The 67,160-nt window shown below is 38.5% G+C and overlaps 3 protein-coding genes across 6 annotated transcripts; 2 read left to right on the forward strand and 1 right to left on the reverse strand.

Annotated features, from left to right (window-relative positions):
• The first annotated feature begins 30,218 nt into the window (after positions 1–30,218).
• On the forward strand, positions 30,219–34,149 carry LOC140991518 (1-acyl-sn-glycerol-3-phosphate acyltransferase BAT2, chloroplastic). 4 transcript variants are annotated; one of them, XM_073461505.1, is made up of 7 exons: positions 30,219–30,419; positions 30,502–30,539; positions 31,129–31,207; positions 32,091–32,288; positions 32,384–32,790; positions 33,054–33,155; positions 33,640–34,149. In XM_073461505.1, the coding sequence occupies exons 1-7, from the start codon at positions 30,353–30,355 to the stop codon at positions 33,844–33,846; spliced, it is 1,098 nt and encodes a 365-aa protein (XP_073317606.1). In that variant the 5' UTR covers positions 30,219–30,352; the 3' UTR covers positions 33,847–34,149. The 4 variants fall into 4 exon arrangements, with proteins under 4 accessions (XP_073317606.1, XP_073317608.1, XP_073317607.1 ...); XM_073461507.1 differs by having other exon boundaries at positions 31,129–31,201; XM_073461506.1 differs by having other exon boundaries at positions 31,132–31,207.
• A 5,145-nt stretch (positions 34,150–39,294) lies between these two features.
• LOC140956348 (probable protein S-acyltransferase 7) lies at positions 39,295–42,302 on the forward strand. The gene is made up of 5 exons (XM_073413064.1): positions 39,295–39,578; positions 40,071–40,253; positions 40,685–40,975; positions 41,274–41,507; positions 41,651–42,302. Exons 1-5 carry the CDS (start codon positions 39,486–39,488, stop codon positions 41,951–41,953), a joined length of 1,104 nt encoding a protein of 367 aa, XP_073269165.1. The 5' UTR covers positions 39,295–39,485; the 3' UTR covers positions 41,954–42,302.
• Positions 42,303–43,328: 1,026 nt separating this feature from the next.
• Positions 43,329–53,710, reverse strand: LOC140991520 (mitochondrial import inner membrane translocase subunit TIM8). The gene is made up of 3 exons (XM_073461509.1): positions 53,707–53,710; positions 45,243–45,312; positions 43,329–43,779 (listed from the first exon to the last, which is right to left on the reverse strand). Exons 2-3 carry the CDS (start codon positions 45,288–45,290, stop codon positions 43,597–43,599), a joined length of 231 nt encoding a protein of 76 aa, XP_073317610.1. The 5' UTR covers positions 45,291–45,312; positions 53,707–53,710; the 3' UTR covers positions 43,329–43,596.
• Positions 53,711–67,160: the final 13,450 nt, after the last annotated feature.

A 67,160-nucleotide genomic window follows, 5' to 3' on the forward strand; every position in this document is an offset into this window, starting at 1 on the left:
CATTTATTCCCAAAGAATGATTAAGAAGTTGATTAGCGTCCGGGTCCCCACAGAAGCGAAGGAAGTAGCCCCTACTTCTTCTTTTTAAACAGAGAAACTAGTGAAGTCCCCCTTTCAGTTCAAACCAGGCACTATAAAATATAGCTGCTTTGGAGGATTCCTGTAATATGCCTCTATAATCACCTTACAGTATAGATTGTAAATATACTTTTTTATTCCCTAATGTTTCTCTTGATAGATTCATTCGTATCAGTAGTGCCGGGTTAAGAGTAGTTATTATCCCCAGTATCCGTAGTTGGAGAAGTCCCTGGCTTTATCGAACCGGGTTTTTCTGCTTTATGCCTTCGATCCCGTGGAAGTTCCCAGCTATGCAATTGAATAAAAAAGTGGAGCATATCAAAAGTCCTAACCCGATGTAGTTGCATTGGTGAACAAAACCCCAAATATTGCTTTCCATGTCGTATCAGGCAAGGCAAAAGGGGCCAAACGAGGACTCCCTAGCAGGATGGAGGGCTAACGATAGTAGGAAAGCAACCAGAGTAAAGGGTTATTATGAAAAGGTTATCTTACTCTTATTCTTATAGTTCCATTCGAGTTGCCCTTGTTTGTTGTGTTTTCTATCTAAACAAGGCGGTCCCTTGCAGCCCTTGGGGCTAGTATTCTACTAGCAGTTCCAGCATAATCCTAATCAGACTCTTGCTCGTACCTAATCACTACTGAAACCCTCGGTGAAACTGGCTTAAGCCCGACTACAGAGCCTATCTATATAGGGATATACCACCCTGTAACCAAAGCGCATTCTAACTCCCTTTGGCACAAAAGATAGTCTGCTCTCAAATAAAAAAATCGTCGGATGACAGGTTGTGAATTTGAAACTCTCCGTTCCTTTTTTTCTTGACTCGCCTTCAGTCTTGATGGCTGCAAGCAAAATGCAACTGGCTATGTGACTAGAAAGTCAGAGAGGCTTGGGTGACGGAGAGCTCAATGGAGGTTGTCAGAAATGCAACCTGAAAGGGAAAACTTTAAGGCAAGTTGAAGTTATAGAAATTCTGCCGAAGTTCGGATTTGGATAGAATCATACCGAAATGTGAATCAGTGCCTCTTTAAGGTAGCCTCCAGACTAGATACCTGCGCCTTCAATTTCATAGTGGCATCCTATAATAAAAATGGTATTAAATCATGACTATTCATGCGGATAAAGGGAAGAGGATGGAATAGTGATTACCAAGTCATCCTACATCCTAGGTAGTGAAGCATGTCTCTCTGAGATTGACGATGCCTTTCAAACTCGTCATTTTCTTTCTGATTTTCACAAAGAAAATGGTTCTCTTTTAACAGGACCTCGATAAACTCATCTTACTTGTTCAAGTATCCTATGAATTGTATCCTCATGCAAATTGTATATATTTTTTCTTTGGTTGTAGTAAAAAAATGAAATTTCCTTCGATATCTGATCAGCTCCCCGAAGAGAGACTTTTTTCTTTTTTCTTTTAGAAGTACTCAAACACCGAGCATCGTATATAACTGGGCTGCTATTTCACCACAATCGTGTGGAACAAGGCCTACCGCAAGAAAGAATGCAATCATTACTCCTAAACATATAGCTTTTAGCACTGGACTGCTGGCTGGTACTGATATATTGACGAAAGTTGGTTTATTCTTAAATATTGTTTGAACCGATGCTGAAACAATGTCGCTCTTTTCATGAATAGAGACTTTATGAAAACCTGGCCGATAATATTCCATATTCATAAATGGTTCATACGACTCAAAAGGAGTAAATAAACCAGTATCGGGAACATGAAGGTGTGTACCTGGCACATACCCGTACCAGACAGTACAACCAAGGCCTATGCCGACCAGAATCAGGAAACGTCCATACCTACAGCTATAATAGGTCATTACTTCGATTAAGACATGTTGATAGGGACTCCCTTCGGTGACCAAACAACGCAAACCTACCCCGGAATGGCAATAAGAAAATAAGATTTCACCGTTCAGAGGAGCGCTATGATAAGACAACCCAAGGGAATCCTTTATAAAGAATAACCTTTCAAAGGTTTCGAGAAACTTTAATTCTTGAAGCATGAATTGACTCTGCCCATGAAGAAACCGAAACCCCAGCCTCATTTTGATGATATACGCTTCCGCTGGATACGATATACTATTCAATAAACTGCGCGGGATATCAATAAAGGTTGCATGGGTTTTTTCCATGATTGCTCTGTTTATAACAGTGAGTCTACAATTTTCTACAATACGATTTAAGACGTCACGATATGTATATGAAGAACACTTTACAATCCCCGTTGAAGAAGTTGTATTAGAAGTAGAAGTAGAAGAAGAACCACTTATTTGATCATCCAAAGAAAGTTTGTCGAAGTCATTACATAGAGAAAACATTTGCAAGTTCTCGATTTCACATAAGAATCGGTACCATTCAGGGTTATTCACCATTTTGAAAATCGTTGATTTTTTCATCATCATATCCTATCTATATATATATTACCTTTATTTGAAATACCAATTTCTCCAATAAGACATTTAGTCTTCTTTCTCGGTCTAATATAATAGAGATCACCACAAAGGCCCAATTTATCAAGCAATGAATATATATCATTCTCCGTTAGATCTCCATAATTGGATACATAGACTTCGCTAACGTGACAACAGTAGTAGATAGATGGATATAATGATATAAACTCATTATCTAGCTCAGTCACCATTATATTGAGTAAGCTATCAGATAAATATCCAACAGGGGGTATGGAAATACCGCTAAGATATGCTTCATTATCATCACAATCAATATATCGATTGTTTAATATGGATTCAATATAATCATAGATTATGTTCTTTCCAATCATTGATAGCAGTTAATTTAATAATGTAGATCGATCTACCGTTGATAGGTTTTTTACTGAATTTAAACGATAGAGACACTTCACATTACTTGTAGAAAGAAGTTCTGAATTAAATTCCTCTTCGTTTTTGTTAGTGTTTTTCAACACCATTTTGTCTAGTAATAATGCTATTGCTGTATATAAAAGCGAATCTGTATTAGCTAGTATTATTACCATCTTATATCCTGGCTTGGATACTAAACTTATATCGTAGGCTATATTGTTAGAGTAGGTGCCCGTCGAGCCAAGTGTTGGCCGAGGGTTCACAATGAAACTCTATGTATAAACGATCTTTATTTTACTAATATTTGAAATTATTGTTTTGGCACATCCTTATCTGTATACCCATGCTAGTTGCATAGATAAAGTCCTTGAATATCAAATAATAGAAAGAATATGAGATGCTCATACGATGAGTAGCATGAAACTCATATTTGGAATACTATATATTCTAAACAATTCATAGTCGATTCAGCCGCCGCTAAGAATGATATAGGCTACTCGAGTTTGAGACTAGTATCTGTGATGTCAGTACCACGTTTCATTGGTAGAGGACATTGTGAAGTCTGAACATGCAGATAGGTGCTCCTTGTAGAGTGCACTGAACAACCCTCCATAAAGGACTTTCCAAGCGGTTCTCACTTATCGAGTGGAAACGTCCTAGTTTATGGTTGTACACCATTAGGCCTTATGACCCGGGATAACATTGAGACTCTATATGCTAGCATTGCACTTTGCCTTGTTTACCGACTTATATGGGGTCATCAGGTGGCAAGGTTGGGTGTTTTGTCGAAACATATAGGAGTCGATGCATTGCAGTCGGGGATTCACCACTTACCTTCGGATATGGATATCCTATGTGTATGTAATTTGAAATTTCTGATCAGAGTATGGTGGTAATTAAGAAAGGAGTTTCTTAGATTACACCATCGATGCAACTACGACATGACACATAGTATCGATTCTTTGACAACTCTCGATATACCAATAGTTGTCGAATCGGTCGTGATATATGAGTTGAAGGGACCGTACTGTATGCTAACCATAATTAATTGGTTCTTGCAGGCACTATCATTTGATACCTAGATAATCATGTAAGCTATGATGCTAGGCGTTTAACATGATTGGTTGGGTACTATCAGGCTTGAGTTCTGACGTTCTTATTATCAATGATTTGATAATTAAGAATGGAGCAATTGGGGTATGCTCATATGAGGACATGTTTAGTCCCGAATCACATGGAGATGTGAACCCACGGCTAGTTGTATCAATGAACCATTGAGGACCACACAAGTGCAACTTTATAGATCCTGTTGAGATGTAAAATAGTTCAATGTGTTGAACGGTTTATAAAAGAGTTTATAACCACAAAGAAAAATAGAAGTATGACTTCTATAAGGAGAATGTAACTTTTATTTTATGGAAGTGTTCCTAAATTAAAAGTTGGCCAAATAAATAATGTATTTGAAAATTGTGATTTTCATAAACATTATTATGGACTAAATTAAATTAATTCAAGTGTAGAATTAATTAAACACTAGTGGACCTAGTAGAGTCCAAACAATTAAATTAATTCAATGGTTGAATTAATTAAATAATATTGGGTCTTTTAGAGCCCAATAGAAAATAATTATTCAACTAGTATGCTTGAGTAAAATCAAGTAAAGTTTAAATGGTATCAAATATGTTTGAGACATTTAAATAAAAGTCTATGGGCTTTGTTATTGTTACAAGCCCAAGTAAAAAAGCATGCAAGGGAGGTGAAGGGTTGGAGGCAAATTTTTCATTAAACAATGCATGGCATGCTCATGCTGTAATATCCCAACCTTTTATCATGTTATTGTTTATAATGTTATTATGTGGATTGGGTGTTTAAGGATTATAGTTTATTATGATAATGGAAATTTTATATAGTTTGATGGTTGTGATATTGTGGAATGGTATTGGTGATTGAGTTCGTTGGAAATGGTTATTGATTATGATTATGTTTATTTGAATGGTAACAAGTATGGTTATTGTGTACGGTGTTATGTGTCATAGTTGTTGATGGTTATGGAAATGGATGGTTCTTGTTGTGATGTTTTGGATGGTTGGAGAATGTATTGGGATGCTTATTGTATTGGTATTGCATGGCATTGTTAAATGATGGATTTTTGGTGAGTTGGTGGTATTTTTGGTGTAGGGGTCAGCGCCGCAGCGCCGGAGGGCAGCGTTGCTGGTCCAACAAGGTGGCGCCGCGGCGCTAAGGGGGCAAAATTGCTACTCTAAAATGCGATTTTTGGGTGTGAGAAGGTAGTATATATGTCATTCTAGAGGCTTCTACTCTACTCTCAATTATTCCTCCTCCCTTGGAACGGTTCTTGCTCTTTCTCCCTCAAATTTCCTCTCCTTCATTTCTTCAATCCAAGGTCAAGGATTTAGTGAATTTCTTAGCTTCCTCCACTAAGTGTTCAAGCTTCAAGGTAAGGCTTCTTCTTTTAGGAGTTTTTTTAAGGGGTTTGAGGTATTGAAGGGTTAAGTTGGAAATATTGATTCCTATGATTATTGGTGATTATTGATGGTTAAATTCATGTATATTGTTGTAGGGATTTGTTCAAGATATCATAGCAACCTAGTGATTGTGGGTTGTAAGTTGAAACTTCCTCTTGTGCTCACATGACAAATATCTGTATATAAGCCATGTTTATTGATTATTAGATCCTTCCATTGGCATATGCTTGGTATATATATTGCTATACATTCATTGTTCAAGGATTATCATTGAATTCATTGATCAAGGAGCAAATAAACTATTGTGCCTAGCAAGTGTTTTTTTTATTGCCTCAATGAAATTTCCTATGATTAAAGCCCAGGAATGATAGTAATTAAATGTATGTCATTGGCCAATTTTATGATTTTGAGTATATCTCACAGTTTTGATATTTATATATCAAAGAGTTACTTACCACAGGTCACAGGTCTATCAATTCCTTCCTTTAATTCATGCCAAGAGATACCATCTACATGCTTTGATATCTATTGATTATTTAACATGGTATCATTCAGTTTTCATTGCCGTTGCTATAGCCATGTTTCACGCCTAGTATATGTATATTTATTTGTTATTTACAGATTTCTACTTACTGAGTTTTTTCTCATTCCAGTTAATGTCATGTGATGCTGGTGATAAGAAAGATTGAAAAAAGATTGTCCAAGGAAAAAGAAGTCATATGGCACAGTAAAGGGGAAAACTTTTAATCATGTAACTTTATTTTGGGTGATGTACATTAATGGCCATGGGTATCATACACTGTGAATCAAATGAATCATATTTTGGGTGGTGACTTTTGAATATATGGTAATGATATTTGTGAATTGTTATGTTAAAAGTTTTGAAGTTTTTATGTAAATGGTATTTAGTTTCTTACCTTTTCAATGAAATGCTTCCGCGTATGCTATTTATTTCTTTAAATTTGAATGCCATGGGAGTGGGGTGTTTCAACTGGTATCAGAGCGAAGGTTCTTCGGACCATATATGACTTCTTCTACCTAGGACAATCCGGTATGTTTTCGATCCTGCATCTATTGATTTTAACATTGAGAGTTGATTCTATTTCATTGCCCTTGATGTATTATTTCTTCCTATCTATGTTCAAGTGAGCATATGTGTAGGAAATGCCTCCCAAGCGAAAGTTTACAGAAGGGGATGATAGGACCTCTACCACTGATAAGACTGTGAAAGTTGTAGATGAATTAGTAAGCTTTTAAAAGAACAAGCGGAAGTCCAAGGCGAACATATTGAACAGTTGTTGAGCATGCACTCCTCGACCCAGGGTCGTGGTCGTGGAAGAGGTCAAGGCATAACAGAAAGTACTGAAGATAGTTCTTATGATCGATTCAGGCGAATGAATCCTCCTGACTTTATTGGTGGCCCTGATCCACTAGTGGCTCTTGAGTGGGTTAAGTCATTAGAGGCTATCTTTGATTATCCGAAGTTTGCTGATAGGGACAAGGTGAGTTGTGCTGTTTTTATGTTGGTTAAAGCTGCTCGTATTTGGTGGGAAGCCACCAAGGTTACAGTTAATGTTTGTGAATTAAAGTAGGACGAGTTCAATGATTTATTCTATGCCAAATATTTTTCAAGATAAGTAAAAGCCAAGAAGGTGAAGGAATTTCTTGATTTGAGGCAAGATGCTATGTCTGCTACTTAGTACACTTTAAAGTTCGAAGAAAGATGTGTCTTTGTTCCTTTTATTGCTGAAAATAATAAAGATAAAGGAGAACACTTCCTTCGTGGTATGAAACCAAAGATTCGAAGAGATGTTCATATGTCAAAGGTGGTAACATACCAAGACATTGTTGAGAGAGCTTTTCTTGCTGAACATGATGTTGCACAAAGGTTGTATGGGTTTTCTGGCTTCAGTGGTGGATGTGTGAAAGGAAACTAATATGCAATTACAGGATATTTGTGAGAACCCGTATTTTTCGAAGCAAAGCACCTCAAAAAGCTCGGAAAGTAGCTCAAAAAGAAGTCGAGGCAATGCAAAACCTTGAGAATTTAGAGTACGTCACTTGGAAAAGAAACCCTCGGCTCATAAGCTAAAACCCTCAGCTCAAGGAAGCTCCAAGATTCTTGGAAAAGAAACCCTCAGCTCATAAGCTAAAACCCTCAGCTCAAGGAAACTCATTGATTGTCGGGGAGGAAATCCCTAGCTCATGAATTCAATATCCTAGCTCAAAGAAGCTCATCTTTTCTTGTCCTAAAAGAACCAAAATGGAGGTATAATAAGAGCTAAAGGACTGGACAAATTTAATGTACAAGAAATGACCTTTGAGTTAACCAAGAAGAGGAGCTAAAGGAGCAAAAAGTTTGGAGCAACTTATTGTGCAAGAGTTGACCATTGAGTTAACCAAGGAAGGAGCTAAAGGAGCTAAAGGTTTGGACAAACTTATTATGCAAGAAATGACCATTGAGAAAACCCATGAAGGAGCTAAGGGGCTATGACATATTTATGGTGCAGAATTGACCTTTGGTGCTTGAGATGGAGTTTGACCACATTGATGGCTTGCTTGGGCTCCAAGATTTTGGCCATGGGGAGGGGAAAAGACCATCCTTCACCTATAAATACCACCTCAAAATGCTAAAGAAATCACACCCATAAATCAGCAAGAAAAATCGGCTCAAGAAGAAAGAAGGAGGAGTTGTTCCGGCTTTTCAATGCTGTGATTTGTTGTCCACATTGTTGTGAAGATCCTCTCCAGGTTCAGTCATCACTTGGCCAAAATTCAACAAGTTTCGTTCTCCCAAGTTCTGAACATTTTTGAACCGTAACTTCGAGAGTACGGTAAGTGGGCTTTTGTTACATATTTTGTTGTATTTAAACTTTGATATAAATAATGTCACATGCATATATGTGTGTCCTTATTTTCGAAAATGGCTATCTGTTTTGTTTAAAATTACGATCGATTATGTGTTTCTTCAATGCTTCGAATTCCTTTGATTCCGCTGTGTCCGAGTGAAAACTCTGAAGCCTGAAAATCTAAAAAGTTATGTCTGTTACTTCTGAATTCTGTGTTGCACTGTTACGATTCAAATTTGAAATGGGACGAGAATTGTAATTCTGTCTGGCCCCCAATGGTAGGTATAAAACCATTTCTGTTTGGCCCCCAATGGTGGGTATATAACCATTTCTGTCTGGCCTACACCGGTGGGTATAAAACTGAGTTCTGGCCTCACCCCTTAGAGGACTAGCATATTGGGGACAATATTACCATGGAAATGAGATGAGTAACAGTGTTTTGTCTGTTCTGAATTGGTCTGATCTGCTTCTGAATTGCTCTGAATCATCTGTTAACTTCTTCTCATATTCGATTCGTTTCTGTAAGTTAAAAGTAATAAGTTTTGAATGTTTGTTAAAGAAATGTTTTAAAGATTAAGTTCTATATGTATCTTTGGAAATCGATCGACCCCCCCACTTGCTGAGTGTTTCCCAAAACACTCACCCCTTACAAATTTCAGATAAAAATGAAGAACAAGTGAACGAGGAGGAGCAAGAAGCGTTTTGGGGATGGTGATCATAATTCGAGAAATCAAGAAATTGTACTCTTCTCTAGTTTCTGCAAACTCTTGTGTAAAAGTTTATTCTTTTGTCATTGTAAGACAATATTCTATTTGTGAAAAAGACTGGTTAGATTTGATACGAGGCTTTATTGTTTTCAATATAATTGTTAAACAATGCCGGATGTCACCGATGCTTCGGACTCGGGGAATGATATTTAAGTGGTATCAGAGCCGCGAGGTTCATAATCCCGCTGGGATTTTGACACACAAAATTTGACAAAGTCAAATTTTGGCAAAAGCCTAGTGCATTCCTATCTGAATTAAACCCACCCATCGGATTCATTCACGTCTTATGTCGACGTCATTTCCTTCGAAATTCAAAGTCTATCTCCTTCAATGATTCAGAAATTTCTAGTACAGAAAGTTCCACGAAAACTTTGTTTCAATTCAAATTTTCTGCCTTTCTACCTTTTACTTTGATACCATTCTGAAAATTTACCTCAATTTATGATCTTGTACTCGTGCTCAAGCCGCACTTCGCATGCGTCAACTTACTAGAGGAAAACAAGATAAACAAGAACTCACGAGGATTAAGAATCTGCTTCAAACTGATATACAGGATTTCAACCATCACCTTGATCGAGCGAAGAGCCAGCTCGCCCTAACACTACATAACCCATCTCATGTGGTACGACTAGTTTCCCATAATCAAAATTTGATGGTAAGGACTGAAACTGAAAAGAATCTTGCTAACCGCTCTCGTCATCAACATGAAGACCTTTCTAGCAAGCAAGAACGTTACATCGCCAATCTTCATGGCGCAATGGATAGAATGCGCACCTTATCGTGGAAAACGTGGAAGAAGAAGAAGAAGCACCTATGGATGTAGTGGAAAAAGAACAATAATGTTGAGAGATGAAAAGGTTTGCTAGACTGGTATTATGGTTATATGATACGATAAGAAAGAAGTGTAATATTTCTTTGGGAATTTACAAAAATAAATTGAATTATATTTTTGGGAATACACCTATATGATATAAGTTAACTTATATTTTTGGTAATTTACCTATCGAAGATAAGCTTCCGACTTAAGATGAAATTATTGACTCGGGGATAATAAATTATTTATGAAAATATGAGATAAGAATTATATAATTTTGATATTGAGACATAGAAGTTGATTTTTGTGTCAATAATTAACTGTAATGCCCATGGGCTGTTCCCGATCCAACTGGCGGGAGTCGGTTATCCCATGGCCCATTACTCAATGAGTCCTCCAGCCCAGGCACTGGAGTTTGTACCTCCCCAGACGCGAACCTAAGATCTCCTGGACATATAGATACTTAGCACAAGTCTGGTACCAATTGAGCTAGTTGTAGAACCTGTAATTAGACTACGTATAAGCCATGCATAATTCTAGTATTTTAAATTAAATTGACTTCAATGCATGAATATTTAAATGCTTTCTTTGAAGTTAATTATTTTATTCAGTAGTGTAAATTTTATTCTTTTCAGTTCTTTAAGTGAGGCCGGACCGGAGTTGGAGTGAAGAGATAAAATTTAATGTTAAGAAAACATTTCCTAAAATTTATTTAAGATAAATAATATGTAAATTCATTGTAAAAGAAGGTTTAAGGAATTATTTAAATAAGTTGAGATAAGTAGTAAATTGAGTCCAATAATTAATTCTTTAATTCTTTAAAATATTTAATGAGTAGATAAAACACTACAGATTTAAAGTTCAATATTTAAGAAATATTCTTCCTCCACTTTTATTGTAATTTTCGACCCCAAGGATTTAATTTAAAAATTTAGTTGGCAACCCATTCAATTAATAGTTTTCCTATCCATTTTTATTGGGAGATAATTATATCACCACAAATCTTCTATGATAATTAATTGAGCAAGATCCCACCCCACCTAGCTAGATAAAAAAATCGGCCATGCTCCTTTTTTAAAGATTTAATTGTGATTTTTATTTCAACTCATTCTTTATTTATCCCTTAACTATTCTAGATAGATTTATCCTCCGCAACTTTTAAATCACTACCAAGATTTAATTAAACCAATTCTCCCTTTGCACCTAGCCTTAAAGTCGCCCATATACACCTCTAGTATCCCCAAGAAAAATCTTTGATATCATTCTTTTCCTTATCACTCAAACTAGTAGATAGAAAGAATATTTTCCCTTCCCTTTATCTTGTATCTTCCCATTTAATTTCCTAGACTCCCTCCCACTCCATAATCTCGAAAAAAAATTCCAGCCTCCTTCAGCACTGAAAACCGTGAGAGCCTAGGGTAAAAAATAAGGAGGAAAAAAAACAAGAAAGAAAACAAGAGAAGCAACTCCGTCTCCTCCGCGCCGAGTCGTCGTATTCTTTCGTTTTTCATTCAAACGAAACAAAGGCGTGTCTTTATTTCTTTCAAACCTCAATCAAGTCCTATTATCATTTATTTAACATTACATGATCACCTTTTATATGCAAAAACCGAAACACACCAAGAAATTTCAAAAAAAAAAATGTACATGCAGATTTCGGCCCTTCATTGTGCAGTTCACGGGTTGCATTGTTTTGTGGATTTCTGGTTATGGTTCGACTCCAGGCTCCCAAGGCGACATCTAGAAACGTAATAGGATGCATTAGCACCATGTTGGTCCATTCAAACCAGCCCCATGCATGATGAAACCCGAAAATGACAGCAGCTTTCCACCGCTGCCATTTTGTGCTTCGAAATTTCAGTTTTGCTGTCAAGGGGAAAGGATTTGATCTTGGCTGCCACAGGGGCCTGTAGCCATGGTTAGATCACTTCCCTAGCATGTTTAAGACGTGACTAAGTCACCCTTTTGGTGGCTTGGTCTATGGTTAACCGGTTTTTAAATTTAAAGAACAAGAACATCCCCCTCCCTTTTGGCCCCTTCGTTTAATGGCACTTGTGTTTCGATTGTTGGTGGGATGGTGTGGAAATGGTTTGGCCTATGGCCCTTAGCCACGGTTCATACCATACCCCAAGATGTCTAGATCATGCCATGGTCAATGAAATGGCCACTGGACGACACGAGACAACGAGCAAAGCAAAACACCCCTCACGCGCGCAAAGGCGCTCTCGGGTGAACTCCTTGAGTTGTTTCTGGTATGATGCGAATTGTGGCTGGCCTAGGGCCCTTAGCCATGGTTCAAATCATTCCTTGGGATGTTGGTAAGAGTCTCTGGTCGGTGGTTCAAGCCCCAATGGCCGGTAGTCTCGAAAACGACGCAACAAAAGAGAGACGCAGCTGCTGTAATTTTCTTGACAGCAAGCATGTCGCGATTCAGAGGCGTTGTTTGAGTTCTTGGTTGGCTTTTAGCCTATGGACTTGGACTGGACAGTGCCTCATCAAGTTATAAAGGCCACGTTTTTGGCCGTCTGTGATTCGGATCATTTTTGAAGTCGTACGTGAATTTACGGTGCGATGTACCAAATTGACTCTCGAAAGAGCTTTTCATGTTTTGGCCTCCATTCACCTAGATTTCGACCCTCACAATTTTAGGAGCATAAATTCATAATTTTAAGCGTATTTTAATCATGACTATACGTTGGTTCAGTGTTGGTTCGGGTTGGTTCGGAGTCATGATTAAATACAAAGTCGTTAGGAGTAATTGTCACATTTTTGAAGGTTAATTGCATAGTTGGACATTATAAAGCTATTGCATATTTTTCATTGCATATTTAGGTTGCAGCGAGCTTTGGAGCGATCCAATCAAATAAAAAAAAAAAAAATTATGACATGATATTTAATTATGTTAATTAATTATATTACGTGCAAAAATACAAATTTTGAGATTTATGCAATATTGCTTGTGGTCACTCTACTATCATGCTTAAGTCCGGTCGCCAGTTACCGGCCCGGTCGCCTGTTACCGGTCAGTTCAGTTGTTTCACCCAGTACACTGTGGCAATAGTCTGATCAGACATACATTATTAAGTCCGATCGCCAGTTACCGGCCCGGTCGCCAGTTACCGGTCAGTTCAGTTCAGTTCAGTTCAGTTCAGGGGCCACTTGCATAGACCATAATCTCACCAGAAAATTATATACAGCAATGTCAGTACAGGGCTCCAAGGAGCAAACATTTTTACTATGATTTTCAGTTCAGTTATGCACGTATTATAATTGCTCAGGGCAAGTTATTTTCAGTATGCCTCATGACATGATATTTTATCCCATGCAAATCTTACTATATTACTTACTCGTTATTTACGATATGTGCATGCTGATCTTTAGACTCACTAGACTTGATTGTTGTACATACTGATGATGTCGAGATCGAGGGCGGGGACCAGTGAGCCAGCTCGAGTCGGCAGTAGTAGGACCCGAGGACCTCAGTTCAGCATTTATTATTATTTGATTGCTCAGACATTTTTATAAATTGCTGGATAAATTTTTAACTGTTGTTTCGAAAAATGTTAATTTCTTCCGCTGCCACTTTGAACATAAAACTTTATTTATCAGTTCAATTATGAATGAGGCAATTTTTAATTATTTAAAAGAAAAATTTTAAATTTTCCACAAAATTTTCAAGTACGGATTTCTAGGCCTTTACAGCTGGTATCAGAGCAATGGTTCTGTATAGGGTTGCACTACTACTGACCTCGAGAAGCTCACGAAGTCACGTCTTCGGTCTGTAAGTTTTTTTCATTTACGCATTTTATTTAAAGCATGAATTAATTTCAGCAGCATGATTTCATGAGATATTTGCGCCCATATTTTTATTGTTCAGTATTTAAATGTAAATAAATTATGGAATTATACATGTTAGTTACGTATGGGTTATGTATGGAACAGTATGGCCCCTAGACGCATTCTCGAGCGTACGAGAGTGGATGAGCCTCGCCAGGAGGACCGAGATGAGCAGAGACAGGAGAGGTACGGACCCCCACCCCCTCCTCCAGATATGAATGCCCAGATGCTTGCTGGGATGACGCAGTTCTTCGCACAGTTTGCGGGGAACAACGCCGGGGCGACCAGGCCGACAGGGCCCGAAGCTGTATACGAGAGATTCATGAAGATGCGTCCAAAGGAGTTTTCAGGGACGTCTGACCCCATGATTGCTGAGGGATGGATCAAGTCCCTCGAGGTTATCTTCGAGTTTATGGAGCTTGGGGATTCAGATCGAGTTCGTTGTGCTTCTTATCTGTTCGGAGGAGATGCCCGCCTATGGTGGGGAGGAGCTTCAGTAGCCCTGAACTTGGCTACACTGTCTTGGACGCGCTTCACAGAAGTGTTTTACTCCAAGTATTTTACGGATGAGGTGCGCACCCGATTGACCACGGAGTTTATGAGCCTTAGACAAGGAGATATGACTGTTACGGAGTTCATCCGTAAGTTTGAAAGGGGTTGTCAATTTGTGCCCCTAATCACGAATGATGCTAGGGCCAAGTTGATGCATTTCTTGGTGGGTCTACGGCCGATCTTGCGCCGTGATGTTAGGGTGTCTGATCCTACTTCTTATTAGGTCGCTGTCTCCAAAGCCCTATCCGCAGAGCAGGATCAGCGAGATATTGAGAGGGATTGCTTGGGAAAGAGACCAGTTCAGGTACCACACCGCCCTCCTCCTCCTCAGCAGCACCAACATCAGCATAAGAGGCCGTATCACGGCCCGCCCAGGAACAGAGGAGGACCTCAGCAGCAGCAGCAGCAGCAGGGACGTGCCGTCCCGAGGACTTTTGAGCACCCAGTCTGTCCCAAGTGCTCACGTCGCCACCCTGGAGTATGCATGTTAGGTTCAGGGAAATGTTATAAGTGTGGCAGCACGGACCACATGATGCCACAGTGCCCCCGGAAGAATCTGCCTACCCAAGGCAGGGTTTTCGCTCTCCATGCTGCGGAGACGAACCCCGATACCATGTTGATGGCAGGTACCTTACAGCTTTAAGTTTATATTTGTGCATTCCAATGTTTTGGGAATCGGGATTAAGATTTTGAACTTAGAATTTGCAATAGGATTGCATGCTCTACTCAGTATTATTTTCGGGATTTAGTTAGGAGAACTGTGACCTTTGCATGTCTATAAGCCTAGCACTTGTGATTATTTGGGATCAGCTTAGAGTTCCGAATTTTCAGGGAGAATTTTCATAGCCGGCTCAGCCACCAAAGCCCAGATAGATTCAGGGGCTACCCACTCATTTATCTCAGAGGTCTTTGCGAACTTTCTCAAAGTTAAGACCATCGTGCTAGATGTAGCCTATTCAGTATCATTGCCTTAGGGAGAGGAGATCACGGCCACCAACGTGATCCGTGACATAGACCTTGAGCTGCATGGAAATCTTGTTTATGCGGATCTTATCTTATTGCCGATGCCAGAGTTTGACATCATATTGGGCATGGACTGGCTATTGCGGAAAAGAGTTTTGATCGACTTTCAGCGGAGATCTATTTTAGTCCGACCGCCTGGGATGACTTAGTTCTTATTTGAGCAGGACAGGTACTTTTCTTTACTGCGCATTATTCATATGTTCAGGCTAGGAAGCTCATGCACAGAGGGTGTCGGGCATTTTTAGCAACTTCTATATCGGTCCCCGAGACACCCAGCCAGTCAGCCGCAGATGTTCCGATTGTTAGAGACTTCTTAGACGTTTTTCCTGAGGACGTCTCTGGTATGCCACCTGAGAGAGAGGTGGAGTTTTCTATCGAGCTTATGCCAGGTACGGTTCCAATCTCCAAAGCACCGTACCGACTTGCACCGACAGAGATGGCAGAGCTTAAGAAGCAGATTCAGGAACTTCTTGATAAGGAGTTCATCCGCCCGAGTTTCTCACCTTGGGGCGCGCCAGTTTTATTTGTGAAGAAGAAGGATGGCTCGATGAGGCTTTGTATTGACTACCGGGAGTTGAACAGGGTTACAGTGAAGAATAAATACCCACTTCCGAGGATTGAGGATCTGTTTGACCAGTTGCAGGGAGCTTCGATTTTCTCCAAGATAGATTTGCGTTCAGTTTATCACCAGTTGAGGGTGAGAGACGCCGATGTTTCGAAGACAGCTTTCAGGACTCGTTATGGTCACTACGAGTTCCTTGTGATGCCGTTCGGTTTGACGAATGCGCCAGCGATTTTCATGGATCTCATGAATCGGGTATTCCAGCCGTACCTCGATCAGTTTGTGATAGTGTTCATAGACGACATCCTCGTCTACTCCAAGAATCAGGAGGATCACAGCAGGCATCTGACCATAGTGTTGCAGACATTGCTGAAGCACAAATTATTCGCAAAGTTCAGTAAATGCGAATTCTGGTTGGAGAAGGTGGCGTTCTTAGGCCACATTGTTTCTAGCAGTGGCATTGAGGTAGACCCAGCGAAAGTTGCAGCAGTCAGAGATTGGGTTGTGCCGCAGAATGCATCAGAGATCCGCAGTTTTCTTGGCTTAGCAGGATACTACCGGAAGTTCATTAAGGGATTTTCCTCGATTGCATTTCCACTCACAGCACTGACAAAGAAGAATGTGAAATTTGTGTGGAGCGAGGAGTGTCAGAAGAGCTCCGATACTTTGAAGCAAGCTCTTATCTCAGAACCAGTTCTGGCCATGTCGTCAGGGCCCGGTGAGTTTGTGCTATATACCGATGCTTCGAAGCTCGGTTTGGGTGCAGTATTGATGCAGTATGGGAAGGTCATAGCGTATGCTTCTCGACAGTTGAAGACTCATGAGAAGAACTACCCTACCCATGATTTAGAGTTGGCCGACGTAGTTTTTGCCTTGAAGATTTGGAGGCGCTATCTGTATGGAGAGAAGTGCCAGATCTTTACCGACCACAAGAGCCTTAAGTATTTCTTTACGCAGAAGGAACTGAACATGCGTCAAAGGCGTTGGTTAGAGCTTGTAAAAGACTACGATTGTGACATTAGCTACCACCCGGGTAAGGCTAATGTAGTTGCAGATGCACTGAGCAGAAAAGTTGCAGTGATGACTCATTTGGCAGTTTTGAGACCTCTTCAGTCTGAGATGCAGATGTTTGATCTTGAGACTTATCCTCGAGGTTAAGCTCCCCGTCTATCTACCTTGACCATTCAGTCTTCCCTTCTTGACCGTATTCACAATGGTCAGGCAGCAGATGAGCAGTTGGCCAAGTGGAAGCAGAGAGATGAGGCCAAGGGCAGTGTTTTGTATTCAGTCAGCGACGACATAGTGAGATACCGATACAGGATATGGGTTCCTAGCAGTGATTCTATCCGAGCAGACATCTTATCAGAGGCCCATATGTCGCCGTACTCTATTCACCCAGGGAGTACGAAGATGTACAAAGATCTGCAGCTATTGTATTGGTGGCCTGGTATGAAGAAGGACATCAGATGGTTTGTTTACGAGTGTCTGACTTGTCAGTTAGTGAAAGCAGAGCACCAGAGACCAGCAGGTATGCTCAAGCCTCTTCCTATTCCTCAGTGGAAGTGGGAGAATGTTACCATGGACTTTGTGACCGGATTACCGAAGTCAGCCAGGGGATCGAATGCCATATGGGTGATTGTAGAGCGTCTTACCAAATCAGCGCACTTCTTGCCTATTAAGAAGACATTCACCATGGTTCAGTATGCAGAGTTGTATATCCGAGAGATAGTCCGGCTCCATTGTATTCCAGTTTCTATCGGATCTGACAGAGATCCCAGGTTTACTTCCTCATTTTGGAAGAGTTTGCATTCGACTAGGGGGACGAAGTTGCTGTTTAGCACAGCTTTTCATCCGTAGACAGATGGGCAATCAGAGCGAGTCATTCAGATTTTGGAGGATCTTCACCGAGCTTGCGTCATTGATTTCTCAGGGAGTTGGGAGTCGAACTTGCCATTGGTAGAGCTCACCTATAACAACAGCTTCCCGTCGTCTATTGGTATGGCACCGTATGAAGCACTGTATGGCCGCAAGTGTAGATCTCATATTCATTGGGATGAAGTAGGAGAGAGAGGAGAGCTGGGTCCAGAGGTTATTCAGCAGACTGTTGATGTAGTAGCCCGGATCCGTGATAGAATGAGGACTGCTCAGAGTCGACAGAAGAGCTATTCAGATCAGAGAAGGAGATAGTTAGAGTTTGCTGTCGGCGACCACGTTTTCGTGAAGGTGGCACCTATGAAGGGTGTCATGAGATTTGGGAAGAAAGGGAAGCTCAGTCCGAGATTTATTGGACCGTTTGAGATCCTCGACAGAGTTGGGACGCTAGCTTATCGTGTTGCTCTTCCGCCGAATCTGGCCGGAGTACACAATGTGTTCCACGTCTCCATGCTGAGAAAGTACATGGCGAATCCTTCGCATGTGCTAAATTTTGAGCCGTTGCAGCTTACTCCGACTCTGTCTTATGAGGAGAGACCAGTGCAGATCTTAGACAGACAGGAGAAAAAACTTCGGAACAAGTTGGTTAAGCGTGTCAAAGTCAAATGGCTCAACCATTCAGAGGAGGAAGCTACCTGGGAGTCTGAACCAGAAATGAGAAGTCGGTACCCCGAGTTATTCGGTGAGTTCTAATTTTGAGGACGAAATTTTTTTAAGAGGGGGAGAGTTGTAGAACCCGTAATTAGACTACGTATAAGCCATTCATAATTCTAGTATTTTAAATTAAATTGACTTCAATGCTTGAATATTTAAATACTTTCTTTGAAGTTAATTATATTATTCAGTAGTGTAAATTTTATTTTTTTCAGTTCTTTAAGTGAGACCGGACCGGAGTTGGAGTGAAGAGATAAAATTTAATGTTAAGAAAACGTTTCCTGAAATTTATTTAAGATAAATAATAAGTAAATTCATTGTAAAAGAAGGTTTAAAGAATTATTTAAATAAGTTGAGATAAGTAGTAAATTGAGTCCAATAATTAATTCATTAATTCTTTAAAATATTTAATGAGTAGATAAAACACTAAAGATTTAAAGTTCAATATTTAAGAAATATTCTTCCTCCACTTTTATTGTAATTTTCGACCCAAAGGATTTAATTTAAAAATTTAGTTGGCAACCCATTCCATTAATAGTTTTCCTATCCATTTTTATTGGGAGATAATTATATCACCACAAATCTTCTATGATAATTAATTGAGCAAGATCCCACCCCACCTAGCTAGATAAAAAAATCGGCCATGCTCCTTTTTTTAAAGATTTAATTGTGATTTTTATTTCAACTCATTCTTTATTTATCCCCTTAACTATTCTAGATAGATTTATCCTCCGCAACTTTTAAATCACTACCAAGATTTAATTAAATCAATTCTCCCTTTGCACCTAGCCTTAAAGTCGCCCATATACACCTCTAGTATCCCCAAGAAAAATCTTTGATATCATTCTTTTCCTTATCACTCAAACTAGTAGATAGAAAGAATATTTTCCCTTCCCTTTATCTTGTATCTTCCCATTTAATTTCCTAGACTCCCTCCCACCCCATAATCTCGAAAAAAAAAATTCCAGCCTCCTTCAGCACTGAAAACCGAGAGAGCCTAGGGTAAAAAATAAGGAGAAAAAAAAACAAGAAAGAAAACAAGAGAAGCAACTCCGTCTCCTCCGCGCCGAGTCGTCGTATTCTTTCGTTTTTCATTCAAACGAAACAAAGGCATGTCTTTATTTCTTTCAAACCTCAATCAAGTCCTATTATCATTTATTTAACATTACATGCTCACCTTTTATATGCAAAAACCGAAACACACCAAGAAATTTCAAAAAAAAAAAAAATTGTACATGCAGATTTCGGCCCTTCATTTTGAAGTTCACGGGTTGCATTGTTTTGTGGATTTCAGGTTATGGTTTGACTCCAGGCTCCCAAGGCGACATCTAGAAACGTAATAGGATGCATTAGCACCATGTTGGTCCATTCAAACCAGCCCCATGCATGATGAAACCCGAAAATGACAGCAGCTTTCCACCGCTGCCATTTTGTGCTTCGAAATTTCAGTCTTGCTGTCAAGGGGAAAGGATCTGATCTTGGCTGCCCCAGGGGCCTGTAGCCATGGTTAGATCACTTCCCTAGCATGTCTAAGACGTGAATAAGTCGCCCTTTTGGTTGCTTTGTCCGTGGTTAATCGGTTTTTAAATAAAAAGAACAAGAACAGCCCCCTCCCTTTTGGCCCCTTCGTTTGACGGCACTTGTGTTTCGATTGTTGGTGGGATGGTGTGGATCTGGTTTGGCCTATGGCCCTTAGCCACGGTTCATACCATACCCCAATATGTCTAGATCGTGCCATGGTCAATGAAATGGCCACTCAAATGACACGAGACAACGAACAAAGCAAAACACCCCTCACGCGCGCAAAGGCGCTCTCGGGTGAACTCCTTGAGTTGTTTCTGGTATGATGCGAATTGTGGCTGGCCTAGGGCCCTTAGCCATGGTTCAAATCATTCCTTGGGATGTTGGTAAGAGTCTTTAGTCGGTGGTTCAAGCCCCAATGGCCGGTAGTCTCGAAAACGACGCAACAAATGAGAGACGCAGCTGCTGTAATTTTCTTGACAGCAAGCATGTCGCGATTCAGACGCGTTGTTTGAGTTCTTGGTTGGCTTTTAGCCTATGGCATTGAACTGGACAGTGCTTCATCAAGTTAGGAAGGCCACGTTTTTGGCTGTTTGTGATTCGGATCATTTTTGAAGTCGTACGAGAATTTACGGTGCGATGTGCCAAATTGACTCTCGAAAGAGCTTTTCATGTTTTGGCCTCCATTAACCTAGATTTCGACCCTCACCATTTTAGGTGCATAAATTCATAATTTTAAGCGTATTTTAATCATGACTATACGTTGGTTCAGTGTTGGTTCGGGTTGGTTCGGAGTCATGATTAAATACAAAGTCGGTAGGCGTAATTGTCACATTTTTTAAGGTTAATTGCATAGTTGGACATTATAAAGCTATTGCATATTTTTCATGGCATATTTAGGTTGCAGCGAGCCTGGGAGCGATCCAATCAAATCAGAAAAAAAAATTTATGAAATGATATTTAATTATATTAATTAATTATATTACGTGCAAAAATACAAATTTTGAGATTTATGCAATATTGCTTGTGGTCACTCTACTATCATGCATAAGTCCGGTCGCCAGTTACCGGCCCGGTCGCCAGTTACCGGTCAGTTCAGTTGTTTCACCCAGTATACTGGGGCAGTAGTCTGATCAGCTATACATTATTAAGCCCGGTCGCCAGTTACCGGCCCGGTCGCCAGTTACCGGTCAGTTCAGTTTAGTTCANGTACTGATGATGTCAGGATCGAGGGCGGGGACCAGTGAGCCAGCTCGAGTCGGCAGTAGTAGGACCCAAGGACCTCAGTTCAGCATTTATTATTATTTGATTGCTCAGACATTTTTATATATTGCTGGATAAATTTTTAACTGTTGTTTCGAAAAATGTTAATTTCTTCCGCTGCCACTTTGAACATTAAACTTTATTTATCAGTTCAATTATGAATGAGGCAATTTTTAATTATTTAAAAGAAAAATTTTAAATTTTCTGCAAATTTTCAGGTACGGATTTCTAGGCCTTTACATTAACGTTATGGACTTAATTTGGGATGATAAGCAATAAATTTAAATATGTTGGATTTTGGAATATTTAATGAAGGCAAGAAACAATAACTTAAGAAATTAAGGTCATTACCTGAGGTAAATAAAGAGAGTTAAGAGATATTTGTGGACATCGAGGAAAATGTAACACGTATAATAAGTGCTGACTCTTCTTATAGTATAAAAAAAATAGGGGGAAGATTTGGGGAGAAAAACATCCAAAGAAACTTGTTTGTGTTAAAGCATGCTATGCTCATAATCTTGATTAAAGAAAAATTTAGTAAAAGAAGAATTGTTTAAGGAATTAGTTTCTTCCGTATAAGGTTGAAAGAAATTTTAACTATGTTATAATTATTGGGACTTAAGTCAATAGGCTGATAAGGAATTATGTTCTAAGATTCTATATTGGTTTTAAGTTTGGAGATAGCAATCGCGATAATTTAGAATAAAATAAGTATGGATACACATATATTCAGTGTCGATTTTATTTAGTGTACTGTGGTAAATTTCAATGTCATTCTGAGAATTGGTTGGTTGGACAAGAATCATGCAGTGGTAGATAGCCGAGTAAGCATTCCAAACTCCAATCCAAGAATAAATCGTATTTTATGGCAAGGATAAGGAACATAAATCCATCCTTCCTGCTTCTCAGACCTAGAAAGCCATGGAGTATGGTTAAGAAGTCTAACTAACAATAATGAGAGAAGCAAAAGAAGGAATTGAGCTCAAGATATAAAATATTCATGTGGTACAGGAGCTCCGGAAACGTTACTTTGAGTTATCTCAGACTGTTAAGTAGAATTTGAAAGTAACTTGATAGCTCGTGCTACACTAAAATCTAAGGAACCCTAGCGAATGGCTTCAGTAGAACTTAAGGAGCTAAAATTTCGATTCCAAGATTTGTTAAACAAAAACAAATCAAACCAAGTGCCTTTCCTTGGGGAGATTCAATCTTATTGGTACAGAAGAATGGTGAAAGTACAAGATAGTGTGTCATTCTACAAAGAACTTAATAAGATCAAAAACAAATGTCATCTTTTAAGAATGGATGACTTTTTCAATCAGTTAAAATGAGCTAAGATCTTTTCAAAGCTTTATCTAAGGTTAGACTACGAAAATTGAAGACCAAGGCAGAGAATATTCTTAAAATAGCCTTAAAAAAAAAGACATGGACACTATGAGTTCATAATAATTTCTTTTGACCAATGCTCCAACAACATTCATAGAACTCATGAACAGAGTGTTCAAAAAAATTCTTTGACAAGTTTGTGGTAGCATTTATTGATGACATTCTTGAATATTCAACAAGTGAGGAAGACCGCAAGGAAGATCTTCGTCCTGCTCTACAGATGCTCAGAGAAAAATAACTATATACTAAATTTAGAAAATGTGAATTTTGACTAAAAAGTGTCACATTCTTGGGTCATATAATCTCTGAAATGGGCATATCAGTGGGTCACAAGAAGGTGGAGGCAATCATAGACTGGCCTTGACCAAAAACTAGAATAGAAGTTCAAAGATTTCTGGGATTAGTTGGATATTAAGAGAATGTGTTGAAAAATTTTCTTCCGCTCACCAAGCTCACTCAGAAGAACTCTAAATTCAATTAGAGTGAAGAATGTGAGAAGAGTTTTAGATCCTGAAAAAGAAACTCACTTTTACGCCATTATTAGTACTTCCCGAATAAACCATGAATGTCACCATTTACAATGATGCATCAAAAGAGGATTGTGATGTGTTCTCATTCAAGAGGGCAAGTAATTGCCTATACATCGATGAAATTAAAATCATTTGAGCAAAATTATCCAACACATGATATTGAATTAGCCACAATTGTAGTTGTGCCAAAGACACATAGAATCAAATTCTTTGGTGTCATATGTGAGATATTTACCGATCACCAAAGCTTCAAATACCATTCACACAAAAGAAATTAAACATGAGGCAAAGATGGTGGATCGAACTATTGAAGATATTTTTAGGGCGTGTGCCATGGACCTCGGAGGAATTAAATAAACACCTACCTTTGGTTGAATTTGCTGATAACAATAATTATCATGGAAGTATTGAAATCAGAGAGAAAGCTTCATGATACTTGAATTTTTGATAAAGTAGCTATTATCAAGGAAAAACGCAAGGCAGCTCATGATCGATAAAAGAGCTGGACTGATTTAAAGTGAAGACCGTTGGAGGTTGAAAATGGTGTGAAGGCTTATGTTAAAGTTTCCCCTATGAAAGGAGTGGTTCGATTCAGCAAATCTAGAAAGATATCTCCAAGATATGTCGGACCCTTCGAAATACTGAGAAAAATGGGAAACCTAGCTTATCAGCGGGCTTTACCACTAGGCATGTCAAGGATTGACAACGTCTTCAACGTCTCATAGCTAAGGAAGTATGTCTCATATCCAAGTAGCATTCTTGAAGTTGAACCGCTACTAATCAAAGGAAAGGTGGACGAGGAAATGAAATAGGAAGAAGTCCCTATTTCAGTAATGGACACCAAATACCAAGTGATGAGATGCCGAACGATTCCATATGTCAAGATACAATGATCAAATCATATGGAATGAGAAGCAACTTCGGAATTTGAAGAACATATGCACACTCGGCATCCTCACCTCTTTAAAGATTTAGCTAACTCAAGTTTCGAGGACGAAACTTCCAATAAGGAGGGTAGGATGTGAGAACCCGGATTTTTCGAAGCAAAGCACCTCAAAAAGCTCGGAAAGTAGCTCAAAAAGAAGCTGAGGCAATGCAAAACCTTGAGAATTTAGAGTACGTCACTTGGAAAAGAAACCCTCAGCTCATAAGTTAAAACCCTCAGCTCAAGGAAGCTCCAAGATTCTTGGAAAAGAAACCCTCAGCTCATAAGCTAAAACCCTCAGCTCAAGGAAGCTCATTGATTGTCGGGGAGGAAATCCCTAGCTCATGAATTCAATATCCTAGCTCAAAGAAGCTCATCTTTTCTTGTCCTAAAAGAACCAAAATGGAGGTATAATAAGAGCTAAAGGACTGGACAAATTTAATGTACAAGAAATGACCTTTGAGTTAACCAAGAAGAGGAGCTAAAGGAGCAAAAAGTTTGGAGCAACTTATTGTGCAAGAGTTTACCATTGAGTTAACCAAGGAAGGAGCTAAAGGAGCTAAAGGTTTGGACAAACTTATTATGCAAGAAATGACCATTGAGAAAACCCATGAAGGAGTTAAGGGGCTATGACATATTTATGGTGCAGAATTGACCTTTGGTGCTTGAGATGGAGTTTGACCACATTGATGGCTTGCTTGGGCTCCAAGATTTCGGCCATGGGGAGGGGAAAAGACCATCCTTCACCTATAAATACCACCTCAAAATGCTAAAGAAATCACACCCATAAATCAGCAAGAAAAATCGGCTCCTCCCCCTCCAAAACCACCTCTCAGCTGTCGCTTGCAAGAAGAAAGAAGGAGGAGTTGTTCCGGCTTTTCAATGCTGTGATTTGTTGTACACATTGTTGTGAAGATCCTCTCTAGGTTCAGTCATCACTTGGCCAAAATTCAACAAGTTTCGTTCTCCCAAGTTCGGCACATTTTGGAACCTTAACTTCGAGAGTACGGTAAGTGGGCTTTTGTTACATATTTTGTTGTATTTTTAAACTTTGATATAAATAATGTGACATGCATAAATGTGTGTCCTTATTTTTAAAAATGGCTATCTGTGTTGTTTAAAATTACGATCGATTATGATACGAATCCTCGTACGAATAAATAGCAAACACGATTAAAATCGAATCGCGCCCTCTATTCAATAACGAGCAAGGATCGATGTGTTGTCCCGATCTTTTGAATCAAATGTGTGTGTGATTTTCACCTCTAAACTATGAAAAGTTTAGCAACAAATAATCACGGAAAATAAACAACCGAAATTTATAACGAACCTTCAAAGAAAAAGCCCTTGACAATCCGCACAAGAACGATCGACAACGTCACAAAGTTAAAACTTTAATAACTTTGATTTTGATTACAAAGCAAAGCTTTGAAAAAGTTTGAGAGAAAAACTCAAAAACTATTGTATAAACTCAATAATATCTCAATTGTGTGTTAATTTTCGTTCAAACATGTTTTAATAAACAAAATATATCTCAAATCTAGTCTCCAAAAAAAATTAAAAATCTAGAAAGGAAACAAATCCGCGCAGAAAACACAGGACACGGACCCCGTGTTGACCTCCGTGTACGGGTCCGTGTTCGCTCGGAAGAATCAACTTCAGCTGGAAACAAGGAGCACGGACCCCGTGCCCACCTCCGTGTACGGGTCCGTTTACGCACTGTATTAGGACACGGACCCCGTGTACTGATCCGTGCTCGGGTCCGTGTCGGCACGCAAATTCTTCATCCTCGGCTGTAAAGGGCACGGATCCCGTGTGCAGGTCCGTGTAGACATCCGTGTAGTCTCGGCCTTATTCAACAATGCTTGAATAATATTCCTTTGGTCTCCAAACGTGCTCCCATGCATCACGACCCCTTCATGCTTGCTCATGACTCCCTGTAGTGCCTCCTTGAACTTCTTTAGTCGTCCCCTCGTTATTGGTCCCCCCGGCAACTGCAAAGGTTCCCATGCTTTCCTTGGAGCTTGACCGCCCGTGTTCGCATCATCCTCCCCTTCTTGAAAAGGATTTGTCCTCAAATCTTGCTCATCACCTACATCAAACAACGACAAATCACTAACATTGAAAGTGGAACTCACATTGTACTCACCTGGTAGGTCGAGTTTGTAGGCGTTGTCATTGATCCTCTCTAGAACTTGGAATGGTCCATCGCCCCTGGGTAATAGCTTCGAACGTCGCTTCTCAGGAAACCTTTCTTTCCTCAAGTGTAGCCACACCCAATCTCCTTTCTCCAATATCACCTTCTTCTTCCCTTTGTTGGCTTGCTTGGCATATTGCTCATTTCTCTTCTCAATGTTGGCCTTGGCCTTTTCATGCAAACCCCTAACAAATTCAGCCTTCTTTTTGCCATCCATGTTTAACCTTTCACTCACAGGCAAAGACATCAAATCCAACGGAGTCAAAGGATTAAAACCATACACAATTTCAAAGGGCGAATAATTTGTAGTAGAATGCACGCTACGATTATAAGCAAACTCAACAAATGGCAAACAATTTTCCCAATTCTTCAAGTTCTTTTTAAGAATAGCACGCAAAAGTGTTCCTAATGTCCTATTGACAACTTCAGTTTGTCCATCCGTTTGAGGATGACAAGTAGTAGAAAACAACAATTTAGTGCCAAGTTTAGCCCACAATGTTTTCCAAAAGTAACTCAAGAATTTAACATCACGATCAGACACAATAGTCCTGGGCATGCCATGCAACCTAACGACTTCTTTAAAGAACAAATCCGCAATGTTTGAAGCATCATCAGTTTTATGACAAGCTATAAAATATGCCATTTTAGAGAATCTATCAACAACAACAAATATTGAATCCCTACCCTTCTTAGTCCTAGGCAACCCCAAAATAAAGTCCATAGAAATGTCAATCCAAGGCTCACTAGGAACAGGAAGTGGTGTATACAATCCATGTGGTTGTGTCTTAGACTTAGCTTGCCTACAATTTATGCACTTTCCACAAACACGCTCAACATCACGTTTCATATGTGGCCAATAGAAATGTTCATGCAATGCACTTAAAGTTTTAGCCACACCAAAATGTCCCATTAGACCACCCCCATGTGCCTCCCTAACAAGTAATTCACGAATTGAAGATTTAGGGATGCACAACTTATCTTCTCTAAATAAGAAACCATGATGCAAATAAAATTTATCATGTGGGCCATGCATATATGTTTCAAACACACCTTTAAAATCCTCATCTAGTACATATAATTCTTTCACATGCTCAAATCCCAAAATTTTTTATTCCAAGGTAGAGATTAGTACGTACCTCCGTGATAGTGCGTCGGCCACTACGTTTTCCTTACCTTGTTTGTACTTGATGATGTAGGGAATGTCTCTATAAATGCCACCCACTTTGCATGTCGCTTGTTCAGCTTTTGTTGCCCCTTGAGGTGCTTTAGAGACTCATGATCCGTATGAATTACAAACTCCTTAGGCCTCAAGTAGTGCTGCCACGTCTCTAGAGTCCTCACAAGTGCGTAGAACTCCTTATCATTCGTGGGATAGTTCAGCGCTGCTCAATTGAGCTTTTCACTAAAGTACGCCACCGGCCGTCCTTCCTTCATCAACCCTCCACCAATACCTACACCTGAAGCAACACATTCAATCTCAAAAGTATTAGCAAAATCAGGTAAAACAAGTAAAGGAGCATTAAGTAACTTTTGCTTAAGGAGATTAAAAGACTTCTCTTGCTCCTTTCCCCAATGGAATGGAAAGTTTTTCTTGATCACCGCCGTACAAGTGCGTAGAACTCCTTATCATACGTGGGATAGTTCAGCGCTGCTCCATTGAGCTTCTCACTAAAGTACGCCACCGGCCGTCCTTCCTTCATCAACCCTCCACCAATACCTACACCTGAAGCATCACATTCAATCTCAAAAGTATTAGCAAAATCAGGTAAAACAAGTCAAGGAGCATTAATTAACTTTTGCTTAAGGAGATTAAAAGACTTCTTTTGCTCCTTTCCCCAATGGAATGGAAAGTTTTTCTTGATCACCGCCGTACAAGTGCGTAGAACTCCTTATCATACGTGGGATAGTTCAGCGCTGCTCCATTGAGCTTTTCACTAAAGTACGCCACCGGCCGTCCTCCATGCATCAACACTCCACCAATACCTACACCTGAAGCATCACATTCAATCTCAAAAGTATTAGCAAAATCAGGTAAAACAAGTAAAGGAGCATTAATTAACTTTTGCTTAAGGAGATTAAAAGACTTCTCTTGCTCCTCTCCCCAATGGAATGGAACGTTTTTCTTGATCACCGCCGTCATTGGTGCTGCCAGTGTGCTAAAATCTTTTACAAACCTCCTATAGAAGCTTGCAAGACCATGAAAACTTCGAACTTGACCAACAGTAGTAGGCGTTGGCCAATCTCGAATGGCACTTACCTTGTCTTCATCAACTTGTATACCATGTGAACTTACCACAAAACCAAGAAAGACAAGTTTGCTTGTACAAAAATCACATTTCTTTAAGTTAGCATACAAATTTTCAGCCCTTAGTGTGATTAGCACAAGCCTCAAGTGATTAACATGCTCATCCAAGTTTTTGCTATACACTAGGATATCATCAAAATAAACAACAACAAACTTTCCTATGTGTGCACGCAAAACATGATTCATTAACCTCATAAAGGTGCTAGGAGTGTTAGTTAAGCCAAATGGCATTACCATCCACTCATATAACCCGTATTTGGTTTTAAAAGAAGTTTTGCACTCATCACCTTCTCTCATCCTAATTTGGTGATAACCACTCTTCAAGTCAATTTTACTAAAGACACATGCACCATGCAATTCATCTAACATATCATCTAGTCTAGGTATGGGATGCCTATACTTAATGGTTATATTATTGATTGCCCTACGATCCACACACATACGCCATGAACCATCTTTCTTAGGAACTAATAAAACAGGGACAGCACAAGGGGACATAGACTCACGCACAAAACCCCTCTCTAACAACTCACTTACCTGTCGTTGAAGCTCCTTAGTCTCCTCCGGATCGCTCCTATAGGCGGGACGATTTGGCAATGCACTCCCAGGCACGAAATCGATTTGGTGCTCGATTCCCCTATGCAACACAATTGTGGGTTCTGTTGAACTTATATTTTCCGAAATATTTCCCCACAAATCTTCTTTCGACATATTGTTGGAAGAAAGGAGAGTAGTCCTGCAACCACCACAATCGTGAGCGGAAGTACCCCGCAATTTCTTGCATTCTTCTTCTTCCCGATTTCCACCAGCTCCAGTGAACAAGATTCTTGTCCAAAGAGTCTTCCCTGAAGTAGTTTCCAACTTTTCATGACAAAACTTGAAGAAACAACCATATAGACACAGAACAACAACGCGGGTTAGTATATCTATATCATATATAAAGGTTGAGATTTTTAATAGTGACTATGTGATGTCAATTAGTTTTTACGAAAATACTTCATCCATTTAGATAAATAATATTTTTCATATAATTTAATCATAACTACAATATATAATCCATTTTAAAAATTCAAAAATTCACATATTATTTCTACACGTTAAATATTTAATATATTTTCATTATCGTTATCCAAATAATAATTAAAATCTATATAACAAAACATTATGAATCAACTCGATCGGTCAATGATCATGATTCATATACTTAATAAGATCATAATTCATATACTTAATAATCATCATTATTTTACACATACATCAGAATATGCGTAGTTGGCTAATATCTATTAAAAAAATTAGGCTTCTTACTAGGGGTGTAAATGAAGGGAATAGATTCGAATATGACGAAAATTTGAATGCTCGAATTCGACTCGAATTAGTTCTATTCGAGTTCGAGCTTGATTCGAAGTTTGGAAATTTTAAAACTTTCGGTTGGAATTAAAGCTCGAGTTCGAAATGAACTATTTGAATTATTATTCGAAAATAATTATTCGAAAGACTTAAAATTTATTTATTTAATATATAATTATATTATATTAATAAAATACTAAAACTTACTCGTGAACTATCGAACAACTTAACATAGATTCGCGTTTGATTCGAAAAAAACATTCGAACTTATTCAAAATTCGAGTCGAATTTGATAGAGTCGAATACAAATCAAACCATAGTACGTATTCAAACCATGTGTTTACAACCCTACTTCCTACAAGACTACCCTCGGAAATCTTTCCATTGGCAGAACAAATAAAAGGGTAGGTTGGCACATTTCTCAATGCAGAAAGTCTTAAAGATGAAAATGTGAGCGACACAGTGTTTCTCAATCCCCTAGAACAACGAGAAATGGAACTATCGTTGCAATTCAGCCGTATCAACTTCCCCACGTTTTCATCATCTCCACTTCACCCGTGTGAGTTCTTTGTTCCCAACAATCTAATCAATATTTGCTGTTCAATGAATTCAATATTGTGGATTTTTTTCTAATTTTGTAGCCAAAAGGGGACATGGGTTCTTCGCTCCTAGTCGATCAGTAAGTTCCCAACTTCTGTCTTGTATTGGTTTATTTATGTGTAATTAGTGTGAGTCTACTTTTGAACTTTTCCTTAGATTAGATATTTTGGTTACAGAAGAAATTTGTTGTTAATTAACTGTTGGAATGATGAATTCCATCCTTGATTTTTTTCTCACCATATCTTTCTATGTTAATCATGTTTCTTATCGGGGAAAAATTCAATTATGCGGCTTTGATGATATTTTCTTGGTCGAAGGCTCAGCTTGTTTAGTGTTTAATCCGTATTGTATCAGGCTTTGTAATTTTGCATGTCCACTAGTAGATTTATGTACACTTGCGCCCCATAGAAAATTGTAATGATCCTGATGATTTTTGTGATTCTTTTTTCCAATTAGAATGAAATAATTAAGTTATTAGTTACAGTAAAGGAGTGGACATGTCACGAATAAATGTTGCAAATAACTCGCATACGGTTTTGAGTGTTCAGGAGTGCGTGTAAGGATTGATCATGTATTGCCGGGCATCCTAGGGGCAAATCTATTAATTAGTTTTATTTTCTTATACCTTCCAACATTGTGATTTTGCTGTTCCTGGATATTGATGGAAGCAGTTGGGCTCTCATCGTGGATCTTGCTTCGGACGCTGTCGTCGTTGTAAACAACCAAATCAGAGATTTTCAAGTAATTGTGAGTTGATGTTCAATTTATATGTTTCTTGTTAGCTTCTTGAAAGCCATTTTTTAGCCTTGAGGCATATCGTCGTTCAGGCTTCTTAAAGAGGGTCCAGTTTATGAACGAAGTATAATCTGATCACTCAACACATTATACCCCTGAAAAGCCATATATTCTGCTGGAGAACTCCAGAAAATAGTCTTTTTTTCATTGTTCTGTTTCTCTTCCAATATTTCACGTTCTGTTATTGTGCTTGTCTTCTTGAATATGGAATTACTTTATTTTAAAAAATGAATAGATTTCAGCGAGAAATTAGATTGACNGTTCTGTTATTGTGCTTGTCTTCTTGAATATGGAATTACTTTATTTCAAAAAATGAATAAGTTTCAGCGAGAAATTAGATTGATGGTTGGCCATATATGTATCGTGTGTCAATTTTTTAACAATCAGTTGATAAACAGAAATTATTTATGTTATGCCAGTTTTAAGAATTTTTATGTTTAATAACTTTGCACAGAACAAAGTTTTCAATTTGTGGCTGCTGCTCTAGAGACTAGTTTATGGTACTTACAGAAAGAACTTTTGGTTGATGTTCATCTGTATCTTTGAACCATGCATTTCTGGCATTATTAGTACAAATTGGTTTGACTAAGACAATTTGAAAATCTACAGCATGCCATGTGCCACACCATTTAGATCTATTTGCATTATCAATACATAAGGTTATGAGGGCAACGCCCAATTCACTTTTATTTGGCTGTACTGTTAAAAATTATGAGTCTGTTCACTGTGGGTTCTGATAAAATGTGAACTGGTTTTGAGTTCGCTGTTGGTTCTGACTTCTGATAAAATGCGGATATGTTTTTAATTTGTTTTATGCCCATGTTCTAACATGTAGGTTGTCTTCCACATGAAGCAAGAGGTGATTTGAGAAGAACCTGTCGTCCACCTCAGAGCTCTTTGTATGATGAACCAGGCTCCAGTATAACGTGTAATGGTTGTGGTTGTCAGATACGGGGCAAATTGTCGAGAGATGTAGTTGTTAGATCTGAACTTGCAGGGACCGGATCCACTCAAGAAATGCTTGCATTTTCAGGTGTTCTACTAGTCCTTTTAAGTTTCCATTTTTATTTGAATTTATCAATTAACCTCTCTTATTCTCACCACTTTTCTTTATGACCTTGGATTTAGAATTTTGGTTGAATTCAAAGGTCAGAGGAATTTGCTTTTACGCTGTTACAGCGTTTGCTGCAATCATTTTGTTCGTGCCTATGCTTCTCGAGCATCCTCTCGTGCTCATGTTCGACCGATACCGTAGAAAAGCGCATTATCTGGTCGCCAAAACATGGGCATTTCTTAGTGTTGCTCCCTTTGTCAAGATTGAGTATGAAGGATTGGAGAATCTGCCTCCAACAGATACCTCTGCTGTATATGTTTCCAATCACCAAAGCTTTTTAGACATATATGCTCTTCTTACTCTTGGGAGATGTTTCAAATTCATCAGCAAAACTTCAGTTTTTCTCTATCCAATTATCGGATGGGCCATGTTTCTGCTCGGTGTCATTCCTTTAAAGCGCATGGATAGCAAGAGTCAGTTTGTACGTCTCTTCTCAAATCTCATTTCATGTTACAACAAGTATGTTAATTGTTGAATGACTCGATAATACTAATGACAAACAAAAATCATCTACAGTTTTATGAAATTGGAGATATCATCGGGCTAATCATGCCATTCCAATAAACAATCTTTAGGTTTATATATATTTTTGGCATCTTTCATTACATCTATTGACTGTCCTTTACGCTTAAGCGACTTGGATACACTTAAGCAACTTGGATTTTGTTCATTTGTTGAGCACAGGACTGCCTTAAGCAATGCATTGCTCTTATCAATAAGGGAGCATCAGTTTTCTTCTTCCCTGAGGGAACTCGAAGTAAAGATGGGAAATTAGGTCCATTCAAGGTAAATTTATTACCCCGTCTGAGTTATTTGTTAAGATTGTTACTCAAACTTAGGCATTTGGGATCTATATCGTTGTGAAAAATGCCAATCGTTATGTTTGTTGACATTGTTTTTCACAGGGCTAAGATACATTTATATGAACGATACATTTTCTCTCCTACAGGTGGAAAAACAGTTGAGTTCAAATAGTACTAGTTTCACACAATCAAATTCTTCCCCAATGAACAGCCTTAAAAACAATTAATGTTTCTGAAGCATGTTCATTTCTTGAACTTAAAATAAAATTTACAATATATTCTTGACCAAGGGGAAGATACACCAAAGCAATATGCATATATGGAATTATAACTTTTGATCAATTTTTGGTGTGTCAACCTGCCATACTATGATTGTTATATCAACAAGCATGGTGTATTCTCTAAAATTGGTTATGTTTGTTTCTCTTACATGTGTGTGGTATTGTATCAATGATTTGTTTATGTAGAAAGGTGCATTCAGTGTTGCGGCAAAGACTGGAGTACCCATTGTTCCAATTAGCCTGATTGGAACAGGTGAAATCATGCCCCCAGGATTTGAGGGCATATTGAATCCAGGGTCATTGAAAATTATCGTTCACCCGAATATAGTAGGAAACAATCCAGATGCACTTTGTAGTGAAGCTAGAAATTTAATTGCCAGTAGGCTTAATTGACATGATTGATCCAAATTTACTTGTTTCTACCTTACCTTCACGAAAACAAGGAATGTGATCGTGCGAACCGCTGATATGACAAATATATACAGATAAAAGTTTAAGAGAGTAAGTTCAGGATCGGTGAAAGCATCATTCAATTTCAGCAGCTTATTGTTGGTTGGGACTAGTGCATATATATTTTGAGGTCAGGCTTGGATTGTAATTGTAGGTGATCTTGATGAACTGAACTTTAAATTGCAAGTCAACAATGAGGCAATCCATCTTTTATTTTGCGAAATATAGAATTTTCTGATTATTTTATATTTACGTGCACCCATTTAAAATTGCCAAAAATACTTTATTGGGCTCCTTTTTTTGGTTCTTTTTTTGTGCTATACAATTACTAAACTTCTTTATAAAACAATGTTGTCAACTTAATAATATGTTTGGCATTATTTTAAGAGGTAGTTTTATGTTTATGTGAAGGGAGGACCACAGTCCACAACTGGAAGCTCAAAGCATATCTGGTCAGTAGCAGATGATGTTGAGCTGGATAAAAAAGAACAAAGATTTTGTTTATGAATCATCCTCCAGATAACAAGAATTCTCCACTGGAAGCACTAACTGAATAAACAAAAAGAGAAAAATAACTTACTGATATAATCATGTCAGGTTTGCTAGCTTGAACATCATTTACATGTCTCATAAATGGTGAGACAGCCACACATAATCCCTACAGATATATAACTAGGGAATATAACAAATAAAGCTAGCAAAATGAATTTTTTCTCAATACAGTGACAGCCAATCCGGCCAAATAATCTGAAACAGGGGGCNTTATGGTACTTACAGAAAGAACTTTTGGTTGATGTTCATCTGTATCGTTGAACCATACATTTCTGGCATTATTAGTACAAATTGGTTTGAGAAGAATTATTCTACCCATGATCTAGAGTTGGCAGCCGTAGTATTTGCATTGAAGATTTGGAGGCATTATTTCTACTGAGAGAAGTGCCAGATCTTTACCGACCACAAAAGTCTCAAATACTTCTTTACACAGAAAGAGTTGAATATGCGGGAGAGGCGTTGGTTGGAGCTAGTGAAGGATTATGACTGTGACATTAGCTATCATCCTGGCAAAGCTAATGTAATTGCAGATGCGTTGAGCAAGAAAGTCGCAGTGATGGCTCATTTGGTGGTTTCGAGACCTCTTCAGTTTGAGATACAGAGGTTTGATCTAGAGACATATCCTCAAGGTAGAGTTCCTCGTCTATCTACTTTGACGATTCAGTCTTCTCTTCTAGACCGTATTCGCAGTGGACAGTTAGCAGACGAGCAGTTAGCAAAATGGAGGCAGAGAGATGAGGCCAAGGACAGTATTTTGTACACAATTAGGGACGGTATTGTGAGATATCGAGACAAAATGTGGGTTCCTAGCAGCGATTCTATTCGAGCAGATATTTTAGCTGAGGCCCATATGTCGCCGTACTCTATTCATCCAGGGAGTACAAAGATGTACAAAGACCTGCAGTTATTATATTGGTGGCCAGGAATGAAGAGGGATATCAGACGTTTTGTGTCCGAGTGTCTAACATGTCAACTAGTGAAAGCGGAGAATCAGAGACCAGCAGTCATGCTCAAGCCTCTTCCTATTCTCGAGTGGAAGTGGGAGAATGTTACCATGAACTTCGTTGTCGGTTTGCCGAAGTCAGCAAGAGGGTCGAATGCTATATGGGTGATTGTAGATCGTCTTACAAAATCAGCCCATTTCTTTCCCATTAAGACGACTTTATCCATGATTCAATATGCAGAGTTGTATATCCGAGAGATCGTCAGACTTCATGGTATTCTCGTTTCTATAGTGTCTGACTGAGATCCTAGATTCACTTCCTCATTTTGGAAGAGTCTACATTCAGCTATGGGTACGAAGTTGTTGTTTAGCACAGCTTTTCACCCACAGACATATGGTCAGTCCGAGAGAGTCATTCAAATTTCGGAGGTTCTTCTTTGTGCATGTGTCCTTGATTTCTGCCGGAGTTGGGAATCAAAGCTACCGTTGGTGGAGTTTACCTATAACAACAGTTTTCAGTCGTCTATAGGTATGGCTCCATATGAAGCACTGTACGGTCGTAAGTGTAGATCTCCTATACATTGGGATGAAGTAGGGGAGAGATCAAATTTGGGTCCGGAGATTGTGCAGCAGGCTGCTGATACAGTAGTCAAGATCCGTGACAGGATGAGGACTGCTCAGAGTAGACAGAAGAGTGATGCAGATCAGAGGAGGAGAGATCTGGAGTTTGCTGTTGGTGACCATGTTTTCGTGAAGATTGCACCGATGAAAGGTGTCATACGGTTCGGGAAGAAAGAAAGCTCAGTCCGAGATATATTGGACCATTTGAGATCCTCGACAGAGTTGGGACATTAACTTATCGTGTTGCTCTTCCGCCGAATCTGGTCGGAGTACACAACGTGTTTCACGTCTCCATGTTGAGGAAGTATATGGTGAATTCATCGCATGTCTTGAACTTTGAACCGTTGCAGCTCACTCCGAACTTGTCATATGAGGAAAGACCAGTGCAAATTTTAGACCGGCAAGAGAAGAAGCTTCGGAACAAAATGGTCAAGCTAGTGAAAGTCAAGTGGCTCAATCATTCGGAGGAGGAAGCAACGTGGGAATCCGAGCCAGAGATGAAGAATCGATATCCCGAGTTATTCGGTAAGTTTTAATTTCGAGGATGAAATTCTTTTAAGGGGGGTAGAGTTGTAGAACCCGAAAATCAGATTACGAATAAGTCATGCATAAATTCTATTATTTAAATTAAATTTGAAATTTAAAGAAAATATGAAGTGTTTTATTTATTTTAAAAGAAGATGTTTAGTTCTATCTTTTCAGGGTAAACACGCGAGGCCGGACCGGAGTTTGGAGATTAGAGATAAGATTAATAATAAGATTAATAATAAGAAAATATTCTTAAATTTAATTTAAATCAAAGAATAATTTAATTTAAAGGAAAAGAATGTCTTTGGGATTTAATAAATTAATTAGAGCTAAGTTATTAAATAAATTCTTTTAGGTTAATATTTAATTAAAGTTTAAAGTAAAATGTGTAAACAAATGGGGATGAATTAATCTAGGTATAATATATTCAAGATATTAAACATAACATTTAAGTACTTAAATTTTAAACATGCAATGCCATGCAAGAGTTCAGTTTAAATTAAAGTGATATTCACTAAAATGTTCAAATGAGTGTTAAAACATTAAGAAGCTAAATTACAGGATTTAAAACAATAATATACCATGCAAATTAGTAATAAATTTTGGTTTAACATTTAAAATATTTCAAAGAGTTAGTAACTCTCCATTCAAATCATCCCTAATGGCACTTCATGGTGTATTCAATTATCATGTAAATTTCACTAATAATTAGTAATTCAAATACTATAATTTATATAATTTCCTTCAACCAATTACCTAGCAAACCAACGGGAAACGTGAACATACAACTNCCTACAGATATATAACTAGGGAATATAACAAATAAAGCTAGCAAAATGAATTTTTTCTCAATACAGTGACAGCCAATCCGGCCAAATAATCTGAAACAGGGGGCGCTGCTCACTTAAGTACATCTCACTTGGATTTGAAACACCTTGCAACCTAGCCTGTGACATTTTAAGAACTCCCAGCTGCAAGAAAATTACCACTCTTCTGTCAAGAATGTATAGATGTGTCTTGATGACTTGGCAGCATTACACATTTACACACCCAAGCACACAAGCTAATTTCTTGATACATTTAAGTTTGCACACAAGATAATTTCTTGATACATTTAACTTGGCAGCAATACACACCCATACTGATGCAAGAATTGACCATCATTCCTGCAGCAAAAATTCAAGAAAATCTGAACGAACAAAGCAATTTTTTTATTTAAAAAAAAAGGTTGATATGAGACAATACTGTCAACATGTGAAGGAGAGTCAAAGAAAACACTCAGTCCCCAAAAAGAGACTTGATAAACAATGAGGTCGTGTTTTTATTTGTAAGAGGAACTTTCCGCTCTTAAATCCACAAAAAATCTAGCTCTCCAATCGTCGACAAAGATTACTACAACAGAAAATCTGTTGATTAGATAAGCAATGAGGTCATGTTTATTTGTTAAGAAATTTGTCAAATTTATGATAAATAATCAATTCAGGTTTAATTCTTATCATAAAAAAGATGAAGCTGATGATAATTAAGTTTGTTTTGACTTAGCAAATAAGGGTTATTTTATTGCAGATTGTAACATGACCAATAATGATGATAAGAAATCATAAGAGAAGAGACGGTCCAAAGATGATAAAAGATCATTCGAGAAAAAGAAGGACCAGAAAGTGCTTGTTGAATATGAGAGCAAGAGCGGCTGATTCAGATTCACAACTTTCTAACTTAGAGACCTCAGCCAACGAGAGTGAGGAAGAATAAGTTCAAACTAATGGCAAACGTTGAGTCGGAAGCCACTGAAGTTGAGCTAGAGTCTGCCGCTGATATTGTATTTGATTTTCAACTCTAATGAATTTACACATGAAGATCTTATCACATCAATGCATGACATGATATATGAGTTTAAGAGATTATTGCAATAATTTGAGTATGTGAAATCATAAAATAAAAGCCTAATAAATATTTTAAGGGACTCTAGTTGCTCGCAGCATAAGAAGCTTGACAGTTTAAGGGTAAAGTTGAATCTACTAGCAACAGAAAATGATAATTTGTGTAGAATGTTTCAAGTTACTTTTAGTGAAAATAAACGACAAACGTAGTTGGCCATTTCTTGAAACAAATATTCTGTTTCTATTGAAAAAATGCATGAGATGCATAATTGACCAGAGGCAAAATTGGCTTAGGATTTGGCAATAATGAAAGCAATTTTTTTCTTAATCAGTAACTCAATCGTGTCTACATAAAGGCAAGTCTAAGATAATAAATTTTGTCTGCTTCAGCATGATATATGAGCATAATCAGTCAGAAGCCCAACATAACCTGAATGTATTTTATGAGAACAAGCTAAGCACGGAGGTCTTGGCTATATTGAATCGGACAGTTATAAGTCTAATCGGACATGACTAAAATGTAGACAAGGTAAATCTGGTCATATCAGCTCGAATTGATCTTGCAAAAAGTCAAGTCTAGCCACACATAACCGTTATCACAATTACAAATCAATTCAAAAGATATATAAATTGGAGTTTTAGTTCGTTATTTTTTTCTGACTCGACGTTGAAACAATTTTTAACCGTGCAATACCATGATGTGACATTTATTGTGTCGGACTTCATAAGCAAAGATGATAAAAATTCAAACGTAAATTTTGACTATCTAAATTGGCCATTGAAATAATCGAATGTAGCCGGAAATCCGTTCCGTGATGCTGACATTAATAGGTCAAAGTCAACTTCGCACTCTTGAGTACAATCACCACGCGCTCGAAACAGCCGTCTTTCCGCGAAATGTTCAACTCTACATATCGATTGCTTCTTTGTCTGTTTCTCGTTGACTTCTCCCATTTGATTCTTTCTTCATGCTTCTATTTCATTCATCTCATGTTTAGACACAGAAAGGGAATTAATTGCTGAAAAAAAAAAGAAGAAGAAAATCGTAAGGATTAGATATGAATGTTGTGGCGCCGGCGGAGCCCCACCCAGGAGCTGCCGAGGGTGAGGCCGAGTTGATCAGGAGTTACCGTGCTTGGGAAGGCAATAATGTGATTTTCTACAGATTGTTCTTTTTTCAGTCTTTTATGGGCAAACAATTAATGGGTTTTCCCGTGATTTAAAGGAAATAGTTAATCTATAAAGAAAAGGAAAAACTTTGTGATCATCGTGAATTTATTTAAATTTTTAAGCTCAAGTTTTTGATCCTTTGTTCTGGAATTGTTGTTACATGGGATTGTTGCATTCACTTTTGAATAGTTTGAGATGTTTATAAAGTTGAGCTGTCTTTTGTACTTTTTATATGCATCTATTTGGTTTTTAGGAGCTTCAGTTTGTATTAGAGGAGGGGGAAATTATATTCCCAATTTTGCAAGATAGTAAGGAAATTTTGCTTCTGGTCTGTATGGCAAATTGTGGAGAAAAAGTGGTGTTGCGTAGCTGGGAATCATCATATCACTTTGTTTCTCGACTCAAGTACCATTGAAACATGTTTAATCGACTCAATCTTACTGAAATTGCCTGTTGATCATTTTCTTGTGCAGAAATTTTGCTTCGGAGGAAGGTTCATATTCGGGCCAGATTGGAAATCAGTTTTTCTATCAATATTGTTAATAGTTGCTCCTGCTGCTGTTTTCTGTGTCTTCGTTGCCAGAAAACTAATGGACGACTTTTCTGGCGATTGGGGAATCTCGGTTATGGTAGTATGTGTAGTTTTCACAGTATATGTAAGTCTGGTCTCCTTCGAAGGTTTATGTTTGTTTCTGTTGGTTTGGAAGGCATTATGCCATGGCTTCATTTTGTTGAGATTTCTTAGTTCTTTACTTAAAGAACAAATTGAAAGTTTTGTGATGTTTAACTTGTAGCTGGATTGTGACTTGAAATTTATCTTCTGATTCTATTTTTTTCGCTTCTTTCGCAAACCAGTATGCCGGGCAGGCATCGTGTGTTTACATATTCTTATGGTTGTTTGAACTATATGTGGAAATTTAGATAATAGATATTTTAACAAATTTCTGCTTTCTCCTTTCCAAAAAGTAGGAATAATTTTCCCTTGCTTGAGATGTTATTTCCGAGGGATAAAATTTAATTGGATTGATGTTGTTTCTTGCATAAGAGATGAGCTCAAGTTTCACATTTGGCTGTTGTATACATGCAGGTATTATTCCTTCTCCTATTGACTTCTGGAAGAGATCCAGGTATTATACCTCGCAATTCTCAGCCCCCAGAACCAGAAAGTTATGAAGCTAGTGCAGAACTCAGGATAGATCAAATGTCACGTTTTCCTCGTTCAAAAGATGTAGTCGTTAATGGAGTAACTGTGAAAGTCAAATACTGTGACACTTGTATGCTATATCGGCCTCCTCGTTGTTCACATTGCTCGATTTGCGATAACTGTGTGGAACGATTTGATCATCACTGTCCCTGGGTTGGACAATGCATCGGACTAGTAAGTATCATTTTGAGTCACAATATACCAGTTTAAGTCTCATATAACTTTTGTTTGATAGTATCAACTGTGCTTTCTATCCCATCTGACTGCTAAGCTGACACAACTATCAAAACATAGAATTTCGACTGCCATACGCATTTAAAAAAATCGAGTTGCATAACTATCATGTTTCATTTTTTTCCAATTCTTCAGTTCAATTCTTTTTTTTTTTTTGAACTCTTGTTGAGAATTTTTCAGCAGCAGCTTCTTGTTGTTCATGTGAATGTTCTTGACTGGTTCTTTGTTGTGGATGCAGAGAAACTATCGGTTCTTTTTCATGTTCATCTTCTCAGCAACACTTCTTTGCTTGTATGTACACGGGTTTTGCTGGGTTTATGTCAAAAATATAATCAATAGCGAGAAGACCTCATTCTTTAAAGCAGCGGCCAAAACTCCAGCCTCCATCGCACTTATCATCTATACATTTCTAGCGCTTTGGTTCGTTGGCGGCCTATCTATATTCCATCTCTACCTCATCAGTTCAAACCAGGTAGCATGCTGGTATTCATTTGTTTCAAATTTCTCTGTATCTAAGGTTCCTCTGAACTTTTAGAAGCATCTTGAAAAAAACTCAATATCTTGACAAATCGAATACAATTTTTAATCTGAAAATGTTTTATGCTTTTACTGCAGTCAACTTATGAGAATTTTAGATATCGGTACAATGGACGCACGAATCCTTACAACAGAGGGATAGTTCTCAACTTCTTGGAGGTATTCTGCAGTAGTATTCCTCTATCAAAGAACAACTTTCGAGCAAAAGTGCAGAGAAAGCCCGTGATGCAACCATCTCATGCAGTCGGCTCGAGTTTTGTTAGCACAAACTCGACAAATTCAAGAAGAGACCGAAGGAAGGCGGCTTGGGACGAGGGTGTAGACCGAGATAATTCCATGGGGCCTGAAATCACTACCATCGACAGCATGGAAAATCGATGATAGAAGATGGCGAAACCGAGTATTACAGTTATTGATGTGGTAAATTGTGTATATGTAATTCTTTTAAGACAAGTGTGGTTATACTTCATGTCTCACCCGTAGATATTAACTTGTCTGTCTGAAGTTGTTCTCAATCTTTTTTCATTACAATTTGAGTTTCAAGTGGAAATCAAAGGCCCTAAAGGGACCTATTTGCTTCGAATAATCGTCGAACAAAAATCTTTCTTCGAAGCATCGTTTCCATTTTCATGTTGATACTATTGAATTTTCTTGGCTGAGTTCATCAATAATCAAATCATCATCAAAACCCGCAACCATTTTTTGTCGGAAGCTTGGACCGTGGATGAATGATCAACAGCAGAAGAATACGAAAAGGATCAGAGATCTTGTACTGTGCCACTGTTCTTCATATTCATCGTCTTTTTCCAAACAAAACCAATCCTTTCAAACGCCATGGTTAAGTCTCCATCCAATCTCACCTCGTCTGCATTAGCCGCTGAAGAACTCCGATCATCATCAGTAGTTAATACCGAACAACAATACGAATACATGAAATCTTGAGCTTCATATGCAGCTTTTCTGATTCCATTTACCACCCAATCGACAGTTCCACGATGCTAATCTGAATAATCTCCAAGGAAAGTGAATAAAATCAAATATTCCATGGAGATAAAGGCTTTTTTTCTTTGTGAAAAAGATCGACATAATGTCCAAGATCCAAAATATCTTGCAATGATCGAGCAAGAGCAAGAAGCGCAGCCATGGGAGCTGGGGCAAAAATGCAGGGGGCGAAGAAATGAGAGAGAGACATTTTCTTGAAAGTACAAGTTGATGACATAGTTGACTGCTTGACTAATCCTTTGACTAATTAATTAATTAATTAGCTTTAGCATAAACCGTTAATTAATCCATTATTAGAAACTAAAATATCATTCTAATCGTACGATGCAACTATACAAATTTTAATTTATAAAATAAAATTTTAAGTTATTCTAATTCTATTTTAAATTTTTAAAGAGGTATATATATATATTATATATATATATATTCCTCAGAAAAATTATTAGTGAAACAATGTATTATCATAATATTATTATTTAAAATCGATTGGTGATATTGATTTAATTGTTATGATACAAAATGTTGTCCCATTTGAATTATAAATAAATAGTTTAACCATTAAAATTGCCCCAAAGACATCATAATTATATTGATTAACAAAATTACAAATTTAACAAGTTGTTTCTTGAAGTTATGACCTTCCCTCGACATCTATTACATTATACCACATTTTTGGAATCAGGTGTTTTCAGTTAACGTAAGGTGCCATAGATTCAAAAATGATCCCATGATTGTTGTTTGACAAAGATAAAAATTCAAGAATTTAGAATTCTCTAGAAATTCAAGAAAAATTACACACTTAGAAAATGTAAATTGCACACATGAAGGTCCCTGGATCAAGAAATCGCCGACAGAACGAAAAATCAAGTTACATTCTGATGATAACAGGCTCTAGATGTAAAAAAAAAAAAAAAAAAACTTTGCCTAGATGCATAAAATTACTTGCTTTAACTTCACTGTTTAGAGGAGCGCGCTTACGAGATCCGAGACTCAAAAAACTTCTTCCAACCTTCTGAATAATTTCACTGCTGGAGACGTTTCATGATGATGAGACTCATATCCATGTAGCGTTGGGCACAATTTGCGAGACAAGTAGATTCACTAGAACTGAACTTGCTTCCAGGAGTTCCGGTGATGCATTTATCCCAGCAAGCGGATGTAAGCTTTCCAATCATTTCACTGACCATGGCTTTTTCTTTTTCTTGCTGAAAAGATTCATCCATGGAACATATCAGCAAGAGAATAACTACATATGATCAACAAATATCATGCACACAACTCAAAGAAGAAAGCAGCGCCTATGGGTTTCGGTGATATTGACAAACAATTTTATAATCTACCTAAAAAAATCGATTAAAGAGTGGAAAGCTCTATATCAGTGAAAAACAAAATGCAGCAAAACAATCACGAACTAAAATTATAGTTTAATCCCGTTTAAGAGTGTTGAATGGACCAAACTTACAGTTCCACAGCCCCTCTGTACAAAGATTGCTAATCTACACCCGCTCATGCCCATAAATCATACTTGAGCAAGCTTCTTCAAATACCATGACAAGTTGACTAATGACATTAAAGAAGTGATCTAATACACTAAGTGATAGTTATCTTGAGCAACAAACTATAGCCTATTAAATCTCCAGGGTTTAAAAGGAAATTAAAAATATATGTACATATATTTGTAATTTCCTTTTAAACCCTGGAGATTTAATAGTCTATAGTTTGTTGCTCAAGATAACTATCACACATATTTTTAATTTCCTTTTAAAACCTGGAGATTTAATAGGCTATAGTTTGTTGCTCAAGATTAACTATGACGAAAACAACAAAATGTAACTCAGAAAGTAAATAAAGATGTAGTTGACACTAACATCAGAATTTGGACCAAACAAATATTTCATATCATACAAAATTGCTATGGGTGAGAAAGACGAAACAAACTGAGGCAAAAACAAAGACACAGCGTGCCTGCGATCCAATGTGCAAATAGTTGGAACAAATCACCAAATCTTTCCTAGAGAGACAAGGTTTTAACTTAAAGGTAATTTCTTAGACCCAAAAATGGATGAAATTTAAGGACCTCAAATCCACCCAGAATCATTAAAAAATATATAATAATAATGCCATCTATTTGCGCATGATATTTTCTTTTAACTCTGCATATTCAAAATAACATCATTAGAAGAAACATCATATTTCCTCAATAAAAAAACATGATCAAAATTTTTCGGACAGTGAGATTCCAAGAAATAAATGGTTAGGAATTGATTGAAACTGCAATCTTAAGCATCTCACAATAGAAATCTAAACGGAAATCGAAACAATAACAAAAAAAATTAGACTTTGAAACCAACTTCATACAATAGTCATGTTTTCACACCTGCAGATTACTACACAGAATTCAACATGCCATTACAACTCATTCCGTGACATCGAATTAAAATGAATAACACCTCATAAGTCTCTCCAAATATAAACATACACGCAGAAGATCCAATCAAAAAAGCTACAAAATATAGAATCCAAACTCAGATTAATTCCTCACAGTTAAAGTAATAGACTGCCTCCTAAAAATGGTATTAAACAAATTCAAATTTAGATTTAATGCACAACACCCAATTGAAACAAACGCACGCACGCACTCAAATGAATAGTAGTTCGAATCACTTACGTTCAGAAACCTCTGCAATTCAGGGGAATTAAGAGCAGAAGAATCCATTGAAGAAGAAATTATTTTTGAGAATTCAAAAAGTGACAAAACCCTAGCAATACAACACTAGAAATCTTGGATGACACGACACGGGTCCATCATATAACTGGACATATATTTGTGGGCTTGGGCCGGGAACATAATTTTGGACTCGAATTTGATTTTTTTTAAAAAAACATAAATATCTATTTTTATTTAAAAACTATTTAGGATATAAAATTGACAGAAATTAAAAATATCTGGNAATACAACAAATCCACTTCAATTTCCCTCAACCTATCAGACTAAAAGGAGCTGAACGTGCAACTGAAAGATAAGAAGCCTAGGCAGCAAGAAAGAAGAAGAAACATTTCAAACCATTCCACTTCTTGACTTGTAACTCCCAAACTAAAGGCTTATAATGGCACCTTTAACACCTATTATAGTATTCACCTTCATCACTTACATTCCCCACAACCTCACCTTCGAAAATTAGCATAAACCAGCAGCTAATAATCGTGAAAGAAGGAGCAAAACAGTAGGAGAACAAGAGGAGAAATCCAACTCGGTTCCGTCGCATCGTATTGTCGTTTTGATTTGTTTTTGTCAAAACAAATTCCAGGCATGTATATATTAGTTCTTTGCTCTTCAATTAGGTCATAATAGACATTTTAAATCAGTATGTGATCAAGATTTATGAGAAAAACGAAATACATCAGCAACATATTCGAAATAAAAAACTGTGCAGGTTCTCGGCTTTGACTAATGTTTTGGTTTGAGATGTTTCTTGTGATTTCAGGAGGTTGCTCGGTTCCAGGCACACATGGCTGCTACTAGGCATGAATTAGAGTGTGTTAAAGTGTTATTGGTTCATTGGTTTACATCCATACACGCACAAACAAAGTAATGACAGCAATTTTTCCTTAAGTGCAGAATTTGAGTCCAAGGTTTTATCATTTGGTGGTTTAAGGTGAGAGTTCGAATCATGGCTATCCTAGGGACTGTAGCTACGGTCAGAACCCCTCCATACTATATCTAGGACATGACCAAGGTGTCCTTTCAAGGATTGGTTCACGGATCCATCAAAAGTTCATCAAAACAAAACAAGTGCAATTCGGTTCCTATATAATTCTGCATGGGTACACTTTCGGTTTTGGTGTGTTGATTGGATTATGGTTGGCTTCCAGACCATAGCCATGGTTCATACAACACTCCATCATGTCTAGATCGATCCATGGTCGATAAAATGGCCCTTGGAACGAGACGGTTGCTAAGCTGTGATTGTCCTAGGTGTTTGCTTTGGTTGTGGTTGGCTTTTAGCCCTTAGCCATGGTCCATGCCAAGCCTTAGGATGTTGATAAGAGTCTTTGGGCGGTGGTTCAAGCCATTGGTCATTAAATTTCAGAGTTTACACCACAAACACACAAGTTGCTGCTGCTGGATTTTTGACAGCAACTTTCATCTTGGGTTTTGGTGCTTGTTTGAGTTCTTGGTTGGCTTTTAGCCCATGGTCTTGGACTGGACAGTACCTCAATGAGTTAGGAAAGTCATGTTTTTGGCCGTTTGTGATTTGGTCGAGTTTAGATGTCGTACGAGAATTTATGGTGAAAGGTGCTAAAATGACTCTCGAATTAGTGTTTTGTGTTTTTGGATTCCCTTCACCTATTTTCGTGTTTTACAGTTATTATGCATATTTTTCAGTATGTTTGGGGTATTTTAATCATGGTTAAATGTCGGTTTAATGTTGGTTCGGGTTCGTTCGATACCATTATTAAAATCAAGTGGTTGGTCCTAATAGTCTCATTTTTGGTTCTATTGTCAAGTTTAAGTCAAGATAATATTATTTGCACGTGTCACATATTAGAGTTAAGTTACAGCAAGCCTGGGAGCGATCCAACGCATTCGGTAAAATAAGGTTATAATTATATTACGTGCATAAAAATATAAAATGTTTATTTTTGAGATATATGCTATATGTCTTGTGGTCACGTTACGTTTATGGGTTTGGAAGTCGGTAGGCGCAACCGAGGACTTCTCCACCCGGTGAATTACGACCGGTTTACGATTATGTATGGGTACGGACATGCAGTCCAAGGGCTGTGATTGATCTCTACCGCCCAGTATACTGTGGTTTAGTCTGATCAGGCGCTCACGTTATGTTATGGGCCACTAGCTTAGAAACATTATCTCTACCAGAAAATTATGATATGATCTGACAGAGCTCTATTGAGCAAAGCTTTTACGTATGATTTTCAGGTATGCACGTAGTTATAATTATTCATGATACGATTTTCACTGTACGCTTTACGATACTTCCATTTTATGTTGCATGCGATTTTATGCTATATTTACTTGTTAGTCACGATATATACATGTTGAGTCTTTAGACTCACTAGACTTGATTGTTGTAGGTATTGATGAGATCGAGGCCGCGGGCGGAGACCAGTGAGCGACCTTGGGACAGCAGTAGTAAACCCGAGGACCCATGATTTAGTTTATGCATCTTTTATCATTCAAACTCGATTTTAACATGTTGGATTATTTTTAAATTGTTGTTTGAATTACAATGTTGACTTCCGCTGTTATTTTAAAGTTAAAATTATTTCATGTTTATTTTATAAATTGGGCAAGTTATTTATTTATTTAGAAAAATTTTAATAATTATGAATACGAAATACGGGCCTTTACAGACGAGGTGCGTTCCAAATTGACCAGGGAATTCATGACCCTGAGGCAGGGAGACATGACTGTTACCGAGTTTATCCGTAGGTCTCAGAGGGGTTGCCATTTTGTACCCCTGATTGCAAATGATACTGAAGCCAAGTTGAGTCATTTTCTGGATGGTCTACGGCCGATCTTGCGTCGTGATGTTAAGGTGGCTGGCCCTACTGCCTATGACGTCGCTATCTCACGAGCTCTAGTTGCAGAGCAGGATCAGAATGATATTGAGAGAGATCGCCAGGGCAAGCGACCAGTCCAAGTGCCGCACCGCCCTACTCATCAGCAGCATAAAAACAAGAAGCCTTTCCACGGCCCGCCCAAGAACAGAGGACAGCAGCAGCAACATTGATTTATACCTTTCGTTTCTTAGTCTGATGGAGTCGAAGTCTTGAATTCGAAGCTGTCAATATCAATCTGAAATGACATATTCGATAACAATTTCATACGGTATCCGTTCTTCGATCCGGTTTTGATTATACGATGTCTAATAACTCAATAACATACCATAGAAATCAAATGATAATTTCTCCAACACATAATTTCTGAACCATGCTTGACATGAAGAAAACTTACGTCCTTGTGAAGCCTTCGTTGAGAGAATCACGGTACTGAGCTCGGATCGAAAATCAGACGGGTGGATCTTATAAAATCAGAATTCTAATATCAAGAACGTGAAATTTCCTCCAGGGACTCTCGTTCTTCCTTGTTGCTTAGCTGCAATGAAATGAGGAATGTTTATATATTTATTGCATGGCCAAGACACATGGCTTATTCTTCTTAAAAATAAAGCGGCGCTCGGGCGGTCAAAAACTACCGCTCGGGCGTGGAACATTCTGTCCGAGTACTCGACCTAGTGTGCACTGGCGCTCAGGCGGTCATTTTCTACCGCTCGAGTGCCAGACATTCTGTCAAAATCGTTGGTCTTGCAATGTACCGGCGCTCGGCTTCTCCGCTCACATCTTATTTTATCTCCTGAAATCTCCATTCAGTCAAGTAATTAATGTCTTATTACAGTGATAAACTCTCAGGCCTTACAGCTACATTTGTAAAACCCTTGACTCTGTTACTTTTAACGCTCGCGCTAAACGCCCTGCAATAGGATTAGCTCAAAGGAAAGCACTTGAAGTAACGGATGAGTGCCCTAGAGCATAAGGACTAGACTTCTCTATAGACGTTATTAACGAGCTACCTTAACTAATAGAATCTCTTCCCTAGGTAGTTTTTAATGGGCATTCCTATCTGACCGAGTTGCTAGTAGGAAGCTAGGCTATTGAACTAACAGAAGATAAGCGCAGCGGATGATATGCATTGGTCGGTTTTCTTCTTTCTTTTTATCTAACATCGTCCGGTAGTTCCCTTTAGTATCTTTCTAAGAAGCTAGGACAGCTAAGAACAAATTAGCTCTTTCAAGCCCCTTTCTAGAATAGAAAGCCAGAAGGTAATAGTTGATTGGCAGTATGAGTGTGAGAAAGCTTCGGATGTTCTATTGCTACCTGCTCGAATCAACACCCCTCTATGAGTTTCCTCATTCCTGTGGTTGTTCTCTTATGTTCTGGGAAAGAGGGGTTCTAATGCCATTTCTCTTCCGTCCAAAGGCCAGTTCAAGCTCTCAGATAGAGTTTTTTTTTCCTGTAAGCCCTTTCGATATGAGTCCCTTATTTCCTCCTTACCTTAGGAGCGAATCTCTTCTTGAAAGCCTTCTTCCCTTATTCATCAACCTGGGATAGATAAATTGACTGTGTAAGCTGTCTAAGGTAGCTATCTATCTTTAACTAGGTTCCTAGTGAGGTCATTCAAATCTTCCTATGGTTTCTAACCGGACGCTTATCCTAGGGTCATTCTATCATCCTGTGTAACTTTATCAAGATTGGTAATACCTTTCATCCTAGTTGTTCTCTTTCCTCTAGGCTAGAGAATATCTTCATCTAGATGTATTTATTACTTACTGTACTGGGAGAGGAAAAAAGATTGTAAGCATCTACTATTTTGTGATAGCTAGTATTCGAATGTATCTTTCCTACCTTGACAGTAAGGGAACGCGGTTGATGGTATTTAGTTTTCTTCCTCTATCAAGCAAGGACCTCCTTCTTTTTCTTTAAGTAGATAAAGTGGTGGCTAGATTCGCGGTTCTTTTCCAGACTAGAAAGGATTTCAAAGAGGTTTCTGGTATGGAACTCAGTATTCAAGTGAGTCTTTAGGTACTTAGCCCCACCAGAAAGCCAGCCTCCCAATACTCCGAATAATAAGGAAGGATGGTATCCCCCTGCTTCTTACCGTCAGTCATAGGACTGGGGAAGCTACTTCCAAGGAGAAAAGAAAGCGATTTCTAAGGAGGCTTGCAACTTGATTAGAGAAAGGCCGCTCGTGGGTTCATTTCCTATAGCGAAGATCAGAAAAAGATTAAATAGCCGACATGTTTTATTTGATGCTCGTATAAAATTCAATCAAGGTAGACACCATTCTAAATCGTTCTTGTTCATTCTCCTGTATTTATTTTATATTTATTTAATAAATGAAGTGTTGCAGTCAGGAGAACCCATCCAAAATAGGTTGAAGTGGATGCTGATATAGATGCATTTGACTGAATTATGATCTTTTGAATAAATAAATGAAACTACTGAACGAAGCCCAACATTTACGCTAAGGTGCGAAAGCCTAGCAAAAAAAGAAGCGATGCCCCTTTCTTTTCTTGCTTAGTAAGGCGCATCCATTTTATTGTTCCTGCGTTAAGGACTATATGCTCAGAAAAAGCTTTTTTCTCGCAACTTTACTTCCCTATGGTTATGGTATACCCCCTTTCCTATAGGAAAAGCTTGATTGAACAAGCCAACACTTAAAGGCGAAGAAGAATCATCGAACTAATGACCGCAACGCAAGTACTAGAACTCTTGAACTAGAAAAAAGACCACTGGACCGATTTCGAGAGCTGCTACAGTTCTACAATTTCCAGTTGACCGAGAACACTTGTAGGAGACTTTTTTCCCAATTTCAGGAAATTAAGATCGATTCTAAAAGCTACGAAAATCCTTATATTAGAATATAATCATACGCCCAAAGCAAGCAACGGAAACCTCTGCCTCAGATCCTACAGAACAAAGCTAGGCCACACAAAAGAAGGAAAGCTAGCCAGCCTGATAAGTACTTTTTTTCAACCGAGAAGAGCTACTTGACTAAAAGACGCGAGTGAAAAGGGGAGAGGAAGATGACTACCTTAAGCCGATAGTCCCGTAGGCCCTTGTATGGCGAGTGGAAGGAAGCACTTTTCAATCCCGAGTTGAACTTTCTGCCATGTCGGTTAGCTGGAATATGTACTCCACTGTACAAATCTAAAGCCTTGGCCTCTGACCCCTTTTATTTTATTTAAAAAAGGCATAGGACTTTAAAATAAAGATTTTCATAACCTTCCTTCCAAACGGCACAGGAACAACCATCACTGGATGAAGCTTATCCACTATCTCCAGCGGTTGCATTAAAAAAGTGCGATGGCACCTGGTGTAATGATAAAAATCATCTAAAGGATATGGCAGTAGACTACTGAAAACTTTTGTACACTGACACCAACGTTGCCGAGCTTGACGCCTCTTTATTTCGTGAATTATAAGCTGCAACTAGTGGGTTCTCTTCAAAGTATTAAAGGCCCACTCATAAGCCTTACCAGTTGACGAGTAGTACAAGAATCTTATATAGAGAGAACCTAGCCAATTATCTTATAGAAGGTGCTTCCTTTCCTCTACTCGACCGTAGGCAGCCTCTGCCGCCGCTACAATGGAATGCATCCTCCCTAATGGAAATGAGAGGCTGATCGATGGAAACTTGTAGTCAGTCTTCTACGAAGTTGTAGCTAGTTAGGGTAAAGTAGCTTTGTTTGAGGAAAGAGAAGAGGCTAGTTTGTGGCTTAGTCTTCACTGACACACTATCAGACCTTTCGGGTTAAGTTAGTGTTCAATGATCCCGAATAAGAAAGTTCCTTGCAACAAGACTTCTAGAAAGTGGTTGTTGGAGAGCGCTTCGCATTACATCAGTCTTACCCCTAGGCTCCGGTGGTTACCTCAATGGTTGTTCATCACCTGTTAGGGATTCCTCAAGACAGGTGCCACATTCGTGGAGGACGAAACATTAGGGGATTGGGCTTGATCGGATCAATAGGGGAAGATAAAATCTTAGATTCTGATTCTTTGCGGTCTGAACAAAGTATGAAAGCAACCCTCTATTCCACTACGGAGATTGACTTACCTTTCTTCGAACCTAAACTGGCTCACTAGCCCACAGAACTTAGATTGGAATGGACTCTGAATCAGATTAAATAGTTCACGAGCTTTACTAAATCATATTATCTATTCTTTCTACTTAAGCTATCTCGCCACTTTCAGACTTTGCCTGAGACTTCTAGCAAACGGGCTCGTTCGATTTTCACTTGATCATGAACTCCTCACTGTTAGAGTAGGTGCTCGTCGAGCCAAGTGTTGGCCGAGTGTTCACAATGAAACTCTATGTATAAACCATCTTTATTTTAATTATATTTGAAATTATTGTTTTGGCACATCTTTATCTGTATATTCAAACTAGTTGCATAATTAAAGTCCTTGAATATACAAATAGTAGAAAGAATATGAGATGCTCATATGATGAGTATCATGAAACTCATATTTGGAATATTGTACATTCTAAACAATTCCTAGTCGATTCAGCCGCCAATAAGAAGGATATAGGCCGCTCGAGTTTGAGAGTAGTATCTGCGATGTGAGTACCATCTTTAATTGGTAGGAGACATGGTGATGTCCGAGCATGCAGATAGGTGCTTCTGTTAGAGTGCACTGAACAACCCTCCATTTAAGACTTTCCAAGTGGTTCTCACTTATCGAGTGGAAACGTCCTAGTTTAAGGTTGTACACCATTAGTCCTTATGACCCGGGACAACATTGAGACACTATATGCTAGCGTTACACTTTGACTTGTTTACCGACTCTCATGGGGTCATTAGGTGGCAAGGTTGTGTGTTCTGTCGAAACATATAGGAGTCGATGCAGTGTACTCGGGGATTCACCGCTTACCTTTGGGTATGGACATCCTATGTGTATGTAGTATGAAATCTCTGAACAGAGTGTTGGTGGTAATTATGAAAGGGGTTTCATAGATTACATCATCGAGGTGACTACGACATGACACATAGTATCGATTCTTTGACAGCTCTCGATATACCAATAGTTGTCGAATCGATCGAGATATATGAGTTGAAGGGACCGTACTGTACGTTAACCATAATAGAATGGTTCTTGCAGACACTATCATTTGATACCTAGGGAATAATATAAGCGATGCTACTAGGCGTTTAACATGATTGGTTGAGTACTATCAGACTTGAGTTCTGACGTTCTAATTATCAAGGAGTTGATAAGTAAGAATGAAGCAATTGGGGTATGCTCATACAAGAACATGTTTAGTCCCGAATAACATGGAGATGTGAACCCACTGCTAGTTGTATCAATGAACCATTGAGGGCCACAGAAGTGCTAACTTTCTAGATCCCGTTGAGAAGTAAAAATAGTTCAATGTGTTGAGCGACTTATAAAGAAGTTTATAAGCGTAAAGAAAAATAGAAGTAAGACTTCTATGAGGGGTATGTAACTTTTAATTTGTGGAAGTGTTCCAAAATTAAAAGTTGGTCAAATAAATAATGTATTTGAAAATTTAAATTTTCATAAACATTATTATAGACTTAATTAAATTAATTCAAGTTTTGAATTAATTAAACACTAGTGGGACAAGTATAGTCTAAATAATTAAATTAAATCAAGTGTTGAATTAATTAAATAATATTGGGTCTTGTAGAGCCCCATAGGAAATAATTATTAAACTAGTGATCTTGAGTAAAATCAAGTTGTAAAGCCCTCTCAATTCGTACTTGAAAATTTGCGGAAAAATTTAAAATTTTCTTTTTTTTTTAAATAATTAAAATGTCTCGTTCATAAAATAAACTGATAAAAAGTTTATTGTTCAAAATAGCAGCGGAAGAATTTAATGTTTGCAAAGTAACAATTTAAAATAATTCCACGAGAGATAAAATGTTTGAGCCTAAAAATTTTAAATGTTGAAAATGAGGTCCTCGGGTTCCACTACTGCCCACCCAAGCTAGCTCACTGGTCCCCGCCCTCGGTCCCGACATCATCAGTACCTACAACAATCAAGTCTAGTGAGTCTAAAGACTCAGCATGCATATATCGTAAATAACAAGTAAATAAATAATAAAATCGCATGCAAGTGAAAATATCATGTCATGGGGCATATCGTAAAATATCGTGTAATGATTAATTATAATACGTGCATACCGAACTGAAATTCATAAGTGAAAATGTTTGCTCAATAGAGCCCTGTAATGAAATAGCATGTACTAATTTTTTCTGTTGAGATTATGGTCTACGCAAGTGATCCCTAAACTGAACTGACCGGTAACTGACGACCGGGTGAAATAATAATCGTCTGATCAGACTAATGCCACAGTATACTGGGTGGGACCGGTAAGTGACCACCGTGATGAACTGAACTGAACCGGTAAGTGACCACCGGGTGAAGTAATAATACCATGACAGTGAAGTGGCCACAAGAAATATCGCATAAATCTCAAAAATGAATCTTTTTTATTTTTATGCACGTAATATAATTAAATAACGTAATTAAATATCCTGTATATATTTTACCAAATGGGTTGGATCGCTCTCAGGCTCGCTGTGACTAAATTCTATCATGAAAAATATGTAAATGATTTATCTTGACCAAACTTTGTAATTGAATCCAAAAAAAAAATGAGACAATTACGCCCAATAACTTCGTATTTAATCGTGACTCCGTACCAACCCGAACCAACACCGAACCATCATTTAGTCATGATTAAAATACGCCTAAAATGATGAAATAATGCTCCTAAAATTACAGTACTCGAAATTTAGTGAATGGAGGCCAAAAACATGAAACGCTCTTTCGAGAGCCATTTTGGCATATTGCACCGTAAATTCTCGTACGACCTCTAAATTGATCCGAATCACAAACGGCCAAAAAAATGACCTTCCTAATTCAATGATGTACTGTCCAGTCCAAGGCCATAGGATAAAAGCCAACCAAGTACCCGGAACACATCTCTGAACCACGACACCACTTGCTGTCAAATTGCAGAAGCAGCGCCTTCGATTCCTTGCGTCGTTTTCGAGACTACCCGTTATTGTGGCTTGAACCATCGACCAGAACCTCTTACCAACGTCCTAAGGAATGATTTGAACCATGGCTAAGGGCCCTAGGCCAGCCACAATTCAAACCACACCATGAAACCAACCGAAAAGTCCCACCCGAGAAGCACCCTTGCGTGCGTTAGGTGTATTGCTTTGCTTGCTGTCACGGACCATTCCAATGGCCATATGATTGACCATGACACGATCTAGACATCAAGGGATATGGTATGAACCATGGCTAAGGGCTAAAGAGCCAACCAAGATCCACCCAACCCACCAAACCGAAAGTTACACATGCAGAATTCAAAGGGGGTCGAAAGGGGGCTGTTCATGTTTTTATTTTAAAAACCGATTCCATCGTGGACCAAGCCTCGAAAGGGTGACTTGGTCACGTCTTAGACATGCTAGGGAGGTGCTCTAACCATGGCTATAGGCTCATAGGGCAGCCAAGATCAGAAACTCCACCTTGACAGCAAAACAGCAAGAATCGAAACTCAAATGGCGTGAAGGTAGAGTTGCTGTCATGTTTCGTAATTCCAGCGTGCATGGGACTCGACTATTGGACCAACGTGGTTTTGACACACCTTAGTACAGGTCTAGGTGCAGCCTTGGGAGCCTGGACCCGAGCCAACCACCAGTACTCAAAGAAACAAGCAACCCGTGAAGAACAAGTAGGGGGGGGGGGGCGAAACCTGCATGTTCTTTTCTGAAAATTTTGTGTTTTATTTCGCTTTTGGTTGAAAGATCATGACCATGTAGTGTTCAAAAAAATCATAATACGACTTGATTTAAGAGCAAATAAGAACATATACATGCCTGGATATTTTGTTTCGAGAAAACAAAAAGAAGACAACGACGCGGCGCGGAGGAGACGGAGTTCTACGCTTCTCACTTTGCTACTCGATTTTTACTCTAGTATTCTCACGGTTTTCCTCCCTAGAACTCACGGTTTTCTGTCAACCTTTACTCTGAAATTTTGAAATAATGGAGAGTAGAAAATGAGTCTAGGAGATGAAGGAAATAATGCATGATAAAGGAAGAAATATTCTTGCTATCTATGACTTTGTGGGATAAGGAAAATATAATTGATATCAAAAGATTTTTGAGGGATAATTAGTGTGTAGGGGACCGAAAATAAGACTAGGTTCAAGGTGGGAAATTTCTTAATTAATTAATTGTTAGTGATTTAAAAGTTGGGAGAAATCTACCTAGAAAAAGATTAAGGAAGATAACAAGGAAATGAGTTGTAAATAAAAGAATCAAATCTTTTAAAAGAGGGGGACCGAAAATTGTTATCAAAGTGGGGTAGAAAATTCTTAATTAATAATTATTGGGGAATTTAAAGGTGAGGGATTATCTCCTAAAATTGGATAAGGAAAAAAATCAATTAAATTGTGAGTTGTAAATTAAATTAAATCTTGTTAAATGAGGGGTGGCCGATTTTATCATCTAAATTTTGAGTAGGAATATTGTTTAAATATTAGTTAATGGTGAATAGAATTTAGGGAATTATTTATCGCGAAATGGATAGGGAAATATATTAAATAAATGAGTTGGAAAATTTAATTCAAATCCTAAACAAGGTGGCCGAAAATCTTAAGTAAAATAAAGGGGAAAATATTTTTTAATCTTGTGTTTTAATTCTTTAGAGTTTTATCTACTCATTAAATATTTTAGTGGATTAAGAAATTAATTATTGAACTTTATTACTACTTATCTCAAATTATTTAAATAATTCCTTAAACATTCTTTTACATTAAATCAACTTATTATTTATCTTAAATAAATTCTAGGAATGATTTCTAAATCTTAAATCTATCTCTTTACTCCAACTCCAGTCCGGCCTCACTTAAATAATTGAAAAGATAGCACTTAAACTACTGAATAAAATAAATAAATTTAAAGAAAAGAGTTGCAAATAATAAAGAAAATTCTTTTAATTTAAAATGCTAGAAATTATGCATGGCTTATACGTAGTCTAATTTACGGGTTCTACAATCATTCTCCTCTTAAAAGAAATTTCGTCCTCGAAATTAAAACTCACCAAATAACTCGGGGTACCGTCTCGTCATTTCTGGCTCAGACTCCCACGTAGCTTCCTCCTCTGAATGGTTAAGCCATTTGATTTTAACTCGCTTAACCAGCTTATTTCGAAGCTTCTTCTCCTGTCTGTCTAGGATCTGCACTGGTCTCTCTTCGTAAGACAGGTTCGGAGCGAGCTGCAACGGCTCAAAGTTCAACACATGCGAAAGATTTGCCATATACTTCCTCAGCATAGAGACGTGGAAAACATTGTGTACCCCGGCCAGATTCGACGGAAGAGCAACACGATAAACTAGCGCCCCAACTCTGTCGAGGATCTCAAATGGTCCAATGAATCTCGGACTGAGCTTTCTTTTCTTCCCAAATCGCATGACACCTTTCATAGGTGTTGCCTTTACTAAGACGTGGTCGCCGACTGCGAACTCTAAATATCTCCTCCGCTGATCCGCATAACTCTTCTGTCGACTCTGAGCGGTCCTCATCCTGTCACGGATCTTGACTACTACATCGGCAGTCTGCTGAATAATCTCTGGGCCCAACTCTTCTCTCTCTCCTATTTCATCCCAATGAATAGGAGATCTGCACTTGCGACCATACAATGCTTCATACGGAGCCATTCCTATAGACGACTGAAAGCTGTTGTTATAGGTGAACTCCACTAATGGCAAGTTCGACTCCAAACTCCCGGAGAAATCAATAACACAAGCACGGAGAAGATCCTCAAAAATCTGAATAACTCGCTCTGACTGCCCATCTGTCTGAGGATGAAAAGCTGTGCTAAACAACAACTTCGTACCCATCGTCGAATGCAAAATCTTCCACAATGAGGAAGTGAATCTGGGGTCTCTGTCAGACACGATAGAAACTGGAATACCATGAAGTCGGACTATCTCCCGGATATACAACTCTGCATACTGACTCATGGTGAAAGCGTCTTGATAGGCAAGAAGTGCGCTGATTTGGTAAGACGATGAACAATCACCCAGATAGCATTCGATCCTCTGATCGACTTCGGTAAATCGTTCACGAAATCCATGGTAACATTCTCCCACTTCTACTCGGGAATAGGGAGACGCTTGAGCAGACCTGCTGGTCTCTGATGCTCCGCTTTCACGAGCTGGCATGTCAGGCACTCGGATACAAAGCGTCTGATATCCTTCTTCATTACTGGCCACCAGTACAATAACTGCAGATCCTTGTACATCTTCGTACTCCCAGGGTGAATAAAGTACGGTGACATATGGGCCTCTGATAGAATATCTGCTCGAATAGAACCACTGCTAGGAACCCATATCCTGTCTTGATATTTGACAATACTGTCACTAACTGTATACAAGACACTGCCCTTGGCCTCATCTCGCTGCTTCCACCTTGCCAACTGCTCATCTGCTGGCTGACCACTGCGAATACGATCGATAAGGGAAGATTAAATCGTCAAAGTAGATAGAAGGGGAACTCTACCGTGAGGATATGCTTCTAGATCGAACCTCTGCGTCTCAGATTGAAGAGGTTTCTGAATCGTCAGATGAGCCATCACTGCGACTTTCCTGCTAAATGCATCCACAACTACATTAGCCTTACCCGGGTGGTAGCTAATGTCACAATCATAGTCTTTCACAAGCTCCAACCAACGCCTCTAACGCATATTCAGCTCTTTCTGCGTAAAGAAGTACTTGAGGCTCTCGTGGTCGGTAAAGATATGGCACTTCTCTCCGTACAAATAATGCCTCCAGATCTTCAAAGCCAATACCACGGCTGCCAACTCTAGATCATGGGTAGGGTAATTCTTCTCATGAATCTTCAACTGATGAGAAGCATATGCTATCACCTTCCCATGCTGCATCAATGCTGCGCCTAAACCGAGCTTGGACGCATCGGTATATATGACAAACTCACCGGGCCCTGAAGGCATGGCCAAAACTGGTGCTGAAATGAGAGCTTGCTTCAAATTATCGAAGCTCTTCTGACACTCGTCTCTCCACTCAAATTTCACATTCTTCTTTGTCAATGATGTGAGTGGTACTGCGATGGAAGAAAATCCCGGAATGAACTTTCGGTAATATCTTGCTAAGCCCAGAAAATTGGGGATCTCAGATGCATTCTGCGGCACAATCGAGTTTCTGACGGCTGCAACTTTCGCTGGCTCTACCTCAATACCACTGCTTGAAACAATGTGGCTTAAGAACGCCACCTTCTCTAACCAGAATTCGCATTTACTGAACTTTGCGAATAATTTATGCTTCTGTAAGGTCTGCAACACTATGGTCAGATGTCTGCTGTGATCCTCTTGATCTTAGAGTAGACGAGAATGTCGTCTATGAACACTATCACAAACTGATCAAAATACGGCTGAAATACGTGATTCATGAGATCCATGAAGATCGCTGGCACATTCGTCAAACCGAACGGCATCACGATGAACTCGTAGTGGCCATAACGAGTCCTGAAAGTAGTCTTAGGAACATCGGCGTCTTTCACCCTCAACTGGTGATAACCGGAACGCAGGTCAATCTTAGAGAACACCGAAGCTCCATGCAACTGGTCGAATAGATCTTCAATTCTCGGGAGTGGGTATTTATTCTTCACAGTAACCCTGTTCAACTCTCGGTAATCTATACAGAGTCTCATAGAGCCATCCTTCTTCTTCACGAACAAAAATGGCACGCCCCATGGTGAAAAGCTCGGGCGAATGAACTCCATGTCAAGAAGTTCCTGAATCTGCTTCTTCAGCTCTGCCATCTCTGTCGGCGCTAGTCGGTACGATGATTTTGAGATTGGAACCGTACCTGGCATAAGCTCAATAGAAAACTCCACCTCTCTCTCGGGTGGCATACCAGAGACGTCTTCAGGAAAAACGTCTAAGAAATCTCTGACAATGGGAACATCGGAGGCTAACTGACTGGGTGCTTCAGGAACGGATACAAAAGTCGCCAAAAATGCCCAACACCCTCTATGCATGAGCTTACTAGCCTGGACACAAGATATAATGCGCGGTAAAGGAAAGTACCTGTCTGGCTCGAATAAGAACTGCGTCATCCCAGGCGGTCGGACTAGAACAAACCTCCGCTGAAAGTCGATCAAAACTCTGTTCCGTAGCCAGTCCATCCCCAGAATAATTTCAAACTCCGGCATCGGTAGTACAATAAGATCCGCATAAACAAGATTGCCATGAAGCTCGAGGTCTATGTCTCGAATCACATTGGTGGCTGTCATCTCTTCTCCAGAAGGCAGTACTACTGAATAGGCTACATCTAGCCCAATGGTTTGACTTTGAGAAAATTAGCAAAGACCTCCGAAATAAACGAGTGAGTAGCCCCTGAATCTATCAAGGCTTTTGTAGCTGTGCTAGCTATGAAAATTCTCCCTGAAAGGTTAGGACACTAGGCTGAACCCAATAACCACAAGAACTAAGCTTATTAACATGCAAAGGTCAAAGTTCTTCAAACTAAATTCCCGGAATAATACTGAGTAGAGCATGCAATCCTACTGCAATTCTATGTTCAAAATTTCAACCCAAAACATTAAATCCCAAATATAAACTTAAAGCTTTTAATGTACCTGTCATAAGCATGGTTTCTGGGTTCGTCTCCGCTGCCTGGAGTGCAAACACCCTGCCTTGGGTAGGCAGATTCCTTTGAGGGCACTGCGGCAGCACGTGGTCTGGACTGCCACACTTGTAACACTTCCCTGAGCCATACATACATGTTCCAGCATGGCGGCGTGAGCACTTAGGACAGACTGGATGCTCGAAAGTCTTAGGGACTAGGCGTCCTCGCTGTGGCTGCTGCTGCTGACCTTTGTTTTTTGGCGGGGCGTGGAAAGGCCTCTTATGCTGTGGTTGCTGCTGAGGAGGAGGGCGGTGCGGCATCTGGACTGGTCGCTTGCCCTGGCGGTCTCTCTCGATATCCCGCTGATCTTGCTCTGCTGCTAGAGCTCTGGAGACAGCGACCTTATAAGTAGTAGGGTCAGATACCCTAACATCACGGCGCAAGATCGGCCGTAAACCCATCAAGAAATGCATTAACTTGGCCTTGGCATCATTCGCGATCAGGGGTACAAACTGACAACCCCTCTCAAATTTACGGATGAACTCCGTAACAGTCAAATCTCCCTGTCTCAGGCTCATGAATTCCGTGGTCAACCTGGTGCGCACTTCCTCAGTAAAATATTTGGAGTAGAATACCTCCGTGAGACGTGCCCAACTCAGTGTAGCCAAGCTCAGGGCTGCTGACGCTCCTTCCCACCATAAGCGGGCATCTTCTCCGAGTAAATAGGTGGCACATCGAACTCTGTCTGCATCTCCAAGCTCCATAAACTCGAAGATAACCTCGAGGAACTTGATCCAGCCCTCGGCAATCATGGGGTCCGTCGTTCCTAAAAACTCCTTAGGACACATCTTCATGAATCTCTCGTAGAAATCCTCAGGCCCTGTCGGCCTGGTCGCCACAGCATTGTTCCCCGCAAACTGTGCGAAGAACTGAGTCATCCCAGCTAGCATCTGGGCATTCATATCTGGTGGAGGGGGTGGAGGTCCATGCCTTTCTTGCCTCTGCTCCTCCTCGTCCTCCCGGCGAGGCTCATCATTTCTAGTTCGCTCGAGAATGCGTCTAGGGGGCATACTGTTCCACATATATAATCGAAACGTAACCAACATGCATAATTCCCTAATTTATTTAAGTTTTAAATGCTGAACAAAAAAAAAATCTCGTCGTAAAATATTTCATGAAAACATGCTCTTAAATAATTCATGCTTTAAATAAAATGCGTAAATGTAAAACTTACAGATCGAAGACGTGACTTCGTGAGCTTCTCGAGGTCAGTAGTAGTATCACCCTTTACAAGAACATAGGCTCAGATACCATCTGTAAAGGCCTCTCAATTCGTACTTGAAAATTTGCGGAAAATTAAAAAATTTCTTTTTTTTAAAAAAATAATAAAAATGTCTCGTTCATAAAATAAACTGATAAAAAGTTTATTGTTCCAAATAGTAGCGGAAGAATTTAATGTTTGCAAAGTAACAATTTAAAATAATTCCACGAGAGATAAAATGTTTGAGCCTAAAATTTTAAATGCTGAAAATGAGGTCATCGGGTTCCACTACTGCCGACCCAAGCTAGCTCACTGGTCCCCGCCCTCGGTCCCGACATCATAAGTACCTACAACAATCAAGTCTAGTGAGTCTAAAGACTCAGCATGCATATATCGTAAATAACAATTAAATAAATAATAAAATCGCATGCAAGTGAAAATATCATGTCATGGGGCATATCGTAAAATATCGTGTCATGATTAATTATAATACGTGCATACCGAACTGAAATTCATAAGTGAAAATGTTTGCTCAATAGAGTCCTGTAATGAAATAGCATGTATTAATTTTTTCTGGTGAGATTATGGTCTACGCAAGTGGTCCCTGAACTGAACTGGCCGGTAACTGACGACCGGGTGAAATAATAATCGTCTGATCAGACTAATGCCATAGTATACTGGGTGGGACCGGTAAGTGACCACCGAGATGAACTGAACTGAACCGGTAAGTGACCACCGGGTGAAGTAATAATACCATGACAGTGAAGTGGCCACAAGCAATATCGCATAAATCTCAAAAATGAATCTTTTCTATTTTTATGCACGTAATATAATTAAATAACGTAATTAAATATCCTGTATATATTTTACCGAATGGGTTGGATCGCTCCCAAGCTCGCTGCAACTTAAATCTATCATGAAAAATATTCAAATGATTTATCTTGACCAAACTTTGTAATTGAATCCAAAAAAAAAAAAATGAGACAATTACGCCCAATAACTTCGTATTTAATCGTGACTCCGTACCAACCTGAACCAACACCAAACCATCATTTAGTCATGATAAAAATAAGCCTAAAATGATGAAATATTGCTCCTAAATTTACAGTACTCGAAATTTAGTGAATGGAGACAAAAAACATGAAACGAACTTTCGAGAGTCATTTTAGCACATTACACCGTAAATTCTCGTACGACCTCTAAACTGATCCGAATCACAAACGGCCAAAAAAATGACCTTTCTAACTCAATGGGGTACTGTCCAGTCCAAGGCCATAGGCTAAAAGCCAACCAAGAACTTGGAACACACCTCTGAACCGCGACACCACTTGCTGTCAAATTGCAGCAGCAGCGCCTTCGAATCCTTGTGTTGTTTTCGAGACTACCGGCCATTGGGGCTTGAACCACTGACCAGAACCTCTTACCAACGTCCTAAGGAATGATTTGAACCATGGATAAGGGCCCTAGGCCAGCCACACTTTGAACCACACCATGAAACCAACCGAAAAGTCCCACCCGAGAAGCACCCTTGCGTGCGTGAGATGTATTGCTTCGCTCGCTGTCACGGACCATTCCAATGGCCATTTTATTGACCATGGCATGATCTAGACGTCAACGAATATGGTATGAACTGTGGCTAAGGGCTAAAGAGCCAACCAAGATCCACCCAACCAACCAAACCGAAAGTTGCACATGCAGAATTCAAAGGGGGTCGAAGGGGGCTGTTCATGTTTTGATTTTAAAAACCGATTCCATCGTTGACCAAGGCTTGAAAGGGAGACTTGGTCATGTCTTAGACATGCTAGGGAGGTGCTCTAACCATGGCTATGGTCCCCTAGGGCAGCCAAGATCAGAAACTCCTCCTTGACAGCAAAACAGCAAGAATCGAAACTCAAATGGCGTGAAGGTAGAGTTGCTGTCATGTTTCGTAATTCCAGCATGCATGGGACTCGACTATTGGACCAACGTGGTCTTGACACACCTTAGTACGTGTCTAGGTGCAGCCTTGGGAGCCTTGACACGAGCCAACCACCTGTACTCAAAGAAACAAGCAACCCGTGAAGAACAAGTGGGGGGGAGGGCGAAACCTGCATGTTCTTTTCTGAAAATTTTGTGATGTATTTCGGCTTTGGTTGAAAGATCATGACCATGTAGTGTTCAAAAACATCATAATACGACTTGATTGAAGAGCAAATAAGAACATATACATGCCTGGATATTTTGTTTCGAAGAAAACAAAAAGAAGACAACGACGCGGCGAAGAGGAGACGGAGTACTACGCTTCTCACTTTGCTACGCGATTTTTACTCTAGTATTCTCACGATTTTCCTCCCTAGAACTCACGGTTTTCTCTCAACCTTTACTCTGAAATTTTGAAATAACGGAGAGGGGAAAATGAGTCTAGGAGATGAAGGAAAGATTGCATGATAAAGGAAGAAATATTCTTGCTATCTATGAGTTTGTGGGATAAGGAAAATATAATTGATATCAAAATATTTTTGAGGGATAATTAGAGTGTAGGGGACCAAAAATAAGACTAGGTTCAAGGTGGGAAATTGCTTAATTAATTAATTGTTAGTGATTTAAAAGTTGGGAGAAATCTACCTAGAAAAAGATTTAGGAAGATAACAAGGAAATGAGTTGTAAATAAAAGAATCAAATCTTTTTAAATAGGGGGACCGAAAATTGTTATCAAAGTGGGGTAGAAAATGCTTAATTAATAATTATTGGGTAATTTAAAGGTGAGAGATTATCTCCTAAAAATGGATAAGGAAAGAAATCAATTAAATTGTGAGTTGTAAATTAAATTAAATCTTGTTAAATGAGGGGTGGCCGATTTTATCATCTAAAATTTGGGTAGGAATATTGTTTAAATATTAGTTAATGGTGAATAGAATTTAGGGAATTATTTATCGCGAAATGGATAGGGAAAGATATTAAATAAATGGGTTGGCAAATTTAATTCAAATCCTAAAAAAGGTGGCCGAAAATCTTAAGTAAAATAAAGGGAAAAATATTTCTTAAATCTTGTATTTTAATTCTTTAGAGTTTTATCTACTCATTAAATATTTTAGTGGATTAAGAAATTAATTATTGAACTTTATTACTACTTATCTCAAATTATTTAAATAATTCCTTAAACATTCTTTTACATTAAATAAACTTATTATTTATCTTAAATAAATTCTAGGAATGATTTCTAAATCTTAAATCTATCACTTTACTCCAACTCCAGTCCGGCCTCACTTAAATAACTGAAAAGATAGCACTTAAACTACTGAATAAAATAAATAAATTTAAAGAAAAAAATTGCAATTATTAAAGAAAATTCTTTTAATTTAAAATGCTAGAAATTATGCATGGCTTATACATAGTTTAATTTACGGGTTCTACATAAGTAAAGTTTAAATGGTCTCAAATGGGTTTGAGATATTTAAATAAAAGTCCATGGGCTTTGTAATTATTATAAGTCCAAATAGAATTGCATGCTTGGGAGGTGAAAGGTTGGAGACAACTTTTTCAATCAAAAGTCATGCATGCCTTTGGGACACACTTTAACTTTTTGCACAATCAAGAAAAATGTCTCCCCTTCTCTCCACACAATTCTTTGCTCGAAATTTTTGAATATTATTCTCCTTCATTTTTGCTTCTTCAATTGTTGAAGATTGCATACACTTCTCAAAGAAAAATGCCTTACAATTTCTAGTGCAAGTGTAAGGTGGATCTTCCTTGTTGGTAGTAGCCTTAATTTTTGAGCAAGGATTGCTCATTGGAAGCTTGTAGATTTGTCAACCTTTGAAGAGCTAAGTTGTTCATCATCTTAGTTGGAGCCATCATCGATCCATTGTGATTGATTGGTATATTTTTCTAAAACACCCTTTGGATGGTATTTATTTGTTTTATTGTATTTGCTACACATTAGTATATTGAGGTGCTCGGTTTTTGCTATAAAAATTTTTTTGAACTTCCGTTGCGCATTCGGAGACCTTAATCGATCCCCTTTCAAGTGGTATCAGAGCTATGGTTACTATTTCGTGTAGCATATACATGATATTATATTGAGGTCAATTTCTAACCGCATGAGATAATTTTTTGCAAAAAAAATCAAGGCCTTTTTGGGAAGGTTTTGGGCAGCAAGTTGCGGCCCGAGGTGCTGCCCGAAACAAGCAGCAAGGGCAGCCCCTTGAAAAAAAAATTTGTATGTTGGCCGGAATCCGGCGACGGTGCTCAGGCGACGACGATGACGACTAGGGTTTCCAAAAGTGTTTTGGAATATCAAAGTATCATGGGCCTTGAGTTGTTGGGCCATTGGATGGTTAACATAAAATGTGAAATTTAAATGGGCCAAAATGTTTTTGTGAAAAATGATTTTTTGGGCCCTTAAGTTTAAATTTACAAAAGTTGTACATATTTTCTCATAAAATAAATAATTAAAGTTGGACTTTAATTATTTATAGAAAATAGTGATTTACAAGAAATTCAGTTATAAATAAATTAATTAGAAAGTAAACAAATGAGTTTGTATACTTTGTTAATTTAGTTTATAATCGTGGCGGTTAGTGATTGGATCAAGATATATAATATTGGATCAATTGATTATTGTGATAATTAATTGATGGTGTATGATATGTGATATTATGCATGAAGGATGATCAAAAGCCTTAGCCCAATTTGCTAGGTGTATGCTATAATATTTTGTGTTGAATGATTGTAATAATTATCAATTTATAAAGTGGGCTTGGTTTTGAAAGGGGATCGGTTACGGTGACCGGAAGCGCAACGGAAGTTTAAAATTTTTATTTTTCATAAGAAATTTTCGGACACCTTGATTTAATGTGTAGCAAATACAAAAACAACAAAATGTCATACATAGTGTGTTTAGAAAAATACCTATCAACCTCTTGAGGTTGATGATGGCTCCAACTAAGGTGTAAACACCTTAGCTCTTGTATGGCAAGAACTTCTACAAGCTTCCAAAGAGCACTCCTTGCTCTAAAATAAAGCCCACCACCAACTAGGTAGATCCCCTCATATTTTGCACTAGAAAAATATGAGGATTTTTCTTTGAGAAGTGAGTGTTTTCTCCAACCATTGAAGAACAAAAAAA

The sequence above is a fragment of the Primulina huaijiensis genome, chromosome 13 (assembly GCF_012295235.1).
Source record: "Primulina huaijiensis isolate GDHJ02 chromosome 13, ASM1229523v2, whole genome shotgun sequence".
Taxonomy (NCBI): domain Eukaryota; kingdom Viridiplantae; phylum Streptophyta; class Magnoliopsida; order Lamiales; family Gesneriaceae; genus Primulina; species Primulina huaijiensis.

What these genes read in the sequence shown, in the direction of transcription:
- LOC140991518 (XM_073461505.1), top strand. Translation starts at nt 30,353, where the DNA reads ATGGAACTATCGTTGCAATTCAGCCGTATCAACTTCCCCACGTTTTCA. An exon ending in TGGATAGCAAGAGTCAGTTT is followed by an intron (nt 32,791 to 33,053) that starts GTACGTCTCTTC and finishes TGTTGAGCACAG; the next exon opens with GACTGCCTTAAGCAATGCAT. An exon ending in GGAAATTAGGTCCATTCAAG is followed by an intron (nt 33,156 to 33,639) that starts GTAAATTTATTA and finishes TTGTTTATGTAG; the next exon opens with AAAGGTGCATTCAGTGTTGC.
- LOC140956348 (XM_073413064.1), top strand. Translation starts at nt 39,486, where the DNA reads ATGAATGTTGTGGCGCCGGCGGAGCCCCACCCAGGAGCTGCCGAGGGT. An exon ending in GTGTAGTTTTCACAGTATAT is followed by an intron (nt 40,254 to 40,684) that starts GTAAGTCTGGTC and finishes GTATACATGCAG; the next exon opens with GTATTATTCCTTCTCCTATT. An exon ending in TTGGACAATGCATCGGACTA is followed by an intron (nt 40,976 to 41,273) that starts GTAAGTATCATT and finishes TTGTGGATGCAG; the next exon opens with AGAAACTATCGGTTCTTTTT.
- LOC140991520 (XM_073461509.1), bottom strand. Translation starts at nt 45,290, where the DNA reads ATGGATTCTTCTGCTCTTAATTCCCCTGAATTGCAGAGGTTTCTGAAC. An exon ending in AATTGCAGAGGTTTCTGAAC is followed by an intron (nt 43,780 to 45,242) that starts GTAAGTGATTCG and finishes GAATCTTTTCAG; the next exon opens with CAAGAAAAAGAAAAAGCCAT.